This window comes from Gossypium arboreum, chromosome 8 (genome assembly GCF_025698485.1).
Source record: "Gossypium arboreum isolate Shixiya-1 chromosome 8, ASM2569848v2, whole genome shotgun sequence".
In the NCBI taxonomy this organism is placed as follows: domain Eukaryota; kingdom Viridiplantae; phylum Streptophyta; class Magnoliopsida; order Malvales; family Malvaceae; genus Gossypium; species Gossypium arboreum.
Window position 1 is genome coordinate 23242304 of NC_069077.1, and position 72089 is coordinate 23314392.

Consider the following 72089-nt stretch of genomic DNA (forward strand, 5'->3'; position numbering starts at 1 on the left):
AAAAATTAAAATTACTACTCCTTTTATAAAATTTTATTTTTTATATTTTTAAGAATTTTATATAATCTCTAGAAATCATTTAAGTCCTCCAAAAATAAATAAATGAGCAATTACCTTATAAAATAATTTTTAAAAAATTAAACTTTTTTACATATAAAATTTTTCATGTCAAATATTATATCACCTACCACGTCAATATCAAGGACTTCAAAAGGAAACCATAATGGAGGAATTCAAATTACTAAATTTCAATTAAAATCTAAATTCCAAGAGTAACTCAATTGAGTATTGAATTTGTACATTGCAGATATTTTAATATTTAAGCCTAATATAAACATAACACAGAGTTGAAGATGAGGTGTGTTGGAAACAGTGTAGAATTCTGAAAAAATTTGCTCACCAAGGATGGATGATTCTAAAATGAAGTGAAATGAGGAAGCGTCATCCAATTCCAAGATTGGATAAGTATTGAAGAAAATCCAAATACCGTAGGAGACTGACGTGGCGGTTACTTGGTTAGCAACCTAGCCCAGTTGGAGGAGAAATGCCCCCAAACTAAAACAAATCTTAAATAAACACCTATTTTTATCATCTTCTCATTCATATTAATCTTCAAGACAACAACACCTCATCCATCGGTTAGTTGATTTCTTCATCATCTCATCTCTTTGTTTCAATTCAATCCTTACAGCCTTTTCTATATCTGCTGAGGTAAAAAAAGAAATCTTGAATTCTTGTTCTTTTGGTTTCTCAATATCAAATATGGTTTGGGTTTCTTCTTCTTCTTCTTCTTCTTCTTCTTTACTGTCTTGAATTTATGATGATCGGATTCTTATTTCTTCTTTCTTTTTTTATTTAATTTGGAATTAAAGGATATCTTAACTTGAATTTGAATTGTTGTCCTACTTTAAAGTTTGTGGTTTTTGTCTACGGTAAGGTCTAAAAATAGGGTATCAGTTGACTTTACATCCTGATGGTTCTGCAGTGATATATCAGCCTATATGACTAAAAGCAGCTTCAAGATTGAGCATGATTTTGGTATGTTACTGCTGATCATGTATTAGCTATTCTTTGGTTGCTTTTCATTAATTTATGGATTCTTAATATTCAGAGAAAAGGCGTGCTGAGGCTGCCAGAATCAGGGGAAAATACCCTGATAGAATTCCAGTAAGAATTCATCCTTACCCTTGTCTTTTTCCACCCTTTTGACTTTTTTTATTTTTTCCTCTCTTCTTTGCTGATGTTAAAGAATAATTATGATTGTTCCACCACTTGTCTATTCTTTGTGCATTCTGTTGCTTCTTAATTTTTTTCTAGGTATCCATTTTAATATATATAATTTATTTTTGTACAAACGAAGGATCAAATGATTCAATTGGCTAATTTACTGAAAAGTCTTATTTTTGTTGTGTTATAAGTTCTTTTCTCGTCTATGAGCTTTAGAGTTTTGAGCCTAAATCATGGCTTTGCACTGCCTTCACCTGTAATGCTTGTCTAACTTTTGCTTTAAGTATATATGTTAATGGATGACTTTTTTCTTAAGACTTGTCGTGGTGTCTTTGCGGCATTTTGATATCTATTGTGTTAACATCGATTATACACTTTGTTGAGTGTGACTTGATGATTATGAGCAATAGATGAGTTCTATTTCTGTCATGATATCTAGAAAGCAATTTCAGTCCTGCCAATACCAATGTTCATCTATTGGTGGATGTGACTTGATGATTAAGAGCAATATCTACTAGTAGAACAGCTAATGGTCTGGAATGGTATTTGTGATCTATACATTTTCTATTTTAAAGCTTAATAAAGATAAACCTGAGCCTGAAATCCCCTGCCCCTCCCTGTCAAAGTCTAGAAAAGAAAAAAACTTCTTAAGGAGGAGGAAGGGTTGTAACTCAAGAACTTGAAAGTGTAGAATAGACGATGTCCTTATCCCAGATTGAGTTATCAATAGAAAAAGACTTCATAATTTAGCTGTGCAATTGTTTAAATGGAGCCTGCTTAAAACAGTTTATTCACGTTTGGCTTTTCATCCCTGCATAAGGCAAAAGTGAAATTTATAACATTTTAATACCCCAATCTTGCTTCTATTGATGATTGCGCATGTGCTTTTTAGGTGATTGTGGAGAAGGCAGAAAGAAGTGATATTCCTAACATTGACAAGAAGAAGTAAGCAAAATTTTCATGCCAAGTTTACCTTATTCCTTGTTATCGTTCATTCTTATTTATTAGCAACTGCTAGCCACCATGTGTATGGTTGCATTTTAAGTCCATTGATCAATTTCCTTTGGCGCAACTGAAATATAGGTAATGGATATCCTTTTGATGATTTGATTTAAATAATTTACAGATACTTGGTCCCTGCCGACCTCACAGTTGGTCAGTTCATCTATGTAATCCGGAAGAGAATTAAACTGATCGCTGAAAAGGCTATCTTCATATTTGTGGACGGTGTCCTCCCACCGACCGGTATTAAAATTTGCAAATTTCTTCTCTTTGAATAATGTTATACGTTAATATATTCACCTTTTCAATTTCTATATGCTAAGTAGCCATGATCGTTATGCAGGAGCAATTATGTCAACTATCTATGATGAAAAAAAGGATGAAGACGGATTTCTGTACGTTACATACAGTGGAGAAAATACATTTGGCTAGCAGATCATGCAGGGACCTTATTTCCATGCTATAGTTTACATTTAATTGAATAAATTAATAATTGTGGCATTCTGCCTAATATATGATATGATTCCTCGGAATGCCTATACGTGTATAGTTTCTCCGTACATAATTCCATGTCAATCTAAAATGTCGGAACTATTGCTCAAATTCATTGAAGAATGTTGTAACCCTTTATTCAACTTTGTCCGTAAAAGTTGACAATTCAACCCATTTATTAGTTTCACTGATGGCTGCTGTTTGACAAATTCCCCTGGTTCAGAGTATTTGAATCCTACTATAGTTAACATGGAGAACAGTGGTACATCGTATAATATAAAATTGGTGCCGTGGAGACAAGGGAGTCTGAGACAACCGAAAATGCTTGACTTTTACCAAACATATCGATTGGATCCGATTTGTCAACGCCCCCTGCCCGAATCCCCATCCCTCTGGGAACTCGAGCCTGTCTCGCCGGCGCTCCCTTCTAAACCCAACAGAAATAAACATCCCCCACGAGACCACCAACATTCAAACTCCAAATGCATGATACAAACAAAACATGAAGGCACAATGCATGCTTTCACCACGAGAATGTTTATCTGCAGGTCATGCCAAAGCATTTTATGTTAACGAGAGATAAAGATGGTTTAACTTCATATATCAAATTTGAATATTAAAAGAAGTTTGAATTTTTAACGAGAATTAATGAAATATGTGAAGATTTAATCTGTGTATCATCCCCACCGAGGGTTGGGTTTCTCTCAGCGTGCATATTTCGGGATGACCTGCTTTTTGGCTTTGATACGCTGTTGGTTTAAAAGGTTAAGAATGGCGTTGCCAGGAGTCGGACAACTAGTGGAAGGAATGGATTTCGGCGGCCATTGGGGGGGGGGGGGGGTTGAATCCACGTGGCAATTGAATAACTCAGATTGTATGGCCGGTGTTGACGGTTAAGGGGGGGAACCCTTGTGTTTCGCACAACATATGAAGGAAGAGGTGGTGGTGGTGGTCCATGTAACCTTGTCTCCTTGGTTGCATGGTCCTACCTCGCTCCCGCACATTTCCGCTTTGTAGGACCGACGTACTTGTATTTTCACATTCACTGTTCAAGCTTTTTGGAGCCTTGCAAATGGCTGTGAGTGCATGTGGCGTTGGCAAACTACACATAATATTGCTTCATGCTTATGAATTTCGCTACTTCACAATGAGTTCCAACATCGATCTTCTTAAAACTGTTCTAAAAAGAAGCTAATAACATATTTTTCTTATTATTTTCGTTTTCGTTAGGGGTTATATAGGGACATTTCAGTCATTAATTGCACCATTCTCCAAGATCTATCGACTAAGATCTAAAAAGGGTTCCCACTTTTTTAGTTTTAGCATTAGAATATTCATCGGTTTTAAGTTTTCCAAGAATGAAATGGTGGGTAAAGGCAATTAACTAGAAGTACTAAAAACGACATGAGATTTAACTAGTGTCCCTCGGAACACACAATCAGCTAGCTAAGCACGCATTAGCTTTCTTCAATTTAATTATCTTACTTCTCATTTTCTTACCTTTTATACTTTTTCCTTCCGATATATAATCACCAAAGCAAGCTCTTATGTTGCTTCTCTAATTTCCCTGGTGAGGGGTATATGTTGCTTCTCTTTATACATCTCCATGTTCTAAGTGAAGCATATAGCTGCATTTGATGATCTTACCAGTACCACATCTTGCTTTGCCTTAACATGTCAACCCCATCTTGTTTTCTTCTTCTCCTTCTATGCCTTTCTCTGCAAGTGTGCAGTGCTCGTCGTCTTGTTGTAGTTGTCAGTAAGCATCATAAGATCGATAATATACTTCACTTCTCCATCAAGGTAGGTCCAATATACAATGACAATCATCATCTAATGTTTTGCTATTTTGTTGTACATAGTGCGCATGCATTATTTAACTTCGTTTGGGTTTGGGGGCCTTTTGTTTTGCAGAATGATATGAAGAACGATCGAAAGAACAACTCAGTTCCAGTATTACAGGCGAAATCGTCTTCTTCCAAGGAACTCCGATCCATGAAAGAAGAAAGCATCGAGGAATCTCATGGATATAATGTCACTCAAAAGCTGGAAGATGCTAAGGTGAAGAACCAAAAGACAATAGTCGAAAATGAGAAGAAAAAAAATCCAAGTGTTGCAGTTTCTTGGCGCGTGCCTCACAAGAAACATGGCGAAAAAAATCCAGGTTTTAACTTGGATTACTCACCACCAAAGACACATCCTCCTCATCACAACTGATATATATTAAAAAAAAAGGTTTTATTTTCTTTGCTAGTCCAGAGAGTCGAGGAAAGAAAGCTAAGCTACCAGCTTCCGCAAGAACCGCAAAACATAGAGTTAAAAGAGCCTTTTAAAATATTAGGGCTCAAGTCAAATGTTGATCTTTCCAGCATAGGCATAACAAGTTATATATATGACTATATATATAACATAGGGTGATGGATTATATAATGAGTTACAAGCCCTTTTTTCCCCTCTATAAATTTAGTGTATATTCATCATGGATCATATATATATGTTCCTCGGAGAGAAATATTTATGTTTCATTAATCTTTTCAAACTACATGTAACTTCTACTATTGATTATATGTGTGTGTGTGTATCCTGCTCCATTCTTTTCTCTTTATATTTCGTTTAGGTGTGAAAGATGAAGCAAATATAACACAGTTCGGAATAGTAGTAGGTAGATGCAAGTCAAAATACTACGGCAGTCATTAAATTAGTTTTGGCCAAGTTACGCTTGAATTGGCAATTTCCGTGAAGGCAAAACAGCGTTGATGATCAAACTTTGAGCTAACCAAAAATGGCGTTTAGGTAAAGTGAGAACAACGGAAATAAGTTCCGAAAATTGAAAATATAGGTCTCGAATGGTTCATGATTTCGTTTTCAAGAAATGCCATTTAACATGCATGCAATTCGTGTGATATATATATATATATATATTACCTTTTATATCTTATCGGAGGTTATCCAATTTAATTTGTTGATACTCAAATAGGCCTAACAATTTAAGAAAAAAATTCATATTTATTGAGAGAAAAGAAAAATAAAAGGTTTAATTTGGACCATTGTTGATACGCATAAAAAGAAGATTATAACATTTTAAATTGAGTAAGAAGGATCAAAGGAGAGAGATCCCTCTCTAAAGTTAGAGAAGAGTATTTATAGGTTAGGTTAGTTCTCTATTGATAATTGCAGGGCACAAATTAACTTTATACATAACTAGCAACGGGATAAACATAAATAAGAATGTGTAAATAATCTATGATTAATAATTCCTCTTTCAACATCTTCATCCATCTATATAACACAACAAATATATATAATGATAAATAATATATTTAATATAATGTATAGTTGAAATATCCATAGAAAGAAAACTTTAATTTAGTTTGATGTACAATTTCATATATAAACTTGATTTGGTATAATTATACATATGAAACTTTGTTTGTAGTTCAAACTTTAATTTTGATTCAATCATACACATTTAAATAAATAAATGTATCAATTTAGTTTTATACTAGATAAATATGATTATTTGTGTATACAATAATATATGTTATATCAATAATTGTATTAATAACTTGTGTGAATTGGATCAAATCTAAATTCATGTCTAAAATTGCACATTAGACCAAAATTTATGTATAGTCTTAAGATTAATCCCTAAAAAGGTTACAAAAGTTGAGATTTGGACTCATGCCACCAGCATCAGTAAAGTCTATTTTGTTACCACTTCAACCAAAATATTATTTTGATTATTTCACCCACATTGATTGTATATCTAACATACTTACTTGCATCTAAACACTTTCTTGTGTTGGTGCCACTCTTAATTGAGTCACCAATTCAGTTATAAAATTATAAAAATATCTTTTTTTTAAATTATAATTAATGTTATTATGATGACATTTTTACTTTTTCTTACTTTTATATCATCTTTAAATAAAATAGTTAAAAACTATAAATTCAAGGGTTGAACATGTGTTAAATAGTGTTAAAATACAAGTTTATTATCGCTCCACTTATATTCATGATTGAATAAATTTTAAAAGATAATAATTTTAACTAAAATATTTTCTTTCACCCGCATTATGGGTGTGACAAAATCTAGTATTGATAATGTTGATGATTGAATTGATGCCACAAGTCAACTCAAAAAAAATTACAAGACTATTGTCAACAATTAAAGTGCATTTAATATTTGGATTTACCTATTTAAATTTCTTTACTCACAATTTAAACTAAATTTTATTTTAATTTTGTACATATTGCATATTTATCGTTATTATTTATTTTAAATAAGCGAATGTAATAAAATTTAATATAAATTTTTATTCTATTTTATTTCAGAAAATGTAATCACATAACCATCGCCTCACGTTTGAAAGTGATATGAAAAAGCCTATTTTAATTGCTTTTATAGATATTGGAATTTTATATTATTTATCAAAATAAATATTTCTGATGTTCAAAACAAAGTTGGAACACACATCAATATTATTTTGTGGAGCCTTGTACAATACAATAAATGATTTTATTCAATAATCTACTCTAACCTCACTTACAACAAGCTTTTCTCTCCAACAATATCAAGTAAAGATAAACAAATAACAGCAAAAATCACTCCTTCAACCACACAAAGATGGGCCGAAATGCAGTTTATTTATAGATAAAGATAAGAATAATGTTTGCATTTAATTAGCCACTCCTTCTATTTGAAATAAAATTCGTCACTGTTTTAATCAAATAATCATTTGTTGATTGAAAACTAATCAAGATGAACTAAGCCAAAAATGCCAGCAAACTTACTACACTTATGTTGTCCTAATAGTCAGTCCATACAGATGTTGAAACAAGAATGTAGCTTCAAAAATGTTTTTCAAAATATTTATTTTCGAGGAGTACCTCAACATCTCTAGGTGTTAAGTTTAGTATAGGGTTTTGATCTTTGATTAACAAATTTGACTATAAACATAAAACTATTTATTTTCTTTTCTTTCTTAATATATATAACAAAACTTTAATTATAAATTTTCTCCTGATATTTCTAAGAGTTCTTGTTATCGCTGACATAGTAATATTTTGGCTCAATGTTAATTTTTGAAGCTAAAGTAGCAAGATACATATTTGTAGATCTTGGGTTATGCTCAAATCTTACATTCTGAAACTTCTTCCATAAAGCTTGAGCAAGAGTTTTGTTAATCCCAATAACATTTGTCGTATGCAAACCCAAGATCAATGCTTCATATTTGGATTGGTTATTAGTGCAAGGAAAATCTAATGTAAAGGTCAGAAAAATAGGTTCTCTACTTAAATATGAAAGGAGCACTCTAATTCTTTTGCTTGTCCTTCTAAGGAGATGTCTTTTCTACTCAAATGAAAGGAGATTAACTCAAAACTCTAAATACATGAATTGACTTCTCTACTTAGTGGGATTAAAACTATTTTTGCACCTCCTCTTGAGGTTGTTGAAGAACCATCAAAATATAGCTTCCATTCCCCTTCCTTTACATTCATTCAACATACTTCTTCATGGAATGCATTCGGCATAGAATAATTCAACATTTCTCCATTTTGAGATGATAAGTGAACAAGTAAGTTTCAAAGTGTTTAAGACTAAATAGGTTTTGATTAAGCAACAGAAATGCCCAACTCACCCGACAAAGCAAAAGGAGCCATTTTGGTATTCTTCTTTATAGAGCTAGTCTAGAGAGCAAGAATTTGATAGGATCGGACTTGGTTACTATAATGAATTTATTAGCTAGGACGTATCAGAGTTTCTAAGTAGCAAAAACCAAGAAAAGACAGTACCTCTCTATTGGTGAATAATTCAACTCACTTTCATGTAAACATCTACTCAAGTAATATATTGGTCGCTCTGGCAGCACTTATTGAATGTGGAATAGATGTCAAATAAAACATTATTGGCTTATTCTTCACAAGCATTTTCATAGTTGTATTGGAAAAGTTAAAATTTCCTCCAAATTTTTAAATGTCTTTTGCTTCTGTTCACCCCCTTCAAGTATAACTTCTTCTTTTTTTTTTTTTTTTTTTTTACAACAAAGCTTGAAAAGTTAACAATAACTTTTCTCAAGGATAGAATAAAACCTAAAAATGTAAGAGCCTTTCTCCAACAAATTTTTACTGTTAGTTCAAAACAAGCGGTATTGGTGTTTAAAAAAATCTAAAATAAAGCTTGCAATGCTCGAATTAAATCAACACAAAGATTTATAGTGTTCCACTCTCGATTGTCTGCTTCCAATATCTTAACCCTTTTTGCTAAGGATTTTTCCAATTTTCTCTTTTAAAATTGTTACCTTTCAATGATAAAGTATAATATTTACAACTCCCTATCCTTTACTAAGGCTAAGATAAAAATCTCTCTAGTTTTTATGACTCAACTATGGTATAAACAATAAAGACCACTGTAAGGTGAGTGTTTACAAATTTAAGCTCTTTCAAATATAAATAAACACTTGAATAAAGAATTAAATTAAACCCAACAAGTGTTTATGTACAAAGTATTAGTATGAGAAGAATGGAAGTAAGAATATTTAAAACTAAGCACTAAATCTTTGAGAATTGTTCTCTTGCCTTTATTTGAGTGTTTGGAGACCTTATTTATAGTTTCTCTTTGATTTTTAGCCTTTTGGAGTTGTTGAAGGGAAAACTAGTCATTTGGAACAATTTATTTTTTCCTTAAAAGTCTTTTTGCAAATTAAGGTATCAATGCCTCGCCTACATAACCTTTTAACACTTTTAAGCATTATTTTCTTCCTAAAATCAAAATAGCATTAAAAATAGTAGATTAAACACAAAAAAAATACACAATAAGACCTAAATTCGAACACAAACTATTAAACACCTAAAAGGACTCAATTTTAGTCGAAAACACACTAAAGTAAGTATGAAAGAATCATCTTTACATATATCAAATTTTCACTCATCAATACCCATAAAGGAGGTGTTGATACTCAGTGGCTATCTAGGGCGCTGGCAAGGACCCCGCCCCCTTAAAATGAAAAATTATCCATTTAGACTCTTTAGAAATCTTAAAATTTTAAATTAGTAAAGGTAAAATTGCACTTTACCTTCTTAACAATAATAAAAATTTGATTTAATCCTTTAAAAATTATAAAGATATAGGCTCTTAAAAATTAAAATTTAATTTCGCCCCTCCTAAAAAAAAATTTTGACTTCACCCCTGTTGATACTCCAAGTAAATAATCATTAGAAACAATATGGTATAGACACCAAGCTATGGTATTGATACTTTGGGGCAAGGTATCAATACCTCAAGAACAAGTTTTGATAATTTGCCCATCTAGAAAGTGATGTGACTACTGACTTGCCAAGGTATCGTTACCTTATCAATGTGCCAAAAGTCTAGGTATCAATACTTTATCCCTCTAAAAATTGTTTGAGAGATTGTTTGAGAAAAATATTGATACCATAAGTTAAGGTATCGATACTTCATCTAAAAATTTGCTTGAAAATCATTTTGAAATAGTTCTAAAGGGTTATATGTTTATTCAAAAATATTTGAAATAATTCAAAGTATTTTGAAAACTTACTTTCGAGTATTCGTAACACTTAAAAATATTTTAAAGATATTCAATTTGATTCTAACTTAATAGATTAAGGGTTTTAAATGATATACAAATAGCATCATGGCAATAATGACCATAAACATCGATAGTGTAAACAACATCTAAGTATGAAGATATCATTAAATTGTTGGCAAATATTGCACCAAATTGATGAATCAAGAATCCGAGTTGAATAGTTTAAGATATGTTGGACTCTATCCTTAATGATATTTCATTGTATAGCGTAAGATTCAACAAACTTTTCAATTATAAAAAGGGAGCAGGATGAACAATAAACCACACTAAAAAGAATTATTCAGCAATCTCAAAATGATGGAAAGGACCAACGAGAGAAGAATGATAGAATTTTTAAGGTGTATTTGGAGTGAAAATAAACTATAGTATTTATAGGAATTTTATTTTTTAAAAATAACTTAGTCAAAAATAGTTTTTTAAAAAATATTTAAAGTTTATTACTCGTCAAATTGTGATTTATTGCACACAACATTATATTAATCTTTTAAGCCTAGTTTAGGCAACTACCCACTCAAATCATTTTATATTAGTGCAATGAAAAATGATGAATTATAAACAAGAGTCTCAAGACTTCCATAAAGAATGTGGGATTTATTTTTTTTGGAATATTTAAATTTTCCCGAGACTATCACCCCGGTGGCATTAGTGAGACTCGAAATGCACATTACCGTTTCATCATTCTTCTGAAACCTCACTGAACTGCCTTTGGTTAATGAATGTTGAATTGCATCTTGTATTTCTAGTGTCCCGGACTAGCATATGAAACTGGATGAATAGAAGCTATCTAGAACCCACTGTTAATAGCAGTAGAATTTATAAAGACTATATAGCTACGAATATTAAGAACTCTGTACATCAAACTTTAAGATATTTTCACCTGTGATATAGCGTGAGGATGTTGCTTTTGTTCAAGGTTAGGATGCAATGTCATCTTCTTTGTATCATCTAAATCTACCTGAAGCCATCCGGGACCCACAATTTGATATGCAAAGCAGATAAAGAGGGTAACATTTTTCTTGGGAGTCTTTTTTTTTTTTTTTTGGGGGGGAAGGGTTTAGTTTTAAAGTGTTTTAATAAATTTATTGACAAATTGAGGTAGCAGCAGGGAGGGATGTGTGAATCATCTAGAAATGCAATGGGAAGCTCAAGGCAAAAGATGGGTTTCAGTTCCATAATAGGGATCATTAAAACACATCAGTTTGCACCGCAGCAATTGCATGCATTGTTTTAGTCTAACCTAGCTCCCAATATTCTCTATAACTTTTTTCTGATACGTATGGTATTTCTCCCAACTGGTGCTCTCTATTCTATGTATATCATTGTCATGGTTGTCTGACTCTTTGTATGGGTAGCAGGTCATTTCAAGTTGTCAGGATGTGGCAAGCAGTTTCTTCCACTCGGTACTTGTCCATAAATTGTACATATATAATATGTGCCCTTTAACTCAAAATTTTAAACGCTTGTAGTGGCCAACAAACAATGGATGAGATTTTAAAGCAACACCAAATTTGACCGTTGATGGGGGTACTAAATACTAATAACTTTGCAGCATATTGAGGGGATGTTCAGTTGCCATGCAGGAAAGTGCCATCCCATAATAAGGGTAAAGAGTGAACCATGGGGATCAAGCCCAAGATTTCAAGATCCATCAACAACTGATGAACAAGTATGTACACAGATTTGGTTTGTGAGTGTGCAGGTTAGCCACTTGAGGCAAGCAGAGGGAGACACAGTGGGTGGGAGCCGAGCAGGCCTTGTACAATTAGGTTATACAATAACAGTGATTTTTATTTTTATTTTTGAAAAACAAAAGGTAAAGGAAAAGGGTGTGTTGAGAGATTGTGAAATAATAATCCATTTTATCCTACTTTGGTCCATAGGGAATACACGGCAGCCGATGCGAAGGCAACCTTACTGTAACTTCTGGACCCATTTTTAGATTGTGTGAAGGAAAAGAAAATCGATTCCCTCTCTTCATTCCTTTTCCTGTCAGAGATTTTGAACAATCAACAACGCCAAGCAATGGCATTTACAATACGAGGCAGAGAAGAAGCAGCACATAAATTTTGCTACAAACATGAGATTGATGGTGATTAACTGTATCACTTGTGCAAGCAAAAGCTAGAGCAAGCAAGAATGGTAGCCATTTTGGGGACCATTTTATTTATGGTATACAAAAGCCAAGGAATTGAAACACTCTTTAAATACAAAGGTCGGCAATGCATGCTTCAAAATTCAAAGCTTGTTCTGATGAAAGCTATACAACTTGTGTATTCATTTGCAGGGTGCAGATAATGACAAAGAGCCAATACACATCCTCATACGTGGCGGAAACCCACAGCTGGGGAGGATCAATAAATGCCAAACACTTGTGCTTGCTTCAGGTGACCAAATAAAGCCCTCCTATCTACAATATACACCCTTCATTTCTCAACGACATTTTTCCCAACATCCTCATGAACCTTCAAATTTTTTCTTTTTTTGTCCTAGTCATTATTGTTTAAAGAAATGGATTAAGGTGTAACATTTTGAGGAAAGAGAACCAAATAATGGCCATTACTGTCTCTTCTGTTCATTCTTTTCTATATTGAAGATAGCTAAAATTAGAGAAGTATGGATAACTTGCAACATTATTGAAGGGTCCATTGGAATTTATAGAAAACATTGCAGGAGGAACATGCATGACACCTACCTCACCATTCTTATTACCTATCCAAGTACTTGTCTCATTATATGTTCTTTTTGGTCTACAAAAGTCCCGATTAAATTTAAAGTCTGAACCAATGATGTCGCATTTCATATTTTTGCTAATCTTATTTGCATGGCTCAACATTGCTGCTATGTGGATGAGAAATTTGTCAACAATCTAGCCGTAGATCTTGAATGGAAGAGCCAGACACAAAAACCTGTTTTTTTAGCTACCTTTTTAGAAAAGAGGGATAGGAAAAAGGAAAAGTTTGACACAATGGAAATGACTATTGAACTAAAAAGCGACTAAGCTGGGTAATACACTATTGCACTGTAAAAAGCTTAAGTTTTTCCTGGAAAATTTGATGAAAAGCTATCCTTTTATCAGTAACCCCAATAATTAAAAAGGAAAAGAATCAAGTAAAAACAGTATATCTCTTCTCTTTTTAAGCAGAAGAAACTGTAGAGGGAGTGGTCTACACATATCTCAAAGTAGCAAGCCTAATAATTCTATAAATATATATAGATGAAAAGAAGATACCCTAAATAAAGTATATATTATTAATCACTAAATTAATGTATATCAAGTTCCAAGCAAAATTAGTATATTAGACTAGTCAAGTCAAGACATTGGGGATGGGAAACAGTAAAGAATAGAAAATGACCCTATTCTGTCCAAGGAAACCAAAAAGATAAAGCCATGAAAAAGAACCAGAAAGAGACAGTTCTGGATTTGTAATTTACACATATCACTTATTAATCGTCCTTAATTATCTCCACCTAAAATAAAACGTAGAGCAGAAAAAGGGTAATAACGGAATAATACAAGTATTACTCACAATAATATAATATAACTATGTAAAAGGGAGAAAAAATAATAAATTGCAATAGGAGAGGAGAGTTTTACATGAACAAAATGGGATTTGGGGCAATCATTTTTCTTATGTAACTTGACTTTTTAAATGAAATCATAAAATACCAACAATGTCCCAATCTCCCTTACCTCTCTCTCTATCTTTCTATGCTTTCATTTCCTTAGGCCATCAAATTCAATAGAGTGGAGCTCGTTGGGGAGTTTTCTTTCTCCGGTTCATCAAACTTCCCGAAACTTCGGATACTGTCGGAGGGCATGTCGGTCGACATGCTTTTAAGCTACTCCTCTTCTTTCTCACAATTTCCGTCGTAGCAGTGGATGTGAGTGACACTTCCCCGTACCCACCAGACCCGGTCGAACCAGATGGTTCAAGGACTGAGTCCGGTGTCACCAAACCATAATCCTCCGAACCCGCTTCTGGTAAAGGTAAGAAATTGCACTCGAACAGGAACTTTGAAACCCCATCTTCTGTTCTTAACAGATCATTAACCTGCTTGAAAAAAAAGAGGATTTTTTTTTTATGGTGTTGAGAGATGGTGTTTATGGAATTATACGATTAAAAAAGAAGAAAAAAATGGAACCTTGCAGGAGAGAGAGCAAAAGAGATAAGGTTCTTGCAGGCTTCTGTCGCAGGTATTGCAGAAGTTGCCGGAGCCTCTGAACTGTCTTGTTTGTGGCCTTTGGTTTATAAATATCACTTTTGCGCTATTTGTTATGTATGACTAAATATAAAAATGGAGAAGCAGTGAGTATCATTGAACAATAACGAAATATTCTTTCATAATTCAGACACTTTTTTTTTTCTTCTGGAAATTTCACTGTTATTTTATCAGTTGGTTAAGTATACAGTAAGATGGTTGGTAATCAATGCTCAAATGAAATGATTACATGACTCGAATTTTCTAGCGAAGGCTTCGTTTTTTCATTAGGAATAAATCAACAGTTTCATGAATATCTAAGCATGCATAGAAAAAAAAAAGTGCAGGGGTAATTCAATTAACCAAAAAAAAAAAAAGAAAGAAAAAGGGTTTTCAAAAGAACATGCTTTTTGAATGTCTGAATTATGACTTACTTGGACAAAAGCACAGTCCATTAATCTTGTTGCATCATCCAGCCTTATAACATCATGATAGACATACCTTCTTATCTGCAAAAAAACATGAAGTCATGCTTTCATGAAGAATTGGAAGGAAGAAGAAGAAGAAAATTGAAAGATGTTGGAACCTGTAAGAGGCGGTGAGAGCTGTGAGGGGATAAGCAGTTAGGGCAAATACTGATACAACAGTCCAAGCAATATATATTCTTCTCGTTTTTCTTGGCATCTTCATGAATTATGCAAGCGTTGAAGAATTTCTCAGTAAGAAGAACTTGAAGCCAACGAGGTAGATGTGAAGAAAACAGCTGCAAAAACAAAAGCAAAAAAAAAAAACCCTAATTGAATTAGCTTAAGTGAGATGAACCCAAGAATTGAAAAATTAAAAATGGAAAGGAAAAGAAAGAGTTACCATGGTTTTCTTGGGTTTGAATTTTGAAGAAGAGAAGGGCTTATGAAGAAAATGGTGGACTCACCATTATTGCAGAAAGAGAGAGAGAGAGAGAGAGAGAGAGAGAGAGAGGGTGCAAGAAAAGAGAAACGGCGTCTGGCAAACTGCTGCTGCTACTGGGGGTGGGTTGGCCTCATTTAAAGAGGTGCACTGTCTTTTTTTTTTTATATATATATATTTTTGGTACGTCAATGTAGTCTACTATAGTGTAAAACAAGGATTACAAAAGCAATGAATATTTTAATTACAGGCGGGGCTTGGAAAATGGGACGCCAGGACTAGAATGAATGAAAGGCTGGACATTGAAACCATAAGTAATGGAATAGTGATAATACTTATACATCAAACTTCTTCTTATTCTTCTCTTTTTTTTTTTTTTTTAAAATACTGCTATTAGTTCTTATACCTTACTCGGGTTGTGAATGTAACTTTCGTACTTCAATTTAATTATTTTAATTTTAGTCTTAATTTAAATAGTAAATTTTTAATTTTAAAAATTTGATACAATAAATTTATTATTACATCTGTAATATTATGTGAATGAAGTTGTTAGTTCCATATAATACTCACACAACAGCTACATAATATATTAATTAATAGATTTAACAATTATCATTTGAATTTATATTTAATATTTTAAAATTTAAAAATATAAATATTAAAAATAATTATTAAATCTATAACTGATGTACAATGTAAAATTAATAAAAAATTTAACCTAATAAATTTAATTGTGTTTTAAAATTGAAAAGATACTAAAATTTGCATCTTACATATAATTCATGGACCCATATTACAGTTTGACCACTTTTTCTTTCTTATTCTAATTGCTGATTACTAAAAACTCATGTCCCCAAAACCCTAAAAACCTAACCATTTGGTTCTTTGTGAATGGTTGAGTTCCTTCCTGCCACACACACACTCTCTCTCTTTCTCTCTTTCTCTCTTTCCTGTGCTAAGTGCAAAATGACAAGACCAGAAACACCCAACTTTTTCTCAGTTCTCGGTGGAAAACGGTGAAAGAAAAGTTGCAAGTGGTATTGGGGTTTAGAAAGTGACCCCCCTCCCCCTCAAAAAATAATTGTTTTTATGGAATTTAGATACATGCATGAACCCCTTGTTCATGCAGTCATAGGCTGCTGATACATTTATATATTCACCTTTACAACACAATAAAAGACTTTGATGGGGTCTCTGCAAATTTCACTGTTCTCAACAGTGTTTTCACAAATCTAAATATGCATTTCCTTCAACCACTGGGATTAGCTCAACTAAATAGTGATTTTGCTATCATTGATGATAAAAAAGAAAAGAATTTTTGTCTGCCTACTATGCCATTAAGCACTGAAATTCATTCTCAAAATGGACCAAACCACAATCTGAATAAAAACATAATAAACAAGCCCATTACTTGCAATAAACAAGGTTGCTGAGGTATTATTAATAATTTATTATATATCATTGGAAGGCGTTTTAGGTCACTTCAGAGAAAAAAAAAATACAAAGAGAGGGTTACGGGACTTTGGGAGAGAGATGGCATCAAAAAAAAAAAAATGGTACGAAATAGCAGCCAGCCCCAACTGCAGCGGCCAGCACTGAGCAATGCAGCGTTAAACCCTCCCCTTATCATCGTCATCAGGTCCTTTTGTTTCTATTATCTACTATTTGTACTAGCCTTTTCAGCTTATGTTTTTCAACATCATTTTCATATTTATCTTCTCTATCTCTTCTTCATATACCTAGACAAAAAATGATTCATCAAATTCTTACCAAACCTTTACCATTTTTCTTCCCTTTGCAAAAGACCTGATATAAATAATCTCCCCATTAACTGCACATGATCTTCCCTTACTTATTGGGGGCTTTATACAGTAGCTAATATGTGCAGGTATGGAAGCAATAATCTTTCTTTCTCTTCACATTTTGGTATGTGAGAGATGCTTTTATTGAAATCATTGAATTCTATTCATGAGCTCTAAAGCTTTGCTTTTTTCTAGTTGTACGTGTAAAAGCATTTTTAGCTAACAAGCTGCTGGATCACCGACATTATCAAAAGAAAATTGGGTGCACTAATACTAAGTTTATAATACATGGAAATAAAGTTAACCGTACATAAAAAATTATTATTGGAAATCATCACCATAAGTATTGACTGGTTAAAAATCTTGAATGCTTTAGGTGTGGCATTTGCCATTTGACACGAAATAAGAAATCAGTATTCCAACTTTCAAATCTAATCCAAGGGTGCTATGCTAAATCTTCATTTTATTGGAAATCATCACCATAAGTATCCAGTGGTTAAAAATCTTGAATGCTTTAGGTGTGGCAATAAGAAACCAGTACTCCCAACTTTCAAATCTAATCCAAGGGTGCTATGCTAAATCGTCATTGCCCATCTTTCACACATATATCAAGATTTCCCAATCTTTTCATCTGTTAATGACAAACTTTTTGATTAATTATGTCATTGTTGCAAATCATTTTACGCATTCAATCTATGTATAATATTTAATTAATTTTTAAAATATTGTAGTGTTAATTGCACCAGTTAGACTAAATTAATATTTCTTATTTAAATTATTTAATATAATTAATTTATTATTTCAGATATTATAACAAAAAATTTAAATAATAATTAAAACGTATTCAACATATAATTTAGTTTTACTTTATGTAATTAATGCAAAGTAATATTATTTACAATAATAATTAATTAACTATAATATCAATTAAATGATAGTTAATATGCTCATAATTCTATTCAAAATAATAACTCTATTTTGCATCAAAAAATTAACCAACTTTTAAAAAATAATAAAATTAGCACAAATTTTGCTTAGATCAAAATTTTTAACCAATAATGGTAAGTTATAATTAATAATAATTATCACAACTTTTTTCACTATATTTTATGCTTAGAGTTCTATCAAGTAATAACTTTATTCTAAAAATAGCGCAACTTTTTAATTAATAATTGTAATATAAATTATAATTATTTTAAATGTGTAATTACCACAACTATTAAATTTTTAAATGTATAGGTATCACTCCTATTTTATTTCAACTTTTTAACTAATAATTCTAAATTAAATATTATAACTATTTTTAAATGTGAATTTAATAATATAATAAAAAATAAATAATTTTTAAATCAGTTCAATTTTTCTAAACTCGTAATTTGATATATGCACTAGTTCCAATATCGCGTGCATTGCACGTGGTTTTACGTGCTTTTATATTTTATAATTAAAAACACATTTACTAATTAAATTAGAGGTAATCTAATTTATAATAAAAATCTATTGATTTTAAAATAATTGAGAGGATAAAATTACATTTTAAAAGTAATGAAATAAAATAAAAATAATTTTCAAATATTTACTTAGAATATTTAATTAAAAACTTAGATTTTTGTTATTTTTAATCTATCTAATTATATTCAATGATTTTATAGATTTACAATGTTATTAATTAATAATATATCATATTGGAACATTTTCAAATATTTATAGTGTTTGATAATTATAAATGAAAGGGTATAATGTCTTTTAGTTATTGATCAAGAGTTGTATCACTTGATTTTTGACAAAGACTTATAACTATTCAAGTATTACTGGAATAGTTATGATATATTAGTTGAATAATTATGTCTCTTTTAAAGATATGGTTATTCAAAAAAGACACTTATTTGAAGTTATGCCTCTATGAAGAGACATGAGAGTTCCTATAAATAGGAGTCGAATTTCATTTGGAATATATACCAAATAATTCTCAAAAGTTTTTCCTATTCTTTCTCCATCTTCTATAATTATTAAATTGTTCTATAAAGAATTACTGCATGAAATTCTTTATAGAAATTGATTTTTGTTTATTATACCCTGCATAGTGCTTAGTGGACTATTTTCGTTAGTGCAAAACCCAAATAGTCACCGAGCTTCATTGTATCCTTGATGTTCATTTGCTTGAAACTCATTTGCACACCGAGTATAGGTGAGGGCAAATAGAACCTTAAAGATAGTGGCTTGATACACAAATTAAAGCCTTGTCCTATTGCTTCATTTTTTTTGTTCGAGTTGTTGTTCGTGTTCCGTTCGTGTGCTCAAAATTTTCTTCATCGAAGTTCCGTACTAACAATTTTAAGATTCTATTCATTTCCATAATAGCTACTACAACACATGAAAGTGGAACACTAAGGGAGTTGGCTTCCAACTTTGTCAAGCCTAACTAGTTTGATGGTGGCAATTTCCGGCAATGGCAGAAAAAGATGCACTTTTTACTATTAACTTTGAAGATTGATTATGTTTTGGATACTCTAAGATCGGAAAAGAATGAAAACGAATTTGTTGATGCAACCCAAGAAAGGAAAAAATGAGGTCACCACTAAAGAGCTATGGTTTATCCAATGGTTTGTCCGACACCTACCAAAACGAGGTCACTGCTAAGAAACTATGAGACAAATTGGAGACAAGGTACATGATAAAAATCCTACAAGTAAGAAATTCTTGTTAGTTGTTTCAATAATTATCAAATGATTGATGGTCGTTCTGTTATGGAGCAATTTTGTAATATTGAAAAAAATGTTAAATCAGTTTAAGCAATATGATACGAAAGTGCATGAAATGATTGTTGTATCCTCTATTATAGACAAACTTCATCCATCTCAGAAAGACTTTAAAAAAAGTCTCAAACATAATAAAGAGGAAATATCTCTTGAGGCTTCGGCAAATCATCTTTGTGTTGAAGAAGAATATGGAAAGCATTAATTAAAGGTTAGGTAAGTTAATCATAGTTTGTTAATTATAAATCTAGCTATAAATAATAAAATGAAATGAAAACAAATCATGTTTCTATCCATCTTCTTCTTCCTCGAATTTGAAAAGAAAATTAAGGATTCAAAAACTTTAATCTTTCAACCTAGAATTGGTATGTTCAATTAAGTCCTTTTTCTTGTAAGTTTTTATATTTTTGAGGTCGTGAGAGCTTGGTTTAGCTAGCTCATGTATCAATTTACAAAAATGTTAAAGTTTTCAAAACTTTCCATTGATGAATACTTAATGAAATTGGTACTAAATTGTTAAATTTTAAGCTTAGAAGTGAAAAGACTACTTTGTAAAGTTTAATAGCTAGTTTTTTTAACATAGGGACTAAAGTGCATTTTGAAATTGGTATATTAGTTTTTTAATTTTTATAATAGAGGGTTATAGAAGGATGAAATTGAGAACATTCTCTAAATCGAAGCTCAAATTTGAAAGTAATAGCAATTTCAGTTTTAGGAACTAAATTGAATAAAATTAAAACTTTAAGGGCATTCAAAAAATTGAAAATTGGACTGATTCATGCATTTAGTAGGCTATTATAAACTATTTGGAATTGATAAATTGAAATGAATTATTGTATCGATAAAGAATTGAATAAAACTGAGTATAACCGAGGAAAAGGCAAAATTATCAATTAATCCTTGCAATTCAACTTTTTTTCTTATTTAATTAGGTAAGTCCATATGGTATGATTGTATTTAAATTTTTATGTATTTGAAATATGAATTTATAAATGATTTATTGTAATTTGAATTGTTTGCGATTTAGTACAAAAGGTGAGTTATGGACTAAATAGTAAAAAATGATTATATAAACATTATATGCCCGAGTGAACGTAATAAATGATAGGATATGAATGGCATGTCAATAGATTTAATTGCACACTAGTATAAGGTATATGTGATAATACGAAGTATGTGATTATACGGAGTTTATTTCTGATTATATCATAATCCAACATTTGTTGCGGATTGCCGAATTTTATATCTCTACAGAGACCCTAATGTAGTGGAGGGGTTTAATTACATGCTAGTACGAGATATATGTGATGATACGAAGTATGTGATTGTATGTAGTTTATTATTGATTATAATTGCACGTAGTTTATTACTGATTATATTGGAATCCAGTATTTGTTGTAAATTACCAAGTTTTTTATGTCTCTCCAGAGACCCTGGTGTAGTGGAGGGATGTATTGTTGTACGATTATATATGTTTGCCTACAGGCTATACACTTCGATGCCCTGGTGTGGTGGAGTTAGTGTTTTGACGAACAAAGTAGTGTGGTGTAGTTACTCGTGTATCCAAATCTGTTCATTAGAGTTTATCGGGCTAAATGGCTAATGAAAAATGACAATGGAATGGTATGAGTTTGGTTTACAAATGGTTAAATGTGGATTGAATTATGCAAATGATACTGAATAATCGAATTGAAATGTTAAATGTTTAATTTACTATATAATTGGTTATAAGATGAACTCACCTTGTTGATATGTGGTTGCTATATTTAGGCAAAATTTCCAAGATGAATAGCTAGTTGTATTAAATTGTAAAATGAGACAAGTTTTTGTTTAATGCCTATGGATTTACTAGGCATTCGATATGCTTACCTCGTTGTTTTTCCCTTTCCCTATAGATTTCCAACTTGTGAAACATGTCGATTGGATTATCTAGAAGCTCACACTATCCTCCTATTGATTCGGTAACCTTTTGATCGTTTTAAGTTCGATTTTATGACATGTATATAGGCGTTAATTTATGTGTTAGCTTTAGTTTGATTGTTTGGTTTGAATTTGGCTAATGTTTGAATTATGAAATGATAATGTTCATATATGTATTTATACATGATTTGGTTGTGTTGAGACATATGAATAGTATTTAAATGGCATGTTTGAGTGTGAAATGGTATGGTTTAATGATGGTATGGAATGGTTAAGTGTATGTTCGAGTTGTATAAGTTGAATTAGTATGAAATGGTGCCAAATTGAGGCATATTGGATTGATTGATTTTGGAAATGGTTAAATGAATGTTTTGGTATGTGTTTTGGTTGGTTTTGTGTAAATACAAGTGTGCAAATATGCACCAAATTTGTAAATGGTTTAGTTTGTTTGAAATAGATACCAAAAAGCCTAATTTGTGCCAAAAACAGAGTCTACATCACAATATCAAGCAATGGTTGTCACAATAAGATCTGGCTTTCAAGCTATAGGGCGATAAGGAATCCTGTTGTCATAACAAGCCAAATTAGTATGTCACATCACAACGAGGCACTCCTTCAAGTCGCGATGTCCTCCTTCACGTCGCGATGTCGACCTGAATTTTGAAAATGTTGCAATTTGATCCTTGTTCAATCTCGGGCTTACTTTAGAGCATACGTAGGCTTGTATAATACCCGAAAAATGGTTGTTTATGATATTTAATGTTTGTAATATTTTTGTTTACATTATTAATGTTTTAAAATGATTATTTTACTACGAATTTGATGGTAGTTGTTCCAACAACGACTGTAGCATCCTGTAACTCAGATTTGGTGATCTAATCGAGCAAGAGGTGTTACATAGGGCACCGGATCTAACATAATATCAGAAGCTGTTGATAGTATCGAATAATATTACTGCTATGAACTTGTTGAACTCTAGTGCAGAAAAAATTCATTATCTCCCTTTTGTTAAAAGTATTAAGCAAATGAGTCAGGATGATTGGACTGTCATCATCAACTATGTTAACAGAGAGGCCATAAAGTAGCAAATTTCTTGGCCAATTTCAAGAAGGAGTCGAGCTACAATTTTCTTTTTTGGATGTAGCATCAACTAACTTAAAGAGTATCTTGCTGCAATATGGTTGTGTACCTTGCACTAGTCATTGAGTTATGCTTATTGTCTTATGCTTTTACCTCTTTCATATAAAAAAAAATTAAAGCATTTAATCTCTCTGTCGAAACCATTTTTGATTTGAAGAAAAACGAGGATCGACTTTTTGAAAACCAAATGCGGAGCAGCCACCAATCCTTTTGTTTAAGTGTGATTGGATCACCTAATAAAACATTTTATTCCATTTAAATCAATTTTGGACTACGTAAATATGAGAAAACAGGTTCAGGAATCGATTACGTATGAGGAAGGATTAGCACCCTTACTACGCCCAAAATCGGTACCAAATTGATTAAATAATGTCCTTATGTCTAAAAAATATTTTTGAAATGTAGTTCCTTTTAAAAACATTTGAATAGCTCAAGTTGGTCATCAAAATTCTCTTGTTTCAAAGGAATACAGCATCATATTCAGCACGATAGGACACGATCCTTTATACCCTCAAAAACACGACAAATTTTTGACTTCCAAAAGTTCATAAGTTGAAAATTACAAAAGGATGCCCAATTATTTAGTCCAATAAAAAATCGAAACCCAGCACAGTAGGGTATGATTCCTCGAATTTCCAAACATTGAACATTGCCTTGTTTTAAAATTTAGAAAACATGAGTGAAATTCTAAAGGAATATTTGATTATTTTGAACAAACGAGAAATTGCAACCCAGCACGATAGGGCACGATTCCCCAAATTTCCAAACATCGAACATTGCCTTCGTTTTAAGGAATTTTTAAAGTACGGATGAAATTTCAAGGAATATTTGATTATTTGGACAAACTAAAAATCAAAACCCAGTACGGTTGGAGCACGATTCCTCGAGTTCCCAAACATCAACTATTACATTTGTTTTAATGAATCTACAAATAAACAATTGTAGGACTAGCTCAAAACGTATTAATTTGACTTGAGATAAAATGGAATAAATAATTTTAAAACAAAAAGTCGCAAATTACAAAGTAATATTTGTGAACAACAAAAAAGGAGGCGAAATTATAAACATGGGACAATATGCACAAATAAAGTATACTTGGCGAAGAATAATAGTATAAACATAAAAAAAGTTGAATTAATAAACACATCATGGCAATGAGTTCATACCTTATTTAAAACATTAATAAGAAACTAAAATATAATTCACCAAAGAAACATATTAGAAGGAAATACAACCAATTTTCAAATATAGATGAATAACAATTAAAATAATAATACAGATGAAGAGTAAACAATATGCAGCAGTTATGTGTGAAATGAAATGGAAACTAAAAAACAATACATAATATACAAAACAATACAGATACTAGGAGTCAATATAATGCAACAATTTAAAACCATTAATAATAAAAAAATTTAAAAAATGAACCATACATACTAGGGTTTGAAATAATTTACATGTATAAAATAAAACTAATAATATATAAACGATTACTAAAAGGATATTATAAAGGAGAAATTTGAATCAACAACATATCCAAATATATATTTTTGAAAATGATACATCTATTTAAAATTGACAATGTACATATAGTAAAAGATAATTTAAATAATATGTAAAATATGAAAAGTTCTAAAATATATAATAAGATATGTTCTTGAGATATGAATTATATACATAATGGATTTAAAAAAAACACACACAAATATATATAAATAGGTTTAAAAGGAATTATGTATGTAAAGTAACATAAAATTAGTAATATATAGAATAAAACTAATTTTGTCATGAACTATACATGCATAATAATATATGTATATGAATATTTAAGCAAGTATTATATAAAAAAATCTTAAAACAATATGATAAAAAAAACTTTAAAATAAAGATTTTATATGGAAAGGGGGTAAAATTACCATGATGACTCAAAAAAGTATGTATATACATGTAAAAAATAAGTATTAAGTTAGTAAAAAATAATGAATTATACAAATCAAAAGGACTCAATTAAAATGAATTAAACTAAAAGGATATTTAATAAATAAAATAAACTGCTGAGATTAAAAGAAGGACTAAAGAGCAATGCATTCCAACGCTCAGGGATCAAAATCGGAAATATAGTTCCCAAAGTGCTGCGTTTAGGCGCGGGCCTAATTGCACTGATGCGCAAATTACAGAGATTAATTTTAAAAAAGGAAAAACAAAATTGAATGACCATGCAAAAAGGAGGGATCAATCGCGCAAATATTCCATTTAAGTAGAATGCGCTGATCCTCCTGGGTAACTGGATCGGGTCGAATTGGGCAGGCCACCATACGGTGTCGTTTTAAACACATATATAAACTAAAATTTACCCTAAAAATCTCATTTGGCAGATTGTTTTCTTAAGAAAGGTTTTAAAAAAAAACTCTTTTTTAAAGCTCTTAACCACCCCTCTCCCTTTAATCAGTCTATGGGCTAAAATGGCACCAAATGCGCCTCACCCTACGTCGTGGCTCTAGCCGGATCTCCAGGGATCTGTCTGCCCTTGGACGAAGAAGCAACCACCGACTAGGTCGGCGCCGATCGACAGATAAGAGATTTTTCCCCTTTTTTTGTGTGTATCTTAGTAAAACAGATAAAAACTAGGCGAGAAATAAAGAGAAAAATAAGAAAGAGAACAGTAAATCAACCACCTTAAAAAATATTTGTTTTCTATTTCATTGCTTGGTATCCGTAAAAAAAAAAACAAGAAAATTCCTTTTGGGCTTCTTATAGCCAGAAAATAAAAAGAAAAATACATTTCCTTTGCTATTTTACTGTTGTCCTGTTTTGCTTTGCAGGTACGGGGAACGAGGCTAGTTGTGGTGGTACATGGCACTCGACGTGGGGCGTACGGAAGCTGGTGGCTGCTGAAGCGCTAGAGCATACGGAGCTGGGAGCGTACTGGGGCTAGAGTCTGCGGTGCCAAGGTGGAAGCCCTAGGGTTTCTGTGGTTGATCTGGTCTTGGGCCATTTTGGCCCTATTTGTTTATTTGGGTATTGGGTTATGGTTTTTTTTGGGTTTAGGGTTTAATTAGTTATTGGGTTTAGGGTTTAGTTAGTTATTGGGCTATTGGACTTATGGACTTTATATTTTTTTGTTATTAGGTTTCTGGTTTATAGGCCCGGGCTAAATTGGGCCTCTACACTCTCTTCTTCTGCTTTCTCTACATGGCCAAGCTTGGGGGGAAGCCTTGGATCCTTTTGTCGGCCTCCTCCCCTTCTTCCTAGCTCCTCCCTTTAAACAGTTGGTTTTCTCTCTATTCTCTATGTTGTTGAATTGTTAAAATACGAATAAAAAATGTGCAAAACTACTTATAAATAGACTAGACTTACATTGATATAAACGCATCTGTCTCCTATAAAATATTATAAGAAATTATTTATTTCAATTTCATTATTGTTTTTTTGGACTTAAATCCAAACACATAATTTCATTATTGATATCAATTTCACTATTATAATATCTAATCTCATTGTTATAATAATTAATATCACTTTTACTACTATTTTTAACTAGAAATTTTATCACATAGGTATGCATGTAGAAACCACATAATTAGAATACATGAGTGTGTTTAAAAATAACATATAATAAATAATGAAATGTATATTTTGGAACAAATTAATGATAACACATGAAATATGTACAATATTAAAATTAAAAATATATTAAATTGTGAGTAAAACGAAATTTAAACACATAAATACATTAGATTAAGAATATTAAATTAATACAATTGTTTATATCATGAAGTCGTCGTCTACCCTAAGTTGATGTTGAGTTAATTTGTGACACCAACTCAATCAATAATATTATTAATACATACAATTGGTAGAGGTAATAAAGTGTACAAAATGAAATTAATAAGGATATGGTTCAAATCTCATCATATCTATAATATTTTATTATTTTTAGTAAAAGATTAAAATAATCCTAAATAATATAATTTATTTTAAATACGAAAAAATATTTTAATAATTTTTCAAACAATTAATTCTAGACATTAACTCTATAGATATTATTAGAACAAATCCTAAGCTATAATTTATTAGGTTGTTTAAGTTGGGCTAAAATTGTTTACAAATAAAAAGTTAAAAAGGCTAGTTTGAATAAGGCCCAACAATCTATGACCAGTTGAGATCACAAATAATCTAAAGTCCAACTCTAAGTTTTATAATATTTTTTTTTAATTACAAAATTGGATAAAACTTGAATAATAAAACTTAAACTTAGACCATATTTGAGGCAGTAAATACCCTTGACGATTAGGCCCATCACATGAGATTCTAAAATATTTATTTTCATCCTTAATTATATCAATAAAAAATCTATTTTTTTGACCTAATATGCTCCAAATTTTCATAATATTATCCCACTCTTTTTTTTTCTTTAAATATAAACTCTATTTGCTCCCATTCGAAAAAAAATTCTAACTTACCGCCGACTCTCTGTATGGAAAATAAATATATATTATAAGTAAAATTTTATTATTATTTTTTAAGCTAATAATCAGATTGGGCTTTATTATAATAAATCAATAATACAAAACATAAAATTAATGGAGAAACAAATGGAAAGAGGCCCAGAAATAGATCTTGGCCCGGACAAATCAACCATGAAATTTAAAACAATAGCTGAAACTAATCCTAATATAAAAAAAACAGAAAAAGAAGGCTCAAATTAATGTTTAGCTCGAAAAATTCAAACAAAGAAAATCAAAAGACTCTAAAACCGCATTAAAACTGTCATTACTCTGCCCAATCAGAAACCAATCTGCTACATGTCTTGTCTTATTATATGCCATTTCTTCTTTAAGACCAGATTTCCAAGGAGAGATTTTTTCCACAGAATTCATTGATTTCCCATTTCAAAATCTCCATATTTCATACTTTTCCTTTATTTTCAGTCGTGTACTCTCTCCTTATCCCTAAGAAGCTTCTAAATTCCAAGGAGAGCTTTTTTCCACCTAACCCATTGATTTCCCATTTCAAACTCTCCATATTTCATCTTTTTCTCTTTATTTCAGTTTGGTTCCCTCATCCTATCCCTTTATGTTTGCTTTTCTGCATATTCAGGGACGCTTCCTACCAGGTAAAGCTCCTTCTTATTCTTCAGCGTTTCAATAGCTAAAATATGTGCTAAACTATTTGCTATTCGTGGGATATATTCAAATCTACAGTTTCTGGATTTTAACAGTAGCTATTGAATATCATGTATATAAGCACCTACCATGACTTATCTGGACTTTTCACATTGCACTTTTTTGTTATTGATAATGAATCGCCTTCAATGATAATTTTTGGCCATTGTATGTCGATGCCAATTCGGGTAGCTTTGCGGCACACGAAAGCCTCAGCAGCGAAGGCTGATGCTACTCGTTGATGGATTTCTGAACACGATAAAAGAACATTGCCTTCACTATTTCTGGCTACAATCCCCACTGCTGATTGACAAAATCTCCCATCATATGTTGCATCAAAATTTATCTTCACGAACTGGCCAGGTGGGTGGTTCCACTTACTAACTGCTGGAGAAATTTTGGGACTTCTTTTTTCAATCTCATTTAACTCAGAAATGTAGCTATTAACGAAGCTCACTATTTCTTTTCCAGATTTACTGACCTTCTTATGCATTCTAACGTTCTTGTCTCCTCATATTGCCCATAAGACACAGCAAAAAATCCTATACTAGGATGGAGTACTCTGTGCAAACACCCAGGTTAGCCACTGTAAACACTCCAAATGAGGTTCTTGTAGAAAATTCTAGCATGATAACTCTCTCCATATTGATACTAAAACAGGACATTCATGGAAGAGGTGGTCTATATTTTTTGTTCCTCTTTTACACCGGGGGCAGGTTGTAGTGTTTGATAACTTCCTATGTTGCATGTTGACTCGTATAGGTAGATAGTTCTATGATATTTTTCAGACTGTAATTATTATTTTTGAAGGTAGATTGAGTAGCCATAATTTTTTATAAAATTCCCTATAGTCGGTTTGTAAAGCATAAGCTTTAGGATCTTCTTTCATGCTTTATAATAGTTTATAAGCGCTACGCACTGTGTATTCTCCCGAAGGCTCACCATTCCAGGCCCGAAAATCATCATGGGGTTCTTCTGCCAACGAAATGGAAGAATCTTTTCAGCTACTTCCTCCGGAAAGATAAAGACTATCAACTCCTTTTTCCATGTTCTGCTATTAGTATCAATTAACTCAATAACTTTAAAATCGCTCAAATTATTAACTAAAGACGATAATATGACATTTCTTGCATCTGAAAGCCATACGTCATTAATAACTGAAATATTCATACCCCTGCCCACCTTCCAGCATAGTCCCTACTCTAAAATGCCCTTTGTTGCCCATATGCTCTTCCATGTGTACAAACTATTGTTCCCAAAATGCAAATTTAAAAAATTCACACTTGGAAAATATTTTTCTTTTAAAACTTGCGCAACTAAAGAGTTTGGATTGTTTAGAATTCTCCAACCTTGCTTAACTAGCAGTGAAACATTAAATCGAGCCATATTCCTAAGGCCCATTCCACCTTCTTCTTTAGGTTGACACATATACTTCCACTGACACCAATGTATTCCTTTTTTCCATGTGCTTTTTGCCACCAGAATTTAGCAAAAATACTTTCTAATTCTCTACAAAGAGAATTTGGAAGAAGAAAACAAGACATGGCATAGGTTGGAATAGCCTAAAGCACTGATTTTATGAAGACTTCCTTACCTCCTTGTGATAATAATCTAGTGCTCCACCCTTCAATTCTGGAGTAAACCTTCTTTTTAAGATTCTGAAAAGACTCTTTCTTTCGCCTACCAACTATATTAGGAAGGCCTAAATACTTTTCCAAATTTGTTGAACTTATTACCCCTAAGATTGTCGAGACTTCATATTTCTTTTCTTCTGAAGTGTTCGAACTGTAAAAAATCGTGGATTTATTGAAATTTACACATAAGCCTGAGCATTTTTCGTACTCCTTCAGGATTCCTTTTGGTAGCATTGTTCCCTTGTCTGATACTTCACTGAACAGTATACAATCATATGCAAAAAGTAAATATGATATTTTTGGACCTCTCCTACTAGCCTTTACACCTTTTAGCAAACCCTCATTCATTGCTAGTCTCATCAACGATGAAAGTCCCTCGCTGCATAACAAAAAAAGAAAGGAAGTTAGAGGATCTCCCTGACGTAAGCCTCTAGTCAATTGAAAAATTCTTCCCCTTCCTCCATTTATATTAACTGCATAAGACGTTATGGTAATGCATTTCATAATTAGTTCCACCCATTCCTTTGCAAAACTCATCCATAACATAACTTCCTTAATAAACCCCATTCAACTCTATCATAGGCTTTGCTCATATCAAGCTTTACTACCATATTTCTTTTTTTCCCTATGCGTTTTTGTCGAAAAGTATGCAAAATCTCATAAGCTAAGAGCACATTATCGGAAATTAACCTTCTCGGGACGAAAGCACTTTCGCCGCATCAATACATCTCCCAATTACTGTTTGAAGTCGATTAGTAATTGTCTTAGCCACAAATTTATATAGGACCAAACACAAACTAATAGGTTTATAGTTGACTAGACTTGTGTGATTTGGAATATTTGGGATCAACATGATATCCATTAGGTTAAGAGAGCCAAAACTCTGATCATTATTTAAAATTCCCAAACAGAAAGTTGTGACTTTCTTACCTACAATGTGCCAATATCTCTGAGAAAATAGTGCTAGGAAACCATCAGGTCCTGGTGCTTTAGTAGGCCCCATCCCTTTCAAGGCCAAATGCACTTCTTCTTCTGTATAAGTTGATAATAGAGCAATATTAATATCTAACAAAATATTATTTTCTATGTCTGTTAAGAGATGACATAGATCCCTAACTCCATTTGACATAAATAGCTTCTAAAAAATAAGGTAGCAGCTTCATTGATCTCACTTGCTTCAGTAGCCTCTCCTCCTCCATCTAGCTCCAGCCTAGATATTGTGTTTATTCGTTTACGAAATGAGGCATACTTGTGAAAGAAGGCTGAATTCTTGTCCCTTACTTTAAGCCAATTTGCCATTTCCCTTTGTTCCTAGTACAATTCATCTTTATCAATTTTCATATTAAGAAAAATCTTAGTATCAATAATTTTTGCCATCGTTTCATCATTCCTTTCTTCCGCCATCAGCATTTCAAGTTCCTTGGTGAGCTTTTTCTTTAATCCCTCCCGACTTTTTTAATTGAACTCTCACATACCTTTAGATCTGATTGTAATCGTTCAAATTTCTCCACTATTATGCCTGTTATTGATTCCTATGATGTTTTAATTTCTTCCTTAAGTGTCTCCATCATGATCCACCATGCCTCAAATTTAAATCTTGGGTTTCCCACATAATTGTTTCCACTTTTTGTATTTAGAAGAAGTGAACAGTGATCAGACATCGAATGGGATAAATGTTGAATGTTACCTGTTAGAAATAGATGCCTCAATTTATCATTTATAACTCTCCTATCCAGTCTTTCCTTGATATTTGTTTCTGGCAAATTCCCCATTTCCCATGTAAAACAAACCCCCAAATATCTCAAATCTTCTAACTGGCATTCTTCTAAAGTCTCTCGGAGGGCCTCCATTCTTCTCTCCTCTCTTGGTATCCCTCCACTTTTTTTTAAAATAATACATGATTTCATTAAAATCACCGCTTACTAACCATAGATGATTTTGATCTTGTTCTAATTTCCTTAGCAGATTCTAAGAAGCATTCTTATTATTAACATAGGGTGAACCATAGAAACCCGTGAATCTTCATTCTTCTTTGTCATTTTCCTCTTTAACCAAGACATCAATGTGGTTCTCAGAGAAACTTTTTAAATTAACTACAATATCTCCTTTCCATGCTAAACATAATCCACCTCGCGAAATTTTAACTTCGACATCAATCCCATTATGGAAATCACAGCTCCTTCCGACTTTTTCCATGCGTTGCTTGTCAAGTTTGGTCTCCATTAAGAAGACTATATGGGGATTGTGCTGCTTTAAAAAATATCGTAGCCTTCTTACCACCCGTAGACTCCCCAATCCATGGACATTCCAACTTATGTTTTTAATTACGTCCGGTCGGCTTGCCTTTTGGCAGCCGTTGATCCCATAAATTCTAAAGTATCAATTTGCTCTAGGTTTTCAGTCATCACTTCTGGTAAGACTTGATCACGATCATCTTTTCCTTCCTGTTTCAATCTTTTTTTTCCATCTTCATATGCAACTTCCATCCCACAAATGTCGATTCATTCTTTTGGGGATTTCATCTTCCTCGTGCTACTATCATCCTTTCTTTGACTTATCGTGGCCACTAGACCAATTCTTTTCTAGCTTGTCTTCTTAGCTAGATTTAAATTAATAACCTACTTTTTATTGTTGTCATTTAACTGTTCATCTTCCTTTATTATAGATATGTCCTCCTGCTTCTTAATCGCATTCTCCACTCCAATCAGTTGCACATTTCCTTGTGGCCTCCAATTCTTGTTGTTTCTCTCTACAGGTGTTTTAGTAGTAGTTGGCAGCAATTCTGTACCTTCTGTATAAGAGCATTGAGCCCCCACCTTCTTTGAAAAAACATTAAACTTCATACTCTCCTTCCCAATTAAATTTTATTCTACTTTTAAAGCCGCCGTATAAGGTGGATCATCTCTGATTTTACTTTTATCTGCAGGATTTAGCTGAAGACAGTCTTTGAAACCATGCCCCATTCTTCCACATCCAAAGCAAAACATCGGTAATTTTTCATACTTAAAACAAACCCACGATTTATTAATATTATCAATTGAGACAAATATACCTCATCGAAGTGATTTTTGCACATCCAAATTAATCCTTAGATGGCATAAATCTCCATTGATTTCAGATCTGATTACCCCTCTAAACATGACACCAATTGCATGCAAAAGATCTTTTTTATCAAACTCTAGTAAACACGAGCCTATTTTTATCCAAAACAGTGATGAAGTAAGCCGAATCTGGGCTCTTTCCATCGGTTGAGTTAATCTATCAAATAATATAAGACTTTTTTGAAAAAGACATGGTCTCCCCTCCATAATTGTCTCCAGATCTTCTTCCAAATCAAACAATACTATCAAAAATAAATTCTGCCCCACCATCTGGATCTTAAATTTTTTCCTTGTCTTCCATATACTTTTCATCTGTGCCCTAAAGCTTTTTGAATTGTAAAGCTTCTCTGTCTAAATTGTACAAATCAGAGTTGATTTTGCACTTGGTACTACCATCGAACCTTTGACTGATAGTTGAATGAGTTCTTCTGCTAGTAGAGAGATCTCATCCCTCCCCTCTCAATCGTCCCCATCACTTTCCTCCATCCCAAGCCACAGCAGTTACTGCTTTCTCTAGGACTCTAAGCAAAGCACTCTTTGCGACTCTCTTAATATGATTTATCCGATAAGATGAAACAAAATCTGTGTGACATGTGATGGATTATGATGAATCATAATATATTATTGTCTTATACTACATTATCTCTTACAAACTTAAAATTAGCTATGAACTTGTTTCAACACTTGGAAGCAAGGGAACTATCCCAACATCGCAGCTGCTGCCACTTGATCACTTCCAATACATTTGTATGTATGTGTAGCAACGACCAGTAAAACATTGGGTGGTAAATGAAGGGGGGACGAAAGGTGCATGCTAGTGCTTATGTCATTACCATCAATCCAATCATGAAAACTAGTTCCATGGTCCCCTCGTTTTCATGGTTATGACCAGGCTTTAGCCTTTATCTTTTTAACTGTAACACTTACCATGTCTAGTGGATACAGCTGAATCACAAAGCACTATACTCGTGTCTCAAATCTAAAAAACATCCCTATGTTTACTGGGAACAAACCAGCTGATCTTAATTAATAACCCTTTTTTTTTTTAAGAAAAAAATATTAAGCTCTCTGACCATTTAAATTATTATATTACTCTTTTGTCATTAATTAATGTAACAAACCCTAAACCTACTTGGAAAATTTCACCGAACAGATGTTCCTTTGTATGTAAAAATGATTTTGCTTTGAGTTAATACTAAGTCCCAACTCTCTTCTTCTTATGTTAGAAAGAGTTTTGGAAATTGCTTTATATTTTATTACTCTTCTGATTTTCAAAGCGGTGAATTTTTATTAAAATTTTCAATGGTACACTTGATTTTATTTTATTTTATTTTATTTTTATGGTCAATGTTTTAAAGTGTGGTTTAAACTATAAAAGATGCATAAAAAGTAAACATGAAAAAGCTTATTCCATAGGTTTTAAGAAGCTGTAAAGTTAGTTTTTCTTTTTTAGTACATTACAATAGGGAGGGAGGATGTGACTGTCAACAAACCTTAAATCTCAAATGCCAATACCAAATTCTTAATCACTCCCTCCTTTAGCTTGTTGCCACATTTAAAGTTACTATGAAGCAATGATTATAGCTTATTTTTAAACAATGAAATTTGAAATAAATTGATTTCTTTAAAAAATCGAAAGTAATTTAATTTATGTCAATTTAAAAATGAGTAATTAAGTACAATTAATCACAATATTAATATGATTTAACAAATTTTGCATGCAACATTTATATAAATATGTAAATGTTGAAGCTAAATTTGTTCAACTTTAGAACTAAATTAAATTGACAAATCGAGAGCTAAATTTATTGTTATATCAATCAAAATTATGTACAATTGACTAAAGATATTAATGTTATGATTAATTATCCTTAATTGTTTACTTTCAAAATTGATAAAATTAAATTATTTCAATACTTTTTAGAGAAATAACATGGTATGAGAGATTTCTTTTACCACAAAATGTCAAAATGGAATTCAATCTTTTGAAGATCTTCACATTGAAATGCTAATGTAACAATGTTGTGGCATAATTTTTTAAATTTTGTCCATCTAATTCATTTATATTTATACAATACTATTCAATTATTTATTATATGTATTAGTAAGCACAAAATTTATTCTCATAAATGTATAACTTGACGGGCCTTGTTATATTAATTAATTAATGTGATAATAAATGTGTTTGTTAAGCCTTCAAAACGTGGAAGAATATCACTGCTTCTTTTTCCATATCATGTTGATGTAATGAGTATCCGTCTAAACTACAGCTCATCATGTGCCAAATTGGTTCTCGACTCATATCTGAAAAATTAATCTAAACTTTTACTCCAATAAAAATTTTAAAATTCAAATTAATTTCAGCCTACTCGTATTATATCTTTTATATAAAAATAAAATTTAAAAATATAATACATCAAATACACTAAAAATATTAAAATAAATATTTTTAACAAATTGAAAATAGATTTAAAAATTACTTATACTTAAATAATACTAAGATAGGTGTAACTAGAGGTGTTTAAGGTCGGGCCGGGCCGGGCAGACCAGGTTTGGGTCGGGCTCAACTAAAAATCATTCCCATTTATTGGGCTCCGGCGGGTTGGGCCCAAAAATGGGCCTAAAATTTTGCCTAAACCCAACCCGAATAAAAATATTAAAACCGGGCCTAGCCCGCCATATTAATTTTTAATATTATTTTTAAATATATATAATACATTAAAAATACTAAAAACATCAAAATAAATATTTTCCAATAAATTGAAAATAAATTTTAAAAATATGTAGACTTAAATAACAATAAGATAGATGCAACTTATCAAGCAAATGCCTCTAAAATAATAAAAAATTAACAAATGCCTTTAAAATAATAACAAAATTAACAATAAAATAAGTTTTATACAATATCCAAATAATAAATAAGTTTTATACAATATCCAAATAATAACAACAAAATAGTAGTAACATGATAATAAAATGATAGCAAAATAAGGAGAAAACAATAAGAAAATAACATTCAAAAATAAAAAAATACTGATTTTTTTTGTACTTTAGTGAATTTGGCCGGGCTAAAAATACTTTACCTGAGGCCCGGCTCATTTTTTAAACGGGCCTTATTTTTTGTCCAAGCCCATTTTTCAGGTCTATATTTTTGCCCAAACCCTCTCATATTTTTGGCGGGTCTTCGAGTCGAGCCGGGTAGCTCGGCCCATGAACATCTCTAGGTGTAACTTAACAAGTAAATACTTCTAAAATAGTAGCAAAATTAACAATAAAACAAAAGTTATACAATATATAAATAATAACAACAAAATAGTAGCAATATAATAGCAAAACAATACCAAAATAGTGATAAAACAGCAGCAAAAAGTAGCAAGTATTTTTTTCCAAATTTAGACTGGGTCAAGCCCAGGCAAAAAAAGCTTACTTGTGGCCGAATCCGTTCTCTCTCCATATTTTTGCCCAAATTCTCTCATTTTTTGAACGGACTTTCATGTCAGGTCAAGAGACTTGAATCATGATCAAATTTAGTCTAAACTTAGGCCCTTTACCATATTTTCATTTTTTATGATTATGGTATTCTTATATTTGTTTAATTATATATAAAGAATAATTTTGGGGGTTTCTGTTGCTTCTCTCATTAATGTTATATGATATAAGTTCTATTTTTAAACATATAAGATATTGTCCGCAAAGTTTTTTTCTTTATGAATTGATCAGTTTCTTAGATTGCTTTGATCCCCCAACTCATTTCTTCCGGCTTATGGTATCTTAGTTTCTTCCACCAAACTGAGATTCTGGCCCTTCTCTGGTATAGTTTGTACCTGCTTTGACTGTGTGACTCGGGTTTTATTGCAACCTCCCTTGAGATGACGATAATTATTTTCATTTGTCATTTGTCGTGGCAATAACTTGGTTTTTTCTTACTTCATTTCATTGATGGTTTAGTTCTAATCATATGTCAGAAAGCTATCTGTATGTTTAGATTTGAGACTGCTTTCTTTTATTTGTAACAACCTGTAGTACCATTTTTGACTAATTAAGGTGGATAACCTAGTTTTGGGATTTCTACTTAATGTCCTTTTCTCGTCTGCCCTATGTGCTTTTTGTTTGGATGTGTATGTTTGTTATGCTCTAGGGTTGAAGCTTAATGACTGCAACCTGGCTGCCATTGTCAAGCATTACACGCGAATGCGCAACATTTAATTTCTGAATTTTATATATATTTTTTTTGAATTTGATAATTTTTTTCAATCTTGATCTTGTGAAATGTGTCACGTTATTGCTTAATTTTTTTTATTAAAAATTATAATGTTTTAAGTGTTACAGGATCAAAATTAAGAAAATTAGTCAAGTTTCAAGATTGATGTGGAAAAAAATGAAGTTGAATGATTAAGTTGGAAAATTTTGCCAAATTCAGGGATTAAAAAGTAATTTATCCCTTTGAATTACCCTTCCCCAATCCCCATTGTGTTCAGATCTGGGTCTTTTTGGGGCCCCTGCCACACGAGAAGCATGTTTTATTTTTGGGTCAACGGGAAGAAGATTTATATGAAAATTCAGGTAGCCCAAAAATCTCACAGGAAATGAAATGGTCATTTCAGCAACTAAACAGTAGCTCAAGGTAACTCTTTTTTCACCAATAGTAAAACTAAGGGGTTAACTCTGCCCATCATTTAGATTTTTTTTTTCTTTTTCAAAACCTATAATTTAGATTAATCTGATAAATTTATCACATCTGAGGGGTTAGTATATAATTTGTCTTTAAACTTAAACACTTATATTTAGTATTTAATTTTTTTAGACCCAGCTTAGAATTCGTCACACTTTAATACTTGTATCATTAAAATTAGAATGTGATAGTGCGACACTAGCAACCAATAATACAACAACATGTGATGATCTCATATTATAACATGTGGCTAATAGTAAGCAATAATAAAATTTTTAAATATATGAACTTGTAAAAAATATTTCATGTCTAGAATGAATCCAAATAAATAGATTTTGATTCAAATAAACTTAGATGTTATGTTTTTTTTTTAAAGGAATTATATATATTTAATTTTAAAATAATAATATAAAAAGATAATTTTAGAAACAAATTAAGGTATTTTTAGAAAAAATTTATATCGTTAGAAATTTAATAAAACTCTCAGTTATAGGGTTTTTTTTAAATAGAATTTTGTATTTTTTATAATATTTTATCATATTCAGGAAAAATTTCACGTTATTTATATGTTTTCTTCTTCGTAAGTCTAATCACCCTATTTTATATAATAATTGTTGTGGTATCTTTTTGGGTTTATATATTTTAAATTTTTTCATGCTTGCCACGTGTGATTTTATGAGATTGTTAGTTAAGTCCAAATAATCAAATTCATGGGACAAAATATATATTAACGATATGAATTATTATCCTTAAATATATATTTGGCACTTGGACTTTTTTTTTATCTATCAAATAGTTAGATTTTTTATTTACTCAAAACTTGATCTATATGATTTATGTTAATAAGATGAGAAAATCGACAATGAAATTGTTAAATTGTACATAAAGTTAATTTGAATTATATTTTAAATTTTTAAATATATGTTGAAAAAATTATATTTTATAGAAACTTTGAGGCATATTCTCAATAGGTAAAGGTGGAGAGTTGAATTATAAAATTATGGTTTCATATTCTACTGTATGAGACCTTTACAACGGTATATCATATGCTTAAAATGGTTGAGTGATGAATGAGAAATTGATGCTCTAAGTAAGCTACTTGAAAATATTGATAAGGAAAAATAAAAGCTTAGATCCCACATTGGTTAAATACTGAAGTGTGAGATGAGTTTATATATGTGAACTCCCTTAAAAAATAATTGGATGATTAAATTTGTAATTTTGTCTCGCGCGTAGGGAGGTGTAGGTTCAAACTCAATGGGGTTAGGATGCACCTATATAACATGGGCACCTATATGGACAGTATCTGAATTAATTTTTGGCTCCTTAATGGCAGATGTTATGGTTATTTCCAAAATTTTCCACTATCCTAAATACCTATAAAAGGCTGTGTATTATGTAGGATTACACACACATTCTAATAATTTCCTATACTAAAATTTTTTTCATTTCAAAACTCTTCTTTACCTCTCCGTAATTTTACAATATTCTGGTGATAAAAAAATGCAAAGTTCGGTCGTTGATCGTTGTAAAGGTGCTACTACTTTAGTCACTGTTGTTGTTGTATCTTGGGAGACATTCGGCCAACATTTCTCCAAGTACCGTAGGAGTGGCCGAATCTGTCTTAAAGAAACTGTGTTTCACAAGCCTCAATGTTTTGTAAAATCTCGATTCTCCTTTATTTCAATTATTTATTATGGTTTTATTTGATTTTCATATTTGATAAATTAATTATAAATCATACTATTTATATTTTATTTCAATGTATTTTTTATATTTAATTTATTTTGTTCGCTAATGTATTTTGTCTAACAATATATTTCAAGGTACTTGTTAAATTTTTACTTTTCAATACTTTCCTATCAGGTCATGCAGTGAAATTTTTTAAAGGAGTTTACAAATACAATTGCAATTATAATTACAAGTACACTACAAACCACATATAATAAATGATTGATCTATACAATAACGAATTTGAATAAGGCCTACATATGCGGGGTGGATCTAGGGGGTGGCAAGGGCTTCAACCTCTCCTAAAATGAATATTTTTTATTTAAACTTTTATAATTTATAAAAATTTAAATTAGTAATGATAAAATTGTACTTTTACTCTCTCAAAATGATAAATTTTTATTTAATTCTTTAAAATGATAAAGATATAGATTATTAAAATGACAAAATTATATTTTTACTATTATAAAAAATATAATTTAAGTTTACTCCAAAAAATTTCTAACTTTGCCCCTATACACTAGAGGTGTTTAGGGGTGGGGTGAGGTTGGGTTTAGGTTGTGCCAACTAAAAATTTAGGCATGTTTGCTTGGCTAGGGCCTAGCTGAAAAATGGGCCTAAAATTTTGTCCAAGCAGACCTAGATAAAAATGCTAAAACCCAAGTCCGGCCTACCCATATTAATTTTTATATTTTTAAAATATATATAATACATAAAAATACTAAATACATCAAAATAAATATTTTCCAATAAATTAAAAATAAATTTTAAAAAATATGTTTACTTAAATAACATTAAGATAGATGCAACTTAACAAGCAAATGCCTCTAAAATAATAACAAAATTAATGAATGCCTCTAAAATAATAACAAAATTAACAATAAAACAGGTTTTATACAACATAATAGTAAAATGGTAGCAAAATAAGAAGAAAATAACATTAAAAAACAAAAAATAAAATTTTTTGTCCTTTAATGATTTCGGGTTGGGCCAAGCCTAGGCCAAAAATGCATTACTCAAAGACCGGCCCATTTTTTAAACAAGTTTTATTTTTTGTATAAGCTAATTTTTCGTGCCTATATTTTTATCTAAATACTCTCACATTTCAGATGAGCTTTCGATCTAAATCAAATGATTCAACTCATGAATAGGTACACTATATAGATGATAAAATTTAAATTTAAAACAACTTAAAACTCAAATACAAACGCTTGAAATCTTAAAACTATTAGGGAGACATGACCAACGACCCAACAAATAAAAAGGTTGATATATGAAAGTCAAGGTTTTTGACGTAATCAAAGTTTGTGTATATCGTACAATACGTATAATGTCCCTTGGAAGCAGCCAAGGGGTAGATGCAGAAGGTGCAGGTACAGGCTTCCGTACGTAAAAGGAAATATAAGAATAACTTTTCTGTTTTTCAGACAAGACGAGAGCAAACAACCGCCACTTCATGCATTAAAAAACTCCGGGCAGTAACTGGTGAAAGAGAGGCTTGGGTAGGGTTTTATGTGGAAGTTGCAATTTAGTTTTATAATTCAAATGGCGACACTCACAATTATAGTATTAAACAAATGTGTTGTGTGAAATGGGTTAGGAGGAAAAGTAAACATCAATTTTCCTCATCACTTCATTTCAAAGCATTCCCACGGTTTATCCTCTTCATTGTTTTAAAATCAATATTTTATTCTAATTTTAAAAGAATAATTGTTGTTTCCAAGGTCGGGAAGTATTTTCAAAAGAATAATTTTATATAACCAACTATATGAATAAATATATAATTAAAAACATAGATATTCATTTTAAAAGATAAAGATTTTTCATGGATTATTATTTTATGATTAAACCTCTCTTTCTCACTCTTGTTCATCCTTTCAATTTCTCCCACTTTCATTTTTTCAACCTCTTTGAGTTTTCTTTGCGTTGTCTATTTTATTTATAGTCAGGTCTTTCATCATCTCCCCTTACTCTGCCCCTATTTTCTCCGGTCTTGAGTTTAGTTCTACAGAGAAACAAAAGACAAAACAATACAAGGCTAGGAATTTTGTGTCCGGTTCCGAATGAAATACTCGGTTGTTGAGAGGCGTAACGATGTCAAATATACCAACTTCTCTCTCTGAAGTCTGCCTTACACTCTTTCGCCTTGCTATGTCCATAGCTGATCCTTGGCCCTTTTCCTAATACAACAAAACCCCTTTTCCGTCCTTTTTCCTCTACACTTCAAAAAAAAAAAAAAAACAGAGCCAAAAGCCTCTTCATTGACGTTGTCCCGATTACTACCAGACACAACTGATGAGAAAGATAAGAGGCTTCAAGATCGGAAAACGGTTGGTCCGGATCTCGAGGTGGTTCATTCGCAAAGCTCGGAACCCACGTGGGTACTGTCGCCTGACACGATCAGAATCAGAATCGTTTTGTAAGTCCAAGTCTTTCTCGAAGCTCATTAGTTGGGGTCAACGCTTGACAAAAGGGGCTAAATCTATATGCTCATCAAAGCCCGGGTCGGGTTACGTTCCTATTGGTCAAGACCCAATCAACGAGAAGCTTACGGAAGTTCCGAAAGGACACTTGGCCGTCTATATCGGCCAAAAAGACGGCGACTACCATAGAGTTTTGGTGCCGGTTATTTATTTTAACCACCCTTTGTTCGGCGAGCTATTAAGGGAAGCCGAAGAGGAGTATGGGTTTAGCCACCAAGGAGGTATCACCATTCCCTGTCGGCTCTCGGAGTTTGAGAGGGTCCAGACTCGTGTCGCAGCTGGAACCGGTGGAAGGAAAATGGTATGGAAGCGCCACCACCATTGAAAAAGGCTGAGCCTTGGTTGGTGCTGGTGGTTAAAAAAAGAAATAGAAGTTGATGACGACGATAATTTTTTATTTTTAGTGATTGTGGTAATGATGTTTTGTAGGGATTTTTTTGTTTTAAGTAGAATTTTGGTAAATTATATAAAATTACCAAATCATTCTTGCGTGAAATATTTTTATATATTTATATATTTTAAAAGTTTTTTTACATTTTTATTAATGCTTGTTATGTGTCATTTTATAAAGTTATCATGTGTCATTGAATAATTAGTTGTTAGTATCATGTCACAATATAACGATATTACAACACATGTATCAAAATGTATGACAGATTTCAAATTTAAATGTCAATTAGGTCTAGAAAGAAAAGGTAAGTAACAACTAAGTATAAATGATCAAACTCAAAGGGCAAAGTTTATATTAACAATATGAATTATTATCTTTAATATATATTAACACTTGAAAGTTTTTTAGATCTATCAAATAGTTAAATTTTTTTATTTACTCAAAACTTGATCTAAATTATGTTAATAAAATGAGAAAATTGACAATAAAATTATTAAATTATACATAAAGTTAATTGAAATATATTTTAAATTTTTAAAATATATTTCTAAGAAACACAATATCATTTTAATCATACTGGTTTAACTTTTACTTTTCAATACTTCTTTGCTAGATGATGTAGTTTAATATAATAATGAAAATTTTGAAGGAGTTCACAAATATAATTGCAATTACAATACAAACCACATATAATATATGATTGATTTATATAATAATGAATTTGAATAGAGTTTACACATACGGGGTAGATCTAGAAGGAATTAGATCCCTCTTAATATAATTTTTTTATTTAGATTATTTATAATTTATAAAATTTTAAATTTAATAATAATAAAATTATATTTTAACTTTAATAATAATAAAATTTTAATTTAATTTTTAAAAATTATAAAAATATATAATTTAATTTGAATAGGATCTAGAGATGCGAGGTGGATCTAGGAAGAGCTAGACCCCTCTTAAGATGATTTTTTTTTGACTTTACTCCTATATATATAATAAAATTTAAATCCAAAATAACTTGAAAATTGGAATACAATCAAAAGTAAAAAGGAGACATGATGAACAACCCAACAAACAGAAAGGTTGGTATAGACGTAATCAAAGTTTTTGTATATCGTACAATACGTAAATAGGTATATAATGTCCCATGGAAGCAGCCAAAAGGTTGATGCAGAAGGTACAGGTACAGGCCTCCGTACGTAAAAGGAAATATATGAATATCTTTTACACTTGGAGCAAACGACCCCTACTTGATGCTTGGGGTTTTGTGTTGTGTGAAACATTAATTTTCAATTCAAAGCATTTCCAGGGATTGGTTTATTTTAATATTTTATTCTGTGGTTTTAAAATTATCACACACAAACATTTTAAAAAGAATAATTGTTGTTTTCAAGGTCGGTAAGTCTTTTTCAACCATTACTTTATTTTCTCATCCAACAATGTCTTCAAGACAGCGTTTTAGATGACTGAAAAAGGTTCTAAAATTATTATTGTTTTTTTAACTCATTAAATTAAAAATAGTATATTTAATAAAATTTCTAAATTATTTGATTTTTATGAAATTATTAAAAGTATGTCATTATAATTTTATTAATGATATAATATTATTATTTATTTTAATAGTTATTTACATATATTAATAGTTAACATATAAAATAAAATTTCCATTCTCGCCATTTTCTTTTCTTTTAATCAACGTATTTTACCTACATACTGATTAAAATAATTTTATAATAATTTCATTTAATTTATTATAACTATCTCTCTTTTCAGTATTTGTAAAATGAACCTAAAGGAGATATTTTTGACATTCTAGCGAAAAGTATCAATATCCTAAATAAAAATATCAGTATTTACTAACTTTTCTAAATTTTGTTGAAAAAGGTATCGATACTAAAATTAGATATTGATCATTGTAAAAGAAGTATCGGCACCAAGTTTCCATACTAGTGATTTTTTATAAGTTTTGCAAAACAATAGAATGTCAAATCAATATCGATACCTGTATATTTTATCTAAATTCGTGAAACTTTGAAACTAAAAATGATATCAAGACCTGTGGTGAGTATCAATACCAATTCTCAAATGATTATTTTTAATTCTCATCTCATCGTTATCATCAAACTTGAATTCAAACATATATTCTTCCATTGATTTTAATTTCATTATCACAACTACTTTTAATCTCACCACTCATCAAAAGAGATGGGATATATCAATTCTAGTCCTTTCCATTTGTTAAGCATTAAAATTTTAATATAATTTTTATTATTGGTGCTTTCAAAATTTTATAATGTTATTTTGTGCAGAAATAAATGTTAAAATTTAAATTAAGAAACTATATGATATTTATGTCAGATTATGATTTTGAAATACTAATAGGAACTAATTTCTGACATCTCATAGATATTATAAATTCACATCAAACTTTATAAAAAGAAAACTATCACATAATTACTGTTAGCGTAACTTAGAATGGAAAATACTTTTTTAACAAAAAGAAGAGGCCATCTAATCATGACACAGATGTTTTCCTAACCCTAATCATTTCTTGAAGAGAGTTTAGGAAAAATGGGAGAAGAAGAATAAAGAAATGTCTAAAAATTGGGTTTTAAAACTAATGGATGATTTTTTAATTCAATTTTGTTAGTCAATGAAATTATTGCCAACAATCTCACTAAAATAACCTTATTTTTTTTATTTTTAATATGGATGAATTTGGATTTAGGTAGGCGTAACTTGTTGGCATTTGACCACGTGGCAGGATATTAAACCAGCGGGATCCCTTTTTTTCATCACCAGTAGTTGATAAGTACTACTTTCTGTACGGCATCTTCGACCTGCCGCCCAATTTTTTTAGGTGGCCTTCTTATGGACATATGTATCTGGTTTAAAATAGCTTTATAATAAATAATATTTTTTTATGACTACATTTAAATAATAATATCTTAAATTTGATTCAACGCTAATTTAACAAGAATTGAGCTTAAGCCCATAAAATATTTGGAAATATTTATCCCAACTCTTACGTCACATTTGATTTATTGTAATAGAATATGACTGTAATTGAATAGAACTATAATGAAATAGAGTTATAATGGAATAGAGCTATAATAAGTAATTCAACTGTTTGGTTGAATGAAATAAAATAGAACTGTAATAGTATTCTTGTGTTTGGTTGAATGAGATAGCGTTGTAATAGTATAAGGAAAAGAACTAAAATGACCAGAATACCCTTAGCAGAATTTTTTTAGGTTGATGATTATTATTATTGTTATTAAATTTTAATAAGATTATTATTGAAAATAATTTAATAAAATAATAAATAATTTAACCATATTTTAACATAATTATTATTAAATATAATTTAATAAAAAAATATGATTTAATAACATTTTTAATATAATTATTATTATATAAATTAAAAATCAAAATATATAATACTATAAAAATATATAATCTACTTTATTATTTTTAAACTGCAATACATATTTAATGTGCTAAAATATAAATTCTTGAAACAAATAATTTAATTATTCTACAATAAAAAACAATTAAATATTAGAAGTAATAAATAACTTGAGAATTATATTTCACATCCAAGCATAATATTCATATATTAACAAAAAGTTACATGATTTCATTAGTTTATATGTCATAATCCATATGTTTTAAAATTTTACAACATCATAAAGTTACAACATTGTAATGACATTCTATCATGTCATTATATCATCCAAATATTACAAACACAAAAAGATACCAAAATATAATCAACACAACCATGATTTTTAATAGTCAGCAAGAAATCTTCTGACCCATTCCAACCGTACAGCAAAAGGTACACTAAAGAAAATAAGCATTTGCGTTGGATGATCTGAAATTTTGCTCAATGCTCGATAGCGCTCATCCTCAGTTATAACCTTCTACTTCACATAATGTTGGATATAATTTCAAAGCATTTTCTTAAATGGTCATTTCTGACTTTTGCTATTAGCACTTTAGAGACAATACTCTTACTGATTTCAAGGCCAATAGTCCATATATTTTCTGCCAATAAAGTGGCAGCATTATTAAATGAAGTAAAAGAATCAATTGTATCAGAAATCTTTTTTTTCTTCTTTAAAGATGTAGAATCACCTTGATTTCTAACTGGTTGCAGTTGTGTAGCTGAAAAATCCACGTCATCTAAAGAAACATCAGCTTCGCATCCATGGAAATTGTTTCTTTCTTCATTTGTATTTGTAGCAGCTACATCCTCAACATCTATTTCTTCAATAATATCAGCAGCTGTATGAGCATCTTTCCCAGTGCCTCGATCTTTTGCATAGATGGCAGTAAGTTGGTCATAATAAGGGAAACTCCGATGTCTGAATTGAGCAGCTTCTTTATGACTATATAAAAATGAGGAATTTATATTAGATATAAGTTTGATCAAAATAAGATAATAAAGACTTGAAATAATTCTTACATTTATATATGAGTTCCACACCGCATCTTCAGCAACAATAAGCTGCCTATGCTCATCCCAACCAAAGCCGCTATTGTTTTTTCCACTAAGCATGTCATAAACGATTGACCAATCCCTTTTCAATGCCCTAATCCTAGATTCAAGATTAGGTTTAGCCTTCAACATAGCATGGGGTAAAACTTTTTCTAACATTTTTTCCAATTCATTTAAATAGCCGGCTTTGAATCCCGTATCTGCATTGTCGAAACCATTTTTTAATTTGAAAAACGGGAGTCGACTTAAAAACAAAAATGGAGTCGCCACCGATCTTTTTTCGAGGTGTGATCGGATCACCTTGAGATTGATCATTTTAATAAAACATTTTGATTTATTAAAAAAATGATTTTTGGGTCTACGAAATTCAAGAAAAAGGGTCCGAGAGTCGGTTATGCACGAGAAAGGTTGGCACTCTCGTAACGCCCAAAATTGGTACCTAATTGATTAATTAATGTCTTAATGTCAAAAATTTGAAAAGATTTTAGAATACGATCCTTTTATTTAAGAAAACTTGAATAAATTAAATTGAATGCTAAGACCCTCCTATCTCGAAGAAATAAAATGTCACACCTAGTGAGTTAGGATACAACATTTCAAACCCTCGAAATTAAGCTTATCTTTTAATTTTCAAAACTCATGCACTTAAGTTTAAGAAGGATATCCGGTTATTTGGGTCAAATAAAAAATCAGAACCTAGTAAGTTAGGGCTCAATCTTTCAAAATTTCAAATACAAAATATTGCCTTTATTTTTTAGAACTCCTTACCTCGAGAAAACAAAATGTCATATCCAATAAGTTAGGACACCACATCTCGAATTCCCGAGAATAAGCTTTTATATGAAACCCATTTGTTTTGATTTAAGAAAGGGTACTCGATTACTTAGATTCGACGAGGAAAATTGGAACCCAATAAGTTAGGGCTCAATCTTCTCGAAGATGCCAACTACCAAGTATTGCCTTATTTTGAAAACTTTGGGATAAAATGATTTTAAATCTTAAACGATATTAAAACACGATTTTTTAAGCAAATAAAATGCGATGGAATAATAGTGTACAACGCTAAATAACAATTCATAACACAATGCTACCCTACTAAATCACAAATAACCATTAAACACAAACCAATAATTTCAATACACATAATAGCAATAACCACATAACATGCTGTCTTATGCAAATACTAATATTAATATCCAAAGACTAATAAAAGCAGTTTTAAAAGAAATATGAAGCAAATTAACATAAATAACATGTAACAAGTTTTAAATGATAATAAGTAAATTTAAAATAAATAGTATGAAAAATAAAAAATAGAAATATGAAATCAACGATATACAAAATAATAAATTATATGTATAAAAAGGAAATGGGTAGACATGTCCAAGTTTGAAATGAATCGTAAATAAAAAGAATACATAATATGTAAAATAATAATATATAAATAAATTTTAAAATAAGTACTATGTAAGAAGAAATTTAAATTAAGTACTATACAAAACAATAGATAATGTAATAATATAAAATAATTAGATTAGCGATATAGTAATAATAATTGTGATAATACAATAATAATAAGGAAATAGAAAATAACAATAATAATGCACTAATAAGAATAAAAATAATATAAAATGATGATAATAATAATAATAGGGAGAAGATAATAATAATAATAATAATAATAATAATAATAATAATAATAATAATAATAATAATAATAGGAATAATTTAAAAAATAATAGTAAAAATAATTTTAATGAAAAGAATAAAAAAAGTAAAAAATGAATGCAATAGTAACATATAAAATAATGAATACAATAATAATATTATTAAAATAATAATAAAATGCCCAATTAATCAATTAAATGATAAAGTAGCAAAATAACTAAAAAAGGGACCAATTGAATTGAAAACAGAAGTTTGGGGCAAAATAAAAAATAAATAAAAGGGGAAGGATCGGATTGTAATGCGCGAACGAAGTAGAGGGACCGGGAAAGTAAATATCCCCTCCCTCCAAAACGCATAACCTTGCGTAGGGCCAAATTAAAACAAAAGAAAAATTATAGGGCCAAATTAGAAATAAATAAAGTTTAAATTGCAAAGCTCCAAAAAAGTGGAAGGATTGAAGTGGCAAATAACCCACTAATGAAAACACGCAGATCCTCCCCGAGTCGAGTCACGCTCGCGGGTTATGTGCCTAAACGGTGCCGTTTTGATGCTTATTACCTTAAGCCAAAACGACGTCGTTTTGGTATTACTATATAAGCCAAGTTTTGTACCAAAAAAACATTTGAGCCATCTTTTAAAAAACTTCAAACCCTCTCCTCAACTTCTCTCCACCCTCTCATCCTCCGACCGAGACTTCGGCAATAGACCACCACACGCGCCGTGTCGGCCGGACTTTCATAAAGGTAAGTTTTTTTTTAAAAAAAAAAAGGAAAAAAAGAAATAGCTATATATATATGTGATTCGAAAGGAAAAAAATGAAGAAAACAAAATAAAAGACTAAAAAAAATACCCTTGGCCTTTAGATCTTGCTTCTTGCCAAATGTTCTTAAACTATTGAGCTCATTTTTTGTACTCAAAAAGTATTCTTGTATTGCTTTTGTATTCAATGTATTTGTAAAAAAAAGTCCCCTTTACAATTGATTTTCAAAGGCTTTTATAGCCTTTTTTACAACTGATTTTCTACATGTTTACAGGTGTGTGGGCGACCAAGCCACTGACGTGGCGTGGTGGAGCGGCACACCTGCAAGCATGTAGAAAATTTTAAGTTCTTGAGCTAAAAATTTGGGCTAGGGTTTAGTTTTTAGGATTAGGCCCGTGTAGTATTTGGGCTGGTATGGGTATTGGACTGTTTTGGTCTTTTTCTATTTATTTTGTTTTCTTTCAGGCCAGTGCTAATTGGCCCATTATAGCTGCCCCTCTTTGTTCGTTGTCGTGTAACGAGAATTGAGCAAAGACTCTAAATGGGTCAATTTTGCCCGTTCTTGCCACGTCTAAACTTCCTTGGTGCTTCTCTCATTCAGAGAGAAAATGTTGATGGCTAAAATCTGCCCCATTGCCGATACATAGAGAAAAGACTCGCCATTTTCGATTTGTTCCACTACTGATTAAGGAGATAATATCTATAATTTTCAGTCTATTTCTTTGCTACCTCAGGAAAATAATACTTGTATCTTCAACCTACTCTCCCGCTGTTTCCGAGAGATAAAGCCGGTGGCTAAGATTTGCTCCATAGCCGATATACGGAGATAAGACTCGCCATTTTCGATCTACTCTACTACTGCTTAGGGAGATAAGATCTGTAATTTTCAGTCTGCTTCTTTGCTACCTCAGAAAGATAAGACTTGTATCTTCAACCTGCTCTCTTGCTACCTGAGAGAGATAAGGCTGGTGGCTAAAATCTGCTCCATAGCTTATACATGGAGATAAGATCTATAATTTTCAGTCTGCTTCCTTGCTACCTCAAAAAGATAATATCTGTATCTTCAACCTGCTTTCTTGCTGCATCATCTATTCCATAGCCGATACATGAAGATAAGACTCACCATCTTTGATCTGCTCCACTACTGCTTAGGGGAGATAAGATCTGTAATTTTCAGTCTACTTCCTCATACGTAACCGACTCCCGAACCCATTTTCTCAAATTACGTAGGCCAAAATTGATATTTTAATAAAATAAAATGTTTTATTAGGTGATTCGATCACACCTAAACAAAAAAAGGATTGGTGGCGACTCCAAACTTTCGTTTTAAAAAGTCGATTCCCTTTTTTTCAAACTTAAAAATGGTTTCGATAGCTTGGCGACTCCGCTAGGGACAAATAAGAGAGTCAAGCCGTAAAATTGATTATTTTCTGTCATTTTTGTCTAAAATTAAAAATTTGGTTTTTAACATACGATCCTTTCATTACATTTCATTGGTAGTATGATGTTCCTCATTTTATCCATGTTTATGTATTTTGAGTTCTTATATCTCCACGCATTGCATTGCATGACCGTTTGGTCACACCTTCTAAGTGGGAGTGAGAAACAATGCCATCGTGAGGTTTTCACCTCCGCATGGGCTAGTGTACTGCTTCCGGGATACATCCGTACCTATGTCATCGTGAGGTTTTCACCTCCGCATGGCCATAGGGAAATGTGTTCCCTTGAACTGAACTCGATCCATATGAGCCTATAATGGGTGAGGGTTGAGGAATCTGCTGGTTCAGGTACCCTTTTTTAGAATCGAACTGCATATAGTGAGCCTTAAGAGCCCAACCCTAAGTAGAGCCACTCCAAATCCTAGTGGTTGCCCAAGTAGGTGCTCTATTTGCTATTTATGTATTTGTACGGATGTGTTTTCTTTTGTTTTGTTTATAATTGCATTGCATTGCATCATCATAGAAAAATAGGTGTTGATTCACGTTCGGTTGCTAAATTGAGAATTTTTTGTGTAAAACAGATTTCTTGATAAAGTGGATTATAATACGGTTGCCCGACTATGGTCTAAGTAAACACAACAAGAGAGAGATCTGATAGTTCGTGGGGGAATACATGACTTTATTTCTTTGGCCGGGGATTCAAGTTGGCAAAGATTATTCGAGAGTCCTCAACTTCCTTAAAGAAGCTAACGAAGCATTATGGGGAAAAATGAGCAACGGGCCGTGGTCCAGATTAAGCAAAAATGAGCTAGTTGAGGCATCTATTGGAAGTTTACAAGATTTGACCTTAAGAAATGAGATCAGTGTCTTCGCTTGGAATATGAGGGCAAGGCCGCATGTGTAATCCGTTTCATGTAAAGAAATTTGTTTTTTAGAAAAGTTCTTTTAATGGAATTGAATTCAGAATCAATGTCTCACTTCCTTAAAGAAGCTAACGAAGCATTGTGAGGAAAAATGAGCAACGGGCCGTGGTCCGGATCAAACAAAAAAGAGCTAGTTGAGGCATCTATTGGAAGTTTACGAGATTTGACCTTAAGAAAAGAGATCAGTGTCTTCGCTTGGAATATGAGGGCAAGGCCACATATGTAATTCGTTTCATGTAAAGAAATTTGTTTTCTAGAAAAGTTCTTTTAATGGAATTGAATTCAAAATCAATGTCTCACTTTCTTTTTGCATTCATTTCATGCATTTGCATTACATCGCATTATGTACATTAAATTTCACAAAAGAACCCTAATTAACTAGAAATCGTGTTATAGTTACCCTGGAACATACACACGGAGAAAAACTAAAGTTATGGATCAAAGGTTAGAAAAACTGGAACAAATACAGAAGAAAATACAGGATCGGCTGCAAGTATAGATGCAAGAGCAACTAGCCAAGATTCAGTGGGATATGAAGGATCAAATGCTAGAATCACAAAAGAACATGATGAATCAGTTAACCTAGTTACTACTTGTAGGGCCAGGAAAAGGAAAGAGCCCTATGGTCAACCCTGGGGATAACAATGAGGACCCTGCCTATCCACCGGGTTCTGCCCCAACAAATACCCTAGCACAACCCAATCCACCTAGGGTGTCCGTCACTATCAGTCTTCAGCACCAAGCCGGCGTTTCGGCATTAACACACCTCTCGACAGGCTCAGGCTCCGGAGACAATCCAGCAATTCTCGGTGTCCTTGATCTTAATGACATGACAGAGGTAGGAAAGGAAAAAGAGGAGCTCCTAAAGCAACTGGAAGACCGATACAAATGGCTGGAGAAAAATTTCAAGGTGATGGAAAATACTGATGATTGTCGCGGAATTGACGCTGGGACTTAAGCTTGGTTCCAGACTTGATACTTCCCTACAAGTTCAAAATGCCTGAATTTGAAAAGTATAACGGGACTAGCTGTCCCGTAGCTCACATCACTATGTTTTGCAGATAAATGACTGGGTATGTCAATAATAACCAATTATTGATTCACTATTTCTAAGAAAGTCTGGTTGGGGCAGCACCCAAATGGTACAACCAATTGAGTCGTACCTAGATCAATTCATGGAAAGATCTAGCACAAGCTTTCATGAAACAGTATAGTCATGTGAAGGATATGACTCTTGATAGGATCACTTTATAGAGCATGGAAAAGAAACCGAATGAGAGTTTCCGGCAATACGCCCAAAGGTGGAGGGAAGTTGCCATACAAGTTCAGCCACCTCTCCTAGAAAAAGAGACTATTATGCTTTTCATCAATACTCTGAAAGCCCCGTTCATTAATTATATCTTAGGAAGCACTACTCTGAGCTTTTTAGATATAGTAATGTCTGGCGAATTGATTGAAAACGCAATAAGGAGTGGGAAAATAGATGCGGGAGAAAGCGTCAAGAGATCAACTCAAAAGAGAAATAGAAATGAAGTGAATAACATGAGCAAAGAGTGTTCTAAATTGGTCAACGTAGGCTAACTGAGGGCTGTAACAACTGGCTATCAAGGCTTCTGAAGGCAGGAATCCAACTCGAGGCCAAATACAGAAAGGCTCCAGCACCCATCCCGATGTCATATAATGAGTTGTATCAGAATCTTTTTAATGTGAATGTGGTGTTTCCATTTTACTCGGAACCTGTGTAGTCGCCGTTCCCAAATGGTATAATGAGGATGCTCAATATGAGTACCACGCGAGAATAACGGGACACTCAATCGAAAACTGCACTACATTTAAAAAGTTGGTCGAAAGGCTCATTGAAATAGGAATTGTGAAGTTCGACGATTCCTTAGAACCTAAAGGCTTTGACAATGAAGTAAATGCGATACTTGAAAGTGGGGGAAAAATGGTTACGATGCCTTGAAGAAGTCAAAAGTGGAAGGAATATCAGGAAATTTGAATGACATATCCGAAGAGAGAATCGGGGAATAAAAGTTTCCAAGTCCTTGCATACTTGGGAGTGTTTTGAACAATGAAACTGTGAAAGAGATCCCTGTATTTTTAGAGCTAATCTAGAGTAATATTCAAAACATGCTTGTTGCTTTAAGCTTAGAGGCAATAAGAATCCTTTTGTGAAATAGGCTTGTTTCTAGAATTTTTATTTCAATAAAATGCATCTTTTTGAGCAAATATTCTTTCATTTTTTCCATTTCATAGTATACATTCTTTTGTTCTTTGGACTCTTTTTTTTTAAATATTTTTTTATTCTTTATTCATGATCATACCATACAAATAATCATCCTCAGAATCATTTATTCTTTGGATTATGCCTTTGTGCTTACAATAAGTCCCCAGATATCAATGACATAAGCAACGCTGTTACTAACTCCTTTTTGAGTGAGATATGTGTTTAGGTGGATCTAAAGACTTTGAAGATGACAGAGATTTTTACTTATCTCTTGATTTGTTAAGGATGATAGAACAAGTTGAAAAACATATCCTATTCTACAAAGGGGTAGTGAACATTGTGAGCAAGAGGCAAAAATTGGAGCCTGAATCACCACAAAGAAAAAGCGAATCGTCATTGAGTTATTCTAAGAATTCAAGGACATCTTCACATAATTATGTCAAGATATATTGGGGATACTAAGACCTGTGGGCGCTAAAATGTCTATACGGGTGTCAGAAGGACATATGTTAATGTAGGGAGACAAGATTCATATGTCTCATTCATTTCTTCACAGACTTTCTCTATGTGGGGCATGGATGTTATCAGGCCATTCTCGTCTAATATACATCGATTAATCTTGGCGATCGTGGACTACTTCACTAAGGGGGTGAAGGTCGCTTCATATGCCAATGTTATGAAGTCAACAGTCATCAAATTCTGTAAAAAGAAAAAAAAAGATCATGTCTAATACAACTGCACAATGTCAAAAGTTTACAGTCTGTTCAAAGATCAGACACCATATCACAGTACAGCAAAGGCAGCCAAAAAGAAAAACAAAAAGTACAAAAAAAAGAGAAAGAAGAATAAAAACAGTAAAACAAAGGTCATAATGAAAGATGTCCGATACTTGTAAAGATTAACATAAAGAAGTTACCATTTACCTTCTATACTTATCAAACGTCAGCTAAGATCTTTATCGGGGCAACGACTTTCTCATTAGTTTGTGGAATGGAAGCGTTTTGTCCATTATTTCTTTTCTCCGAGTCTTGTCAGAACTAAAGTTGGATGAGATAAAATGGATCCAATCCCGATATGATCAGTCAAATTTGAAGGATATCCGTTACGGTCTGATGATGCCGGCTTACGACAAAGGGGTTCATCTTGAAGAATTGGTGATCTGGCATTGAAGAAGGTCCTTTCTATACAAAAGGACTTTAGAGGAAAGTGGATGCCAAACTGGGAAGGACCTTATGTAGTAAAGAAGGCCTGTTCTGGAGGAGCATTGATATTGACCGAGATGGATGGAAAGGACCTGCCCAATCCAGTGAACTTAGATTCAGTCACAGTTAATAGTTTAAAAAAACACAAAAAAAAAGAAAAGAAAAAAAAACAGGAGAGGCCAAGGCGAAAACCCGCAAAGGGCTCCTTGAGACCAAAGGGGATTTGAGTTGAAAGCCCGAAAAAAGGCAGCTCAAATTTGGATCAAAGTGGGGCATGCGGTAGTCTTGCTATGCCTGAATTAACAAGGAGGAGTATGCAAAATCTTGGGGCATCGACAAAGTACTCTAGATCTCCTAAACACATGTCGAGCTCAGAATGGTCCTCAAAAAGTTCGTACAGAGATGCTTAGGCTGTGATGTCTGGGGCACCTAGTCTTCATCTTACCCATATTGAATTTACTATTTTTGATTGCTTTATTCATTTTAAGATACGCTCCCAATAAATTTCCTTCTTATTGCATTTGCTATCTTTGATTAACTTATTTGTTTCGAGCTATGCTCCCAATTATTTTCTTTCTTATCTATTGTTATGATCTTTTTCAAGCATTTTGCATCGAAATAATGATTAATGGACTAGTAAAACTTTCACAAAAGAAGTTATGCGTATTACTCTGAAAAGTTTCTAAATAGTACAAGAACCTGAAACAGGACTGTTGTTTAAAACTCACCAAACCTAAGGGTTGGAAATGTTTGAGGAGGAAGGGTCTGAACTGAGACTACCTCTTAAGTTTTTTTGTCAAAGGAATCAGATACAAGATATTGCATCAATCGTACAACCTCAACGAATAACGAGCAATTTTCACCCAAGCATTAAAATGGGATCATGTTCGAAAAAGAAAAATTGATATTCTGCATACATATCTGGTCATGTTACCCAGAAAAGGGTGTAACAGATCATTTGATTGAAGAAGATGGTACAAATCCTATACCCCTAAATTGCAGTGGGATGGATTGGAAAAGATAATTTTCTATCAAAAGATACTAGCTGAGTAGAGAAGGCATGATAACACATTAGTGACAGAACCTTGATGAGTGAGGAGCAATGGCAACCCAAATATTAAAGGGATCATTCTCATTTTGCATTCATATATCATTCATAGCACATCTAGTTAGGAGTATTTGATTTATTCTGATCATAGCATCCTAATTATTCGGCATAAGCTTAGGCCAATCTTACAGGTCATGTTACCCAAAGAATGGTGTAACAGATCCATGAAATTACATATCCTACACCCCTGTGTTGTGGTGGGATGGATTGAAGAAAATTACAGATCTTATCTTCCTAAGCAGTGGAGGAGTAGATCGAAGAAGGAAAATCTTATCTCCATATATCGACAATGGAGCAGATTTAAGCCACTAGCCTTATCTCCCTGAAGTTGCAGTGGAGCAGGCTCAAGATACATGTCTTATCTCCCTAAGTAGTAGTGGAGCAGACCAACGACGGTAAATCTTATCTCTATGTATCGACAATGGAGTAGATTTAAGCCACTAGCCTTATCTCTCTGAGGTTGTAGTGGAGCAGGCTCAAGATACATGTATTATCTTCCTAAGCAGTAGTGGAGCAGACCAAAGATGGCAAATCTTATCTCTATATATCAGCAATGGAGCAGATTTAAGCGATTAGCCTTATCTCCCTGAGGTTGCAATGGAGTAGGCTCAAGATACAGGTCTTATCTCCCTAAGCAGTAGTGGAGCAGACCAAAGACGGCAAAATCTTATCTCCATATATCAGTAATGGAGCAGATTTAAGCCACTAGCCTTATCTCCCTGAGGTTGCAGTGGAGCAAGCTCAAGATACAGGTCTTATCTCCCTAAGCAGTAGTGGAGTAGATCAAAGACGGCAAATCTTATCTCCATGTATCGGCAATGGAGCAGATGTAAGCCACTAGCCTCATCTTCCTGAGGTTGCAGTGGAGCAGACTCAAGTTATAGATCTTATCTCCCTAAGCAGTAGTGGAGCAGATTGAAGACGGCAAATATTATCTCCATGTATCGACAATAGAGTAAATTTAAGCCACTAGCCTTATCTCTCTGAGGTTGTAGTGGAGCAAGCTCAAGTTACAGATCTTATCTCCCTAAGTAGTAGTGGAGTAGATAAAAAACGGTGAATCTTATCTCCATGTATCGGCAATGGAACAGATTTAAGCCACCAGCCTTGTCTCTCTAAAGTCGTAGTGGAGCAGGTTTAAGCCACAAGCTAAAGTTGTAGTGGAGCAGGTTGAAATTACTAATTCCATTCTCCTTGAAGTTCTAGTGGTGGATTAGAGCGAGGTTACGTGAGGAAAAGAAGTATCAAGAAGTCAAGACTCAGTGAGACCGGGCAAAATTGACCCTTTTAAAGTCTTTGCTCCATTCTCATTACACGACAACGAGTAAAGTGGAGCAACTGTAAGACCCAATTTTAGCCCGGGCCCAAATACCCAATTACAGTCCATACACATACAAAAGGAAAAATAAATAATAAACCCAAAAAATAAAACCAATTACATTAAACAAGCCCAAATTACAATATGCCCAAACCCGAAGCCCAATCCAAACACCTAACCCTAACCCAAAATTCCAACCCAAAACCTTAACATTTTTGAAAAAACCCTACTGCTGCTGCCTTCTTCTCATCGCGCCTCATGCGCCAGCCTTTGTACGCCCTACGTCGACAAGCTTCACGCACGACCCCCAACTTGTGCCTCGCACGCCCCACATCCATGCACTCCTCCACGTTGTCACCTGCGACTTGAGCAAAGTAATAGCAGCTAGTTGTTTTTTGCTATAAAAAGCCAGAGAATTGATGTAAATGGGACCTTTTTTTTTGTTTTTGAGAAAAGATAGAATATAGATACAAAATCAAACACATACAGAAATCAATAGCAATAATATTTGTTAAAGGTGATTTTAAGTCTCGTTTTTCTTTCGGTTTTGCTGCTGTTTCTTTGATTTATCTACTGCTTGAAAAAAACAACAAAAAGGGAAAAGGGAACTCGCCTTTGGTTCATCGATTTGAGCCACAGTTTGGGTCTTCTCCCTTCATTCTCCTGATGTTGAGAAGCGACTAAGTCTCCGAGTATGGCCTGGCGGAGTCAGAGACTCTCTTCACGCATGACCGACCACCAGATTTAATGGTGGTACGATAGAGGCTGAAACCTGCAGGGTTTTTTTTAAGGGTTAAAAGAGAAAGCTTTGGATTTTCTAAAAAGGTTTTTAATGTTTTAAAAAAAAATAATGGTCATTTAATTTTGAAACAGCATTTTAGGGGGGGGAATGAAAGCAGTCTGTGTGTTTTGACTTGGTCCACGCGCATTTTCCCCTTAAATGGGTAATTTGCGCGGCCAGTCCTTCCTATTTTGCACCAACTTCAACTTAACCTGTTATGCTTCTTTCAATTTCTCCCTGAGGTTTGCATGATATTTCAATTTAGTCCGAGCTTGTGCAGTGCGTTTTGTGATTTGGAACATTTGCATTTTTAATCCTTGTTATTTTGTGTGCCTCTTATTTTGGTCTTTAACCTGTCTTGATTTATTTATTTATTTTTCCCGCTTTATTATTATTTATTTTGAATCTCCTATATATTATTTATTTCAATTAATTTTCTTTCATGTATATTATTTATGTTAAGCTTATATATTATCAACTTTAGAAATTTGTATATATTAGTTAGTTACAACTGTTTTCATATTTTTTATATGTTTTTTGTTATGATTATTTACTTTTAAAGTATATTAGTTAGTTACAACTGTTTTCATATTTTTTATATGTTTTTGTTATGATTATTTACTTTTAAAGTCTTGAATTTTATTTTGAATTGTTACACATTTTTTATATATATATTATTCGACTTATTAATTATTATCTTTTATGTATACATAGTTTTTAAAATTGTAATTCAAAATTTGTTTTTGTTATTGTTTTCTTATTTATTTATGGTTTTATTCATTTTAAATATTTACCTTATATTATCATGTATGTATATATATTATTCTTTTGTAAAATTTATCACATAATTCATTTTAAATTGCTTCACTATTTACTCAAGTTTTTTTGATGTTTTATTATATATATATATATATATATATATATTATCCATTGTAATTTCATCAGTTTTTTTAAAAAATTATTTTCTTATATATGTCATTAATTTTATATACTTGATTATATATTTAATTTCCTTTATATAAAGTCTTGTTTTGTTTCTTAGCTTTTATTTTACGTATATATATTTTTATTTTTGAACCGTTATTTACTTCTTCATTTTTAGATTGAAATTTTCATATTTTATCATTCTTTTATGTAATCCTTGACATTGTTTTAGAACTATGTGAGATATTAGTTATTATTATATTTTTCCTTAATCATTTATACTTGCATTGGAAGTTGGAATGTCATGCAATGTGAATTATCATTTAGCATTTGTATTTATATTTCATTGGTGTAATGGTTTTATTAATGAATCATAGTATTAAAATAAATGCATTTCATTTAATGATTGCATTTTATTCAAGAGTTTTTTTTTAACAAGGCAATGTTTTGTGTTTGAAAATTTAGAAAATTGTGCCTTAATGTGCTGGGTTTCAATTTACCGTTTAACTAAATAACCGAACACCTTTTTAAAATTTCAAAACGTGAGATTTGGAAACCATGAGGTGATTTTGATTTCGAGGGTTTAGGTTGTCATATTCTAACGTGCTAAATGTGATATTCTATTCCTTCAGAACAAAGGAATTTTAATGTCCAATTCGAGTTTTCAAATGTTTTAAAAGAAATCACATTTCAAAATATCTTTTAAATTTTAGACATAAGGACATTGTTTAATCAATTTGGTACCAATTCTGGGCGTAACGAGAGTGCTAATCCTTCCTCGTACGTAACCGACTCCCGAACCCGTTTTCTCAAATTACGTAGGCCAAAATTGATATTTTAATAAAATAAAATATTTTATTAGGTGATCCGATCACACCTAAACAAAAAAATGATTGGTGGCGACTCCAAACTTTCGTTTTAAAAAGTCGATTCCTGTTTTTTCAAACTAAAAAATGGTTTCGACACATGATTTAACTCCTCATCAATAAAACTTCAATGTAGTTAAATTATACGTAACTCAATATCTATGAATGTTAAGGTTTTTTAATCATTCCATAATAATTCCTTAGTTTTCATCAGGGTGAGGAAAACTTGGTGGCTTAGTGGATTTAATTGAACTCACACTCATACCATAAATTTTGTTGATAAATATTTTAGTAAATAATTAAAAGCTACTATTTTCATATTAAAGCCATAAATATACTATATATATTTATCATATTCTTTTCTTTTTTTTTGCTATGTAATGCTTAAAATATAATTTTTCTTTTTAATAGTTGAAACTAGAAATTAAGAATAACTAGTGATAGCATTCTCACTTACTTATAAGTGCCTTATAAGTTATAGAATAGGTTTGAGTACAATCATATTCAATAAGCATGGTTTACTTTCTCAAGCATATAATAAGACACACCTTTTCTCGATTCACTTGTTTTTTTTTTTTTTCAAACATGGGAGAGTTAAAAAGACAATACTTCTATTAAGGACAATTTTGAACTTATTAAGAAATTCATCATTTTTAAATGATAAATCGCAGATTTCTCCAGTAAACCATTCAACACAATCTAATTATATTTGTTGTGGTTGTGATGATTTTAGAAATGTCTTCAACCATAAAGTTTGACTTCGTTTTTTAAAATAATACATCCATATATATATTATAAATAATTTTCATTGTTTTATCTAAATAATTTTTAAATCTAGTTGTTGGAAGTCTATCGTAAATAAAAGTTTGAGTTTGAGAGGAAATCATCACTGTTGTTGTGGGAAAATAGTGAGATTAAATAATTTAAAATTGTATTATATATTCAACATTTTATGATATGTTTTAGACCCCCTTTCTTTTAAATTTTTCTATTATAATATTTACTCTTATCAAGGAGTATAAATTATGACTTTCGCATTTCCCGTATTTAAGCAGAATACTATTCTTCACAAGTCCACGTCGATCGGTGACAATAGGTTCCAGGACAAATGAATGTTTCTCCATCGCATCGAAATTAAACTCTCCCCAGACTGGATTTTTTTTTTCTCTCCTTATGGGTAACCACAAAAAGTAAAGAGGTTTCATGGAAGAAGCGTGGTGGAGTACAAAGTGCATCCACTTTGTTCCTATATTAATGCATGTACTAATATAATAAAAAGTTCCAGTCCCTCGTCAACGTGGGATTCCTAAATATCAATCCAATGGTCATGACTCCATAACAAATTTATTTATTTTGAAAGCTCCATATCAAATTTATTATTTTTTATGAGTATTCAACAATTATATTATTAGCATTAGTGGTAAAAGTATCCAAATTATATATATAATTTTTTTTTATCTATTGCATTATGCAATGTGTGAGATCTTGAAAAGAAAATTCCTTTATGATTTTTTGGTCTTAAGTGTCTTATTTCCCTTGTTCTTGCTATTTAAATCGGTAGAGGGTTCAATTGTATTGATTGCTATTTGGTTGGTGTAAGTCTCGTTCTTCTTTTCCTATATTATAGAATTTTCTTCATTAATTTTCGATAATGTTGAGATGTGGTAGGTTTTGTATTTAATCAATTGGTTGGTTTTAGGTGAAGTTCACAAAGCAAATAATCTTCTGGTGAATTAGGAGTTATGCAAGTGCTGTCCACAATCAAGGGTAGGTGTTTGAAATAGTTCGAGTGCAATCCTTTTTGTTGAAATTGCTTTAGAATGCATTATAGTCAAGTGGTTACTCGATGAAAATTGAGGGATTGAGATTGATTTTGGGCATTTATTTGTCTATTTTTAGGTACTGTTTACTTTGAGGGTGCAGTTGTAACAAAATCGTCAAGTGTGTAACGAGAAATTCAAAAAAAGGCGACCAGCGAAAGCCAAAATTAGGGCCTGTCGACACCACACGGTCGTGTGCAACACACGATCAAGGCCATTTTGGGCTGTGTAGGCCCAAATTTTAGAATTTTTCCCTAGGGTGGTACATGTGACAGCCCAAAATTGACCCTAGTCGGGAAGTGGTTTTGGGACCGCTAAACCGAGTAACCGATATGTTTGAACGTAATATTTATTGTCTAGAATATGTATTTATGAATGTGTGAAAATTTCAAGCTTCGATTTAGTCGATTACATGTGAATTCAGTTATTAGGACTTGTGTGACACTTTTGAAATGTGATAGGCTAATCTATAAGGACCTAATAGTGCATGTAATCAAAAGGAGGACTTGCATGTCAAATTTCCCCTACTAGCTAGTGGCCGGCCATGACAAGGGATTATGGGCAAAACATGTCATGAAACATGTTGTGACAATGGTGTATGTAAGAAAAAAATAAAATAATGAGCATGGGAATTGAATAATGAAAGGAAGAAAAAAAAAGAAAGAATGTGTGTGTTACCCCCATTGCCGTGAGTTGAAGAAAAGAGAGAAAAAATTGTTGTTCATCCTTTTTTTTTCATTTCTTTGAGCTGAAAATTCTAAGGAAGAAGGAAGGGGTTTTTGCTTCATGCTTGGTTTGGAAAAGGATTAGGAGGAGGTTTGGCCATACTTGTATCTAGATTAAGGTATGTTGAGGTTGTGCCATGAGATTCATGCATGTTTTAGTTGCTAGCTTAAGTTCTAATTAGCCCATGGTTCAAATCCTTGCTATGTCATGGGGGTGGTGTTCGCCAAGGTGGATTTTGTGTTAATGCCATTGCATGTTAAATATGAAGCTTGCTAATGATACATGTGATGGTGGATTGATGGCTCTTGGACTTTCTTTTAGCATTTTGAGTGAGACATTAAGTTCTTTGTTTAACCATGACCAAAATTGAAATGATATGGTGTTGTGATGTATTCGCCATGGTACATCCATAAGTATAATTTATGCTTATTGCATGGTAGGTAAGATTTGTGTTTTGGATTTATGTTCATGTTTAGTTATAATCAACTTTGAGATTCTGCTCTAGTATATATATATATATATATATGTTTGCACATGATGTATTGGTATGACATATATACTATCTCAAGGTATATATTTTCATATGATGATGTTTCGGTTATGAAGTAAATGATTGATGCGTATTGAGTTACAATATGGAATCGTTAGTTAGTAAAATGTATGCCGCTTATGTGTGGTATTAAGTGTATAATTGGCCTCAACATGGACATGCATATTCGCCACATGAGGGGATTGGTGTGCATGCATTCGGTTAGAGGCAAGCATATTGATGCCTATTCTTGGCTTGGAAAATTCGCTAAGGAGAGTACTAACTAATGTGTTGAGTTTGATTCATGATTTCCGTACATATGTGACTTTAATGTCTAATGAAAATATGTGGGCTAAGTACCTTGAATTCTCTTTCGATGCTCAAATGATTAAATCAATTTATTTGTTAAATTAAGCTCAAGAGCAAAGGGAGCTAAATCCGATAAAGGGAAGGAAAAAGTGGTCGAATAGCCATCGGAATCATTCGACAACATCCGATGTAAGTTTTCGAGTAATGGAACTTAGATTATGATTTGATTAGATCATGTGTTAAGCAAATTGAAATCATGCTCTTTGTGTGTGGCTATTGAGCCGAAATTGTAAATATGATAAGTAACTTGTGTTGGAGCTTTGGTAATGAGAATGTAATAAGAATGTGTTATGATTTGTTGATATATGTGCTTGGTTATTCGAATGGTATCCGGCTAAGTCCCAAGGCTTTTGTGCTAAGTGACTAAATCCAGTCAATTTCGAAGGCATTTGTGCGAGTTACCAAAACCGGTTAAGTCCCGAAGGCGTTTGTCGAAGCTATTATAACCGGGCTATGTCCCGAAGGCTTTTGAGCGAGTCGCTATATCCGGATAAAATTCGAAGGTACGTGATTCGGGAAAGAGCAATCTTGCTGTAAAAATTTCAGTTAATACGCTTGCAAAAATTCCAGGAATGAGGTATGTTCGTATGTGCTTTGAATTAGTTGAGCCCTTACAAATATGTATTCGCTCAGTTGATAAACGAGCTACCGGCCTTTAGCTAAGTTGATCTTTTGTGTATGAACATAAGGGTTGGTAATGTGAAGTAGTATGATATTGAGAATGTGTGCATATGAAATTATTCGTTTAGCTATATGAATGCTATGCTTTTGTTGTGCTGGAATCCCTTGCTCAAAACTTACTAAGCATAAATTGCTTACTCCGTTTCTTCGTTCTCTGTTTTATAGATTTTGGCTCGTCAGCTATCGGACTCGGAATTTTTGGAAGTCGAAGTCTCCCACACTATCAAAGCCCCCTTTTGGTACAAATTTTGGTTGAGCTTTGTAATGGCATGTATAGGACTACTCTTTCGTTTGTTGGTCATAGACCTCTTGGATTTTGTATAAATTTGGATAGCCATGCGAACATGGCTTATATACACTTTGGCATGGTATCATAATCATTTTGTATGTTGTTCATTAAGAGGTATGGAAATGTTGGAAACGATTAGCCATTGGAATGGTTAATCATGATCATTCTTTGTGCCATGTATGCAAAAAGGGCTAATTGAATCATGGAAATTATGAAATAGGTAAAGTCTACCTCAAGGGCAGATGCTGACAGCAGCAGTGATGTGGATGTGAAAAATCACTAAAAATAGTAGAGATGGAATTAAATAGTGAATAATTAAGTTAAGTCTGTGTGCACCTTGTGTTCGATTCCGGTAACGGACTCGGGTACGGGGTGTTACAATTTTATTGGTACCAGAGCTACGGTTTAGTCGATTCTAGGACTACCGTAATGCGTTTGGGTCTAGCTATACATGCCATTTTATGTGATTATTTGATAGTGTGGTGATTTCTGACAATTTCAAATGTGTTTATTTATAGTAATGGATTCCGATCCCGACCGAGCGGTAGCTGATGATCTTGAGAGTGTAGCGCTTCTCTGCACAAGGGACAATGGCCATGGACTCTCAACCTAATGCTAGTAATCCAAATGATGAAGCTAGACAAGCTTTCTATAGCGTGATGAATGATTGGTTCAACCAATACATTCGAACTAATACGGCTGTTCCACAACCTCTATTGCCAACAAACACAGCCCCCGTACCTACAATGCCTCCAGTAACTGACCAAATAAGGTCGAATAAGCCTCCAGTTGACAGAATCCGAAAACATGGGGCTACTGAATTTAAAGCTACGGATAGCGACGATGCCAAGCAAGCTGAATTTTGGTTGGACAACACCATCCGGGTACTCGATGAGCTATCTTGTACACCCGATGAATGCCTAAAGTGTACTATCTCCTTGCTACGCGATTCTGCCTACTATTGGTGGAGTACTCTGACTTCTGTTGTGCCCCGAGAGCAAGTAACTTGGGAGTTTTTCCAAACTGAGTTTCGAAAAAAGTATATCAGTCAGAGATTTGTTGATCAAAAACGGAAGGAATTTCTTGAGCTTAAGCAAGGTTCTATGTCAGTCACTGATTACGAGTGAAAATTTGTTAGACTTAGTAGATACACTCGGGAATGTATTTCGTCCGAGGCTATCATGTGTAAACGCTTTGAGGATGGGCTGAATGAAGATATAAAAATGTTCGTTGGCATTCTTGAAATACGAGAGTTCGTAGTACTTGTCGAGCGAGCTTGTAAAGTCAAGAGCTTAGAAAAGAAAAACAAAAGTTGATGTGGGAACCGGAGAGTTTCGTAAAGATCATCGGAAAGTCTCTTCAACAGCATCAAGAAATTTCGTGATGATGTGGGCGTGTCTAGAGGCACTTCGGCCTTTTTAGACGAGATCGTGATCGACCCACAATGGGTACACGAGGCACTTGATCGCCGGTGTTGGGAATGAACGTCGAGACGAGCGGAGTGTCGACATTGTGGCAAATGGCATTCGAAGTTGTAGATTCCGTGACCGCCATGTTACAAGTGCGGATCGGTTGACCACTTCATTAAAGATTGCCCAAGGTTGTCCGAGCAGAATGTAGATCGAGTGGGAAACCGAGCGCTACCACCGCCGAGGTAGACCATCTAGAAATACGGCAATGCTAATGGTGGTCGAGAGGATCTAGAGATGCTACGACCAGATCCGGCTCGCGCTCTGCTAGGGCTTATGCAATCGCCCACGCGAGGATGCTTCCTCGCCGATGTTATTACCGGTACTTTCACTCTCTTTGATACTAATGTAATTGCTTTGATTGACCCCGGTTCTACTCATTCTTATATATGCGAAACCTTAGCATCCAAGAAGACTTTACCTATTGAGTCTCTCGAGTTCGTAATTCGGTGTCAAATCCTTGGGTCGTTCGTGCTTGTTGACAAAGTGTGTAAGAAATGCCCCTAGTAATTCGAGGTTCTGCTTTCCGGCGGACTTGATGCTTTTGCCGTTCGATGAATTTGATGTTATTCTTGGTTTGGATTGGTTGACCGTGCATGATGCGGTTGTGAATTGCAAAAGCAAGACTATGGATTTGAGGTGCGCAAATAACGAGATGATCCGAGTTGAGTCTACGGACTTAAAGGGGTTGCCAGCTGTAATATCATCAATGTTGGCCCAGAAATATGTAAGAAAGGGGTGCGAAGCATACCTTGCGTATGTACTAGATGATAAGGAGTTAGAAATAAAACCCGAGTCTGTGTCGGTGGTTTGCGAATACCCGGATGTTTTTCCCGAAGAATTACCGGGTTTGCCACCTGTTCGGGAGATAGAGTTTGGTATTGAGCTTGTACCTGGGACTACGCCAATTTTGATAGCTCCGTATCGTATGGCACCAACCGAGTTAAAGGAGTTGAAAGCTCAGTTGCAAGAATTGACGGATAGAGGTTTCGCCGACCAAGTTTCTCACCTTGGGTGCACCAAGATTGTTTGTGAAAAGAAGGACGGAACCATGAGGTTGTGTATTGACTATCGTCAGCTGAATAAAGTGACGATAAAGAATAAATATCTGTTACTGCTTATTGATGATTTGTTTGATCAACTAAAGGGAGCCTCAGTGTTTTCAAAGATAGATTTGAGATCGGGTTATTATCAGTTGCAGATTCGAGATTCGGACGTACCCAAAACTGCTTTCAGAACGAGGTACGGTCATTACGAATTTTTAGTGATGCCGTTTGGGCTCACTAATGCCCCTGCGGTATTTATGGATTTGATGAATTGGATCTTCAGATAGTATTTGGACCGGTTCGTAGTTGTGTTCATTGATGACATCCTGGTCTATTCAAGAGATGAGACCGAACATGCTGAAGACCTGAGATTAGTGTTGCAAATACTACGGGATAAGAAATTATATGCTAAGTTCAGTAAGTGTGAGTTCTGGTTAAGGGAGGTTAGCTTCTTGGGTCATGTGGTATCTGCATCGTATTCGAGTCGACCGAGCAAAATTTCAGCCATACTTAACGGAAGCCTCAGAAATATTATCGAGGTTCGAGCTTTTTGGGACTTGCTTAGGTTACTACCGACGATTTGTGAAAGGTTTCTCGATGATAGCCACACCCATGACGAAGCTACTTCAAAAGATGTTAAGTTCGAATGGACGGAAAAATGTCGAAAAGTTTTGATCAACTGAAAACTTATTTGACTAAGCTCAATTTTAGTGCGGCCGAATCGTGCAAAGAGTTTGTCATCTATAGTGACGCCTCCTACTTGGGTTGGGTTGCGTATTGATACAAGAAGGTCGAGTTGTGGCCTATGCGTCGAGACAATTAAAGCCACATGAGAAAAATTATCCGACCCATGATCTCGAACTAGCTGCCATCGTATTCGCTTTGAAAATATGGCGACACTACCTATTTGGGGAGAAGTGCCATGTATTTTCGGATCACAAAAGTCTCAAATATTTGATGACTCAAAGAGACTTGAATCTGCGACAAAGACGTTGGCTCGAGTTGTTAAAAGATTATGAGCTTGTCATTAATTATCACCCGGAAAGGCTAATGTGGTTGCGGACGCCTTAAGTCGAAAATCACCGCTTGCTTTTATTTACGATGAATGTACACTTGTCTATTCTACCCGACAATGTGTTAATAGCCAATTAAAGGCCAAACCATTATTGACTCATCAAATTCGTGAAGCTCGTAAAGTTGACGATGAGTTGGTTGTAAAACGGGATGAGTGTGTTTCAACAAGGAATCGGAGTTTCAAATTGATGATGATGATTGTTTGAGGTTCAAGTCGTCTGTGTTCCAAGGAATTGAAACTCATTTCGATGATTCGAACGAAGCCCATTGTAGCCGAATGTCAATTCACCACGGAGTACGAAGATGTACAACGATTTGAAACATCGATTTTGGTGGCATGGTATGAAACGAGACATCTCCGACTTTGTTTGAGATGTTTAATATGTCAACAAGTGAAAGCGGAACATCAAGTGCCTTCGTGGTTACTTCAGCCGATCACGATACCCGAGTGGAAATGGGATCGAGTCACAATGGACTTTGTGTCTGAACTGCCATTGTCAGCAAGTAAGAAGGATGCGATTTGGGTTGTTGTGGATAGACTGATTAAGTCGGCTCACTTTATCCCGTCGCGTCACGGATTTTCATTGGATAAACTAGCTGAATTGTACGCTTCTCGATTGTGAGATTACACGGGTACCGATTTACATTGTGTCGGATAGAGATCCGAGATTCACCTCGCGATTTTGGAAGAAATTGCAAGAAGCTTTGGGTACCAAGTTGCATTTCAAGATCGCTTTCACCCTCAAACCGATGGTCAATCCGAGCGGATAATTCAGATACTTGAGGATATGTTGAGATGTTGCATCATTGAGTTCAGTGGTTCATGGGAACGGTATTTACCTTTGATTGAATTCGCTTACAACAATAGTTTTCAATTAAGTATTAAGATGGCCCTTACGAGGCCTTGTGCGGGCGTAAATGTCTTACACCATTGTTTTGGACCGAGCTCGGTGAAAGCAAAATTTTCGAGTGGATTTGATTAAAGATGTTGAATGAAAGTAAAAGTAATCCGTGAAAATCAAGATAGCCTCCGATCGTCGAAGTCGTGACGCGGATCTGAAACGAAAACACATTGAGTATCGTGGGAGATAAAGTGTTTCTTAAAGTTTCGCCTTGGAAAAGATACTCGATTTGGTAGAAGGCAAATTGAGTCCGAGGTTCATCGGGCCATATGAGATATCCGAACGAGTCGGTCCGATTGCGTGTCGTTTGATTTTGCCCCGAACTTGAAAAGATTCACGACTTCTTTCATGTTTCGATGCTTCGACGTTATAGATCTGATCCGTCGCACGTAATTAGTCCATCAGAGGTTGAAATTCAAGCCGATATGAGTTATGAAGAAGAACCGATTCGTATCTTAGCTCGTGAAGTGAAGGAGTTGCGAAACAAAAGGGTTCCGTTAGTAAAAGTGTTATGGCTCAAACACGGATGGAAGAAGCTACTTGGGAACCCGAGAACTCTATGAAAGAGCGTTACCCAAACTTATTTACCGGTAAGATTTTCGGGACGAAAATTTCTTAAGTGGGGAGAGTTGTGACAGCCAAAATTGACCCTAGTCGGAAGTGGTTTCGGACCGCTAAACCGAAGTCACCGAAATGTTTGAACGTAATATTTATTGTCTAGAATATGTATTTATGAATGTGTGAAAATTTCAAGCTTGATTTAGTCGATTGCATGTGAATTCAGTTATTAGGACTTGTGTGACACTTTTGAAATGTGATAGGCTAATCTATAAGGACCTAATAGTGCATGTAATCAAAAGGAGGACTTGCATGTCAAATTTCCCCCAATAGCTAGTGGCCGCCATGACAAGGATTATGGGTAAAACATGTCATGAAACATGTTGTGACAATGGTGTATGTAAAAAAAAAATAAAATAATGAGCATGGGAATTGAATAATGAAAGGGAAGAAAAAAAAGAAAGAAAGAAAGAATGTGTGTGTTACCCCCCCATTGCCGTGAGTTGAAGAAAAGAGAGAAAAAAAAATTGTTGTTCATCTTTTTTTTTTCATTTCTTTGAGCTGAAAATTCTAAGGAAGAAGGAAGGGGTTTTTGCTTCATGCTTGGTTTGGAAGAGGATTAGGAGGAGGTTTGGCCATACTTGTATCTAGATTAAGGTATGTTGAGGTTGTGCCATGAGATTCATGCATGTTTTTAGTTGCTAGCTTGAGTTCTAATTAGCCCATGGTTCAAATCCTTGCTATGTCATCGGGGTGGTGTTCGGCCAAGGTGGATTTTGTGTTAATGCCATTGCATGTTAAATATGAAGCTTGCTAATGATACATGTGATGGTGGATTGATGGCTCTTGGACTTTCTTTTTAGCATTTTTGAGTGAGACATTAAGTTCTTTGTTTAACTATGACCAAAATTGAAATGGTATGGTGTTGTGATGTATTCGGCCATGGTACATCCATAAGTATAATTTATGCTTATTGCATGGTAGGTAAGATTTGTGTTTTGGATTTATCTTCATGTTTAGTTATAATCAACTTTGAGATTCGGCTCTAGCATATATATATATATATATGTTTGCACATGATGTATTGGTATGACATATATACTATCTCAAGGTATATATTTTCATATGATGATGTTTCATTATGAAGTAAATGATTGATGCGTATTGAGTTACAATATGGAATGCGTTAGTTAGTAAAATGTATGCCGCTTATATGTGGTATTAAGTGTATAATTGGCCTCAACATGGACATGCATATTCGCCACATGAGGGGATTGGTGTGCATGCATTTGGTTAGAGGCAAGCATATTGATGCCTATTCTTGGCTTGGAAAATTCGCTAAGGAGAGTACTAACTAATGTGTTGAGTTTGATTCATGATTTCGTACATATGTGACTTTAATGTCTAATGAAAATATGTGGGCTAAGTACCTTGAATTCCTCTTTCGATGCTCAAATGATTAAATCAATTTATTTGTTAAATTAAGCTCAAGAGCAAAGGGAGCTAAATCCGATAAAAGGAAGGAAAAAGTGGTCGAATAGCCATCGGAATCATTCGACAACATCCGAGGTAAGTTTTCGAGTAATGGAACTTAGATTATGATTTTATTAGATCATGTGTTAAGCAAATTGAAATCATGCTTTTGTGTGTGGCTATTGAGCCGAAATTGTAAATATGATAAGTAACTTGTGTTGGAGCTTTGGTAATGAGAATGTAATAAGAATGTGTTATGATTTGTTGATATATGTGCTTGGTTATTCGAATGGTATCCGGCTAAGTCCCAAGGCTTTTGTGCTAAGTGACTAAATCCGGTCAATTCTCAAGGCATTTGTGTGAGTTACCAAAATCGGGTTAAGTCCCAAGGCATTTGTACGAGCTATTATAACCGGCTATGTCCCAAGGCTTTTGAGCGAAGTCGCTATATCCGGATAAAATCCAAGGTACGTGATTCGGAAAGAGCAATCTTGCTGTAAAAATTTCAGTTAATACGCTTGCAAAAATTCCAGCAATGAGGTATGTTCGTATGTACTTTGAATTAGTTGAGCCCTTACAAATAAGTATTCGCCGCTTGATAAACGAGCTACCGCCTTTGGCTAAGTTGATCTTTGTGTATGAACATAAGGGTTGGTAATGTGAAGTAGTATGATATTGAGAATGTGTGCATATGAAATTATCCGTTTAGCTATATGAATGCTATGCTTTTGTTGTGTTGAATCCTTGCTCAAAACTTACTAAGCATAAATTGCTTACTCCGCTTTCTTCGTTCTCTGCTTTATAGATTTTGGCTCGTCACCATCTGGACTCGGGATTTTGGAAGTCAAGTCTCCCACACTATCAAAGCCCCTTTGGTACAAATTTTGGTTGAGCTTTGTAATGGCATGTATAGGACTACTCTTTCATTTGTTGGTCATAGACCCTTGGATTTTGTATAAATTTGATAGCCATGCGAAAATGGCTTATATACACTTTGGCATGGTATCATAATCATTTTGTATGTTGTTCATTAAGAGGTATGGAATGTTGGAAACGATTAGCCATTGGAATGGTTAATCATGATCATTCTTTGTGCCATGTATGCAAAAAGGGCTAATTGAATAATGGAAATTATGAAATAGGTAAAGTCTACCTCAAGGCGGATGTCGACAAGCAAGAAGATGATGTGGATGTGAAA

General features: G+C 32.9%; 4 protein-coding genes across 7 annotated transcripts; 3 read left to right on the forward strand and 1 right to left on the reverse strand.

Moving 5' to 3' along the window:
- Positions 1–313: 313 nt before the first annotated feature.
- On the forward strand, positions 314–2832 carry LOC108467820 (autophagy-related protein 8f). 4 transcript variants are annotated; one of them, XM_017768610.2, is made up of 6 exons: positions 314–711; positions 938–1038; positions 1112–1167; positions 2120–2172; positions 2354–2472; positions 2573–2832. In XM_017768610.2, exons 2-6 carry the CDS (start codon positions 1002–1004, stop codon positions 2659–2661), a joined length of 354 nt encoding a protein of 117 aa, XP_017624099.1. In that variant the 5' UTR covers positions 314–711; positions 938–1001; the 3' UTR covers positions 2662–2832. The 4 variants fall into 4 exon arrangements, with proteins under 4 accessions (XP_017624099.1, XP_017624098.1, XP_017624100.1 ...); XM_017768609.2 differs by having other exon boundaries at positions 986–1038; XM_017768611.2 differs by having other exon boundaries at positions 314–638.
- A 1563-nt stretch (positions 2833–4395) lies between these two features.
- On the forward strand, positions 4396–4938 carry LOC108469484 (root meristem growth factor 10). The gene is made up of 2 exons (XM_017770363.2): positions 4396–4524; positions 4636–4938. The coding sequence occupies exons 1-2, from the start codon at positions 4396–4398 to the stop codon at positions 4936–4938; spliced, it is 432 nt and encodes a 143-aa protein (XP_017625852.1).
- Positions 4939–13744: 8806 nt separating this feature from the next.
- On the reverse strand, positions 13745–15602 carry LOC108469056 (protein RGF1 INDUCIBLE TRANSCRIPTION FACTOR 1). Its single transcript, XM_017769945.2, has 5 exons — positions 15399–15602; positions 15118–15294; positions 14966–15040; positions 14475–14615; positions 13745–14383 (listed from the first exon to the last, which is right to left on the reverse strand). The coding sequence occupies exons 1-5, from the start codon at positions 15399–15401 to the stop codon at positions 14069–14071; spliced, it is 711 nt and encodes a 236-aa protein (XP_017625434.1). The 5' UTR covers positions 15402–15602; the 3' UTR covers positions 13745–14068.
- A 25543-nt stretch (positions 15603–41145) lies between these two features.
- LOC108469318 (auxin-responsive protein SAUR36-like) lies at positions 41146–42373 on the forward strand. Its single transcript, XM_017770209.2, has one exon. The coding sequence runs from the start codon at positions 41654–41656 to the stop codon at positions 42164–42166; it is 513 nt and encodes a 170-aa protein (XP_017625698.1). The 5' UTR covers positions 41146–41653; the 3' UTR covers positions 42167–42373.
- The last annotated feature ends 29716 nt before the right edge of the window (positions 42374–72089 follow it).

What these genes read in the sequence shown, in the direction of transcription:
- LOC108467820 (XM_017768610.2), top strand. Translation starts at nt 1,002, where the DNA reads ATGACTAAAAGCAGCTTCAAGATTGAGCATGATTTTG. An exon ending in CAAGATTGAGCATGATTTTG is followed by an intron (nt 1,039 to 1,111) that starts GTATGTTACTGC and finishes CTTAATATTCAG; the next exon opens with AGAAAAGGCGTGCTGAGGCT. An exon ending in CCTAACATTGACAAGAAGAA is followed by an intron (nt 2,173 to 2,353) that starts GTAAGCAAAATT and finishes AATAATTTACAG; the next exon opens with ATACTTGGTCCCTGCCGACC.
- LOC108469484 (XM_017770363.2), top strand. Translation starts at nt 4,396, where the DNA reads ATGTCAACCCCATCTTGTTTTCTTCTTCTCCTTCTATGCCTTTCTCTG. An exon ending in TACTTCACTTCTCCATCAAG is followed by an intron (nt 4,525 to 4,635) that starts GTAGGTCCAATA and finishes TTTGTTTTGCAG; the next exon opens with AATGATATGAAGAACGATCG.
- LOC108469056 (XM_017769945.2), bottom strand. An exon ending in GCTCTCACCGCCTCTTACAG is followed by an intron (nt 15,041 to 15,117) that starts GTTCCAACATCT and finishes GTTTTTTTGCAG; the next exon opens with ATAAGAAGGTATGTCTATCA. An exon ending in TGGACTGTGCTTTTGTCCAA is followed by an intron (nt 14,616 to 14,965) that starts GTAAGTCATAAT and finishes TTTTATATTTAG; the next exon opens with TCATACATAACAAATAGCGC.
- LOC108469318 (XM_017770209.2), top strand. Translation starts at nt 41,654, where the DNA reads ATGAGAAAGATAAGAGGCTTCAAGATCGGAAAACGGTTGGTCCGGATC.